General features: G+C 39.6%; 7 protein-coding genes and 2 pseudogenes across 10 annotated transcripts in view; 6 read left to right on the top strand and 3 right to left on the bottom strand.

Annotated features, from left to right (window-relative positions):
* The window catches only part of LOC145494576 (uncharacterized), a 4,604-nt gene extending 2,465 nt beyond the window's left edge, over positions 1-2,139 (top strand). The window contains exons 3-4 of one of the 2 annotated variants that reach the window (XM_081474075.1): positions 1,346-1,627; positions 2,009-2,139. In XM_081474075.1, the coding sequence (XP_081330201.1) occupies positions 1,346-1,627; positions 2,009-2,065 (339 nt within the window). In that variant the 3' untranslated portion in view covers positions 2,066-2,139. Of the gene's footprint in view, positions 1-379; positions 1,628-2,008 lie in introns of those variants that run through there. The other variant, XM_081474074.1, reaches the window with a different exon arrangement.
* A 1,841-nt stretch (positions 2,140-3,980) lies between these two features.
* On the top strand, positions 3,981-8,693 carry LOC145494579 (uncharacterized; annotated as a pseudogene). The gene is made up of 4 exons (XR_014050270.1): positions 3,981-4,332; positions 5,320-5,382; positions 6,402-6,707; positions 7,347-8,693. The product of XR_014050270.1 is annotated as an uncharacterized LOC145494579 (transcript).
* A 3,811-nt stretch (positions 8,694-12,504) lies between these two features.
* On the bottom strand, positions 12,505-19,015 carry LOC145494568 (uncharacterized). Of its 2 annotated transcripts, XM_081474067.1 has the most exons (4): positions 18,708-19,015; positions 16,600-16,662; positions 15,900-16,178; positions 12,505-15,053 (listed from the first exon to the last, which is right to left on the bottom strand). In XM_081474067.1, exons 1-4 carry the CDS (start codon positions 18,855-18,857, stop codon positions 14,781-14,783), a joined length of 765 nt encoding a protein of 254 aa, XP_081330193.1. In that variant the 5' UTR covers positions 18,858-19,015; the 3' UTR covers positions 12,505-14,780. The 2 variants fall into 2 exon arrangements, with proteins under 2 accessions (XP_081330193.1, XP_081330192.1); XM_081474066.1 differs by lacking the exons at positions 16,600-16,662; positions 18,708-19,015 and having other exon boundaries at positions 15,900-16,536.
* A 186-nt stretch (positions 19,016-19,201) lies between these two features.
* LOC145494572 (uncharacterized) lies at positions 19,202-28,432 on the top strand. Its single transcript, XM_081474071.1, has 4 exons — positions 19,202-19,428; positions 23,092-23,154; positions 23,815-24,120; positions 25,149-28,432. Exons 1-4 carry the CDS (start codon positions 19,279-19,281, stop codon positions 25,260-25,262), a joined length of 633 nt encoding a protein of 210 aa, XP_081330197.1. The 5' UTR covers positions 19,202-19,278; the 3' UTR covers positions 25,263-28,432.
* A 6,134-nt stretch (positions 28,433-34,566) lies between these two features.
* On the top strand, positions 34,567-41,138 carry LOC145495061 (uncharacterized). The gene is made up of 4 exons (XM_081474637.1): positions 34,567-34,842; positions 36,338-36,400; positions 39,408-39,713; positions 40,833-41,138. The coding sequence occupies exons 1-4, from the start codon at positions 34,693-34,695 to the stop codon at positions 40,944-40,946; spliced, it is 633 nt and encodes a 210-aa protein (XP_081330763.1). The 5' UTR covers positions 34,567-34,692; the 3' UTR covers positions 40,947-41,138.
* Positions 41,139-42,757: 1,619 nt separating this feature from the next.
* Positions 42,758-43,634, top strand: LOC145494304 (BTB and MATH domain-containing protein 38-like). The gene has a single exon (XM_081473746.1). The coding sequence runs from the start codon at positions 42,984-42,986 to the stop codon at positions 43,632-43,634; it is 651 nt and encodes a 216-aa protein (XP_081329872.1). The 5' UTR covers positions 42,758-42,983.
* A 433-nt stretch (positions 43,635-44,067) lies between these two features.
* On the bottom strand, positions 44,068-54,705 carry LOC145495090 (translation initiation factor eIF2B subunit delta-like). Its single transcript, XM_081474660.1, has 14 exons — positions 54,584-54,705; positions 54,381-54,439; positions 53,721-53,987; positions 53,348-53,417; positions 52,076-52,164; positions 50,456-50,547; positions 49,371-49,494; positions 48,762-48,838; positions 48,047-48,149; positions 47,611-47,741; positions 47,158-47,249; positions 46,350-46,435; positions 45,255-45,435; positions 44,068-44,533 (listed from the first exon to the last, which is right to left on the bottom strand). Exons 1-14 carry the CDS (start codon positions 54,606-54,608, stop codon positions 44,328-44,330), a joined length of 1,602 nt encoding a protein of 533 aa, XP_081330786.1. The 5' UTR covers positions 54,609-54,705; the 3' UTR covers positions 44,068-44,327.
* A 2,017-nt stretch (positions 54,706-56,722) lies between these two features.
* LOC145495047 (proton-coupled folate transporter-like) lies at positions 56,723-61,543 on the top strand. Its single transcript, XM_081474624.1, has 5 exons — positions 56,723-57,986; positions 59,152-59,235; positions 59,773-59,932; positions 61,105-61,154; positions 61,269-61,543. Exons 1-5 carry the CDS (start codon positions 56,879-56,881, stop codon positions 61,355-61,357), a joined length of 1,491 nt encoding a protein of 496 aa, XP_081330750.1. The 5' UTR covers positions 56,723-56,878; the 3' UTR covers positions 61,358-61,543.
* Positions 61,544-62,168: 625 nt separating this feature from the next.
* LOC145495076 (retinol dehydrogenase 8-like) lies at positions 62,169-66,713 on the bottom strand (annotated as a pseudogene).
* Positions 66,714-70,302: the final 3,589 nt, after the last annotated feature.

Here is a 70,302-nt window from a genome sequence, read left to right as displayed (position 1 = left end):
GACGTTTTTGACCATTTGACGAAGATTTCCGACGAATTTTCCAAAAATTGTCTCAAGGACACACGAACGTTTCCGGAAAATTTCCGAAAATTTCCGAAGGTTATCGAAGATTGCCAAAGATTGCTGAAGACTTTCGATCATTCAGCAACAAATTTAAGTACAGTTTAAGGGTCAAACATGATATCAGTGAAGTAATCGATATCTTCACTAGTGAGGATACGGAAAATACGCCACCCGAGTCCCGAATGTGGTTTCGTATGAATTTTACAAGTGGTAAAACACTCGTGTCTATATAATAAAGGTGCTCTTTAAAATTAACATCGATGTAAATTAAGATGCATTAAACTTACCCGGTTGTTTTTAAATCTTGTGAATAAAGTGTATCGTTAATTTCCTATAATAAGGCAGTTCCAAAACTGATGACTGTAGTCAAAGCTATGTCAGCTTTATTCTGAGTGAACAAAGACATCGGCTAAGTTGCAGCAGTAGCTGAGGAAGCAGCAGTGGCAGTGCATTTAACATCGCAGAGGTAATGGTGGTGGCGGTAGGTAATGGTGGTGGCGGTAGGTAATGGTGGTGGCGGTAGGTAATGGTGGTGGCTGTAGTGGCAGTGTCAGTGGCAGTGGCAGTGACAGTGGCAGTTGCGGTGTTGGTCACAGTGGCAGTGGCAGTGGCAGTGGCACTGTTAGTGGTAGAGGCAGCGATAGTAGTAGTGATAGTGGCAGTGGCAATGGCAATGGAAGTGGAAGTGAAATTGAAATTGAACGTGGTAGTGGTAGTGGTGGTGGTAGTGGTGGTGGTAGTGGTGGTGGTAGTGGTGGTGGTAGTGGTGGTGGCAGTGGTGGCAGTGGTGGTGGCAGTGGTGGTGGCAGTGGTGGTGGCAGTGGTGGTGGCAGTGGTGGTGGCAGTGGTGGTGGTAGTGGTGGTGGTAGTGGTGGTGGTAGTGGTGGTGGTAGTGGTGGTGGTGGTGGTGGTGGTGGTGGTGGTAGTGGTGGTGGTGGTGGTAGTGGTAGTGGTGGTGGTAGTGGTAGTGGTAGTGGTGGTGGTAGTGGTAGTTGTAGTGGTAGTGGTAGTGGTAGTGGTAGTAGTAGTGATAGTGGCAGTGACAGTGGCAGTGGAAGTTAAAGTGGAATTGGTATTGGCGGTGGCGGTGGCGGTGGCGGTGGCAGTAGTAGCGGTGTTGTTTGTTCGATCACTCAGTCAGCATTGAAATGTCATGAAGTTAACAGAAACAACCATCGCTATTTGACTGTCGGTGATGGTGGCAAAAAAGCAACTTACATGCAGTAGTTACGACAAAACTTTTAGCACTCTAAAACCACCCTCTCTTTCGTATTGGTTATAGATAATGGCTTTGAGGTCTGTCAGCATGGCGTGTGCCGTAGTATCAGTAATAACAGTCTGCATCTATTCTTCTGCTGTGACCAGTCTCGTGAGGAGCAAATACATGAGTAGTACTGCAAAACTGACCAAAATCAAGTACACAGAACGAGAGAAGACTATGTTAGGCATATCGTCCTTGGTTCTTATATTTTCCATCTTTGAGATTATCCTGGCTTTTGCAAGCGCTTTGATTGGTGATGCACATGCAGCAGGCAAAGGCTACCAGCCCTTGAGAGAAATTCAGGTATTTCAAGCTATAACTTAGTTACTGCAAGATATGACAAAACATGTGGGAAGCGCGGTGGCCTCATGGTTAATGCGCTAGTAATGAGCGTTTTAGGCCCCGAAGCAGGTCCCGAGTCCCGGTCCCGAGTCAGGTCGCGAGTCCCCGGTCAGGTCCCGAGTCCCGGCCGGACAATATTTATACAATGTACAGCTAGCTTCAGTCATAACTTACAACTGTTATCAATGTAGGCATGTGCAAATAGACCGAATAAATAAATAAATAAATTAAATAAATAAATAATTCGAGAAAGGACAATTATATTCCAACATTTCATTCTCGCAAAGAGCTGAATAAATATGTTGTTCCTTACATAAACTAACACTGCTACTTTAATTTTAGGTATGGCAAAGGAATCACCAAACAGAAGCTGGACAAATCTCACTGCAAACAGCCTAAGTAATTAGCAGCTTAGCCGATGCTAGATATTCTGGGATGTAGTTAATAATAACAATAATAACAATAATACTAATAACAATATTTTTTGGATAATAATAATAATTATTTTATTAAGCTCATTAAAATTCTTCACTAAAACTTTACAAGATAAATGTTTCCAGCACAACTGAATATTTACAATTAACAATTCTAATAAAGTCGTTCGGAAAGGAAGCAGAATGCAATTTACAGAAATGAATAAAATTGAGAAGAGCTGAAAATTGGAATGACTTGTATTTAAACAAGTCATTCCAATTCTTAGCTCTTCTCAATTTTAGAAAATGTCACAAAAATGTAGCAAAAGTATTTGCGGTTTGTGTCATCGATAGTACGTGAGAAGTAATCAAAAAACAAAAGAAAATTACTCTCAAACTTTACAATACACATTCTACTACTACTAATACTACTACTTCTACTTACTGCTGCTGCGGCTGCTGCTACTACTACTACTACTACTACTACTCCTAATAATAATAATAGCAGTAATAATAAAAGCACGAACACAATAATAGCAGTAATAATAATAACAGTAGAGCTAATAGTAAAAATAATAGTTAATAGTATAATAATACACATGAAAAAATTACTCGATTCTGATTGGCTAAGAGCAGTGCAGTTCAAGTGTAACACCAGTGCAAAAAGTGTAACATCAGTGCAAAAAGTGTAACACCAGTGCAAATTACACATCAAAATTCTGGATTATGATTGACTGAAAGATAATAGGAATTTTTCTAAGAATATGATAGCAGGTAAAATGATGGCGAAAATTTTGTGTTGAAACTTTGAAAAAAGTTTTCTCAAATAAGAAAAAATGGCTCCAAGAAAGATCTTCCGGCACTTCCTCCGCGCGAATTTTTTCATGTTTATATTATTAATACGTAATCATACGGTTTTTCTCGTTCAATTTGGAGTTAATTTGCACTTGTGAGTTTTTCAAAAAGCTGAAATTACACTCGCCGAAGCGGCTCGTGCAATTTCAGCTTTTTGAAAAATTAATTCCAAATTGAACTCGAAACCGTATGATTACCTATACAAATGGTATTTTAATCATAATATAGTTTAGCAATAATATATGCTTGATGATAAGTTAGTTTTATCATGAGCTCGAATAACTCTTGAAACAGTTTCTAGATCAGTTACAACAATAAAATTATGTACTAAATATCACGAGATGTTTTGCACTTATTTACAGAATTCAAAAATGAGAAAAATGAGCTTTATAGTCCTAACAGTTATTGTTTTGACTTCCAGAAACGTTTACGAAACTTCTTCTCTATTTCCCCATATTAGCTTCTACAGCTTTTTCGACAAAGGTTGTCCCACAAAAACGCATAAACGTTAATGCGACCATGTCGATTGGTATGTATGTAATAGTAACTGGACCAAGTGGAATACAATTCAGGGAGTAATCGCACGTTCTCATAATTTCATTTTGAAATTACGAGCACGATAACTCCCTAACTTGACACGAAATCCAATTACTACTTAATCGTATCTATAACAAATTTCGGAATTAGAAATGTCTTTTGAGAACTTAAAACTCAGACCGGAAAGGCGTCCAATACTCGGCTCAATTGCCCTTCATATCCCCTTCCCTGAAACAGCCTATAGAAACGCCTCTCCCCTCCACACCTTCTTGGAGTATCGAGCATGCACAATTCAACAAATTGACGTCAGCTTTTTATGCGTCTGTCCTCTTAGTGATGATAAATTGCGTCATAACATTGTCAAAGTAGCTGTGGGACAACGAGGCATAATGACGCAAACATTGTCAATAGCTTTTTTCGCTTGTTGATTGTCTACTTAAAAAAGTCCATAAAATCCCATTGATTAAAAAGTTGACAGTTTGACAGCTGACAGCTGAACCTCAAGCTTGCATAAACTAAATTTTTATCCCTCTGTACTCTTAGTGATGATAAAAATGAGCCAATCAGCGCGCGAGAAATTAGACAGTTATTGTAAAGCGTGCTACAGCTGTCGCGCGAAAGGAGTTCCGCATTAATTGAGGATTCGATCTGCATTAATTTAAAGATACAGTTCTATAGCTATATTTCATTTACGTCGCCAAACTTTTTAAAATGGGGTATAACGCACGAGTGTTGAAATTCATCTCGATCGCTCAGATTATCATGAGCGCCATCTTTTTGGAGTTCGGCATGATGGATAGGTATGAAGCCCGCTTAATATACACCAGCTACTTGTTTACGCCATGTTGGATAGCTGCTCTCGTAAGTACACTAAGATGTAAGCTGTGGGCTCCTCCAGCTTGTTCCAAATTGTCCAAGCTTAAAGGAGACTAAGTTAGAACGATAAGGTGTCGTTTAGTTTTAAAACAATTCTTTTTGTATACATTGGATCTGGCATAACTTCATGACAGGGATATTGTTTAGGTTACTCTAAATGTTTACATTCTGAGCAGTCCACGTTTAATAAAAACGATGCATCAGCGATCTATCCTTCCGCAGTATTTGTTTTGAATCTTAGTTTGAGTTAAAAGAGAAGACAGCCATTTCCCAAATCCTTTGTTTTCGACGGAAACTCGTCAACTTTTCTCCGTGAAGCAATGTGAGCACACAGGCTAAAGAGAAGAAAGATGGCAAGGAAAGCTGAACTATATTTTCATTCCACCTTACAGCTCGTTTAATTAAATGTTCTCGCTTGAAGCAAGACCTCTGAGCTAAAGTCTAAAATTATTCATGTCTACAAGCCTTGCGATATGGATTAATGTCGATGGCAAAATGCATATCCTAACGTTGAACTGGCTGCAGCCTGACAGCGGTGTCACGGGACACCTGCTTTCTGCAGAAAAAAAGTGAGCCTTGCTCGAGGCTTACATAAACGTTGAATGTACCTTAAAAACGTTGATTTAAGACTCGCCGCGTTCCATGCTTTTGTTGTGCGAAATTTTATCTGCTCAAGTAGGCTTTGTTTCAGTTATTGAAAGGCAAAAATTTAAGAAATGTTTCAAACCCTTTAGTTTTAATTCTACAATCTAACTAGTTCTCAGCGCGTTCCGGAGTTTCTCTGCCCGCGGTCACGATAACCCGGCGGCGATGTATGATGGAAAAGGTCAGCAATTAGGAACGATTGAATGGGTTATTTACCAGCTTAGGGTCAGTTCATATAGTGAAAAACTATATATGACCTAGCTAGGACTTGAAACAAGTATTCTATTTTCAGCATTTCGATATTAATTTCTATTTTTTGTGTGCAAGGTGTGACTAGCTGGTATCTTAGGAGTGATTCTGGTCACCACATCAAGTCCCTCCTCAACACTGGTAAGGCAGAAATGTAACGTTCTGGTAAAGGCAGTCATTGGTTCCTTGGCTCCTGTTTTGTTCTTGTTGTTGTTGTTCCTTTTCCAGTTTTCGGGGAGTGTAGCATTTTTATTTCTTTAAATGCTTATTGTATAATGTAACTAAGTAACTTGAAAACAGAAACCAAACAGAAACAGGGACATGTGCCGCGCGATACGGTTCATATTTTGTGGCCCTTTACAATAAAAAAAGCGAGTTTTGTATACAGTGTTCAACACCGTTATATATTGCAGGACCTATACAGTGAAACCTGTATTAAGCGGACCCCATATTAAGAGCACACCCTCTATTAAGTGGACACCAGCTCGGGTCCCTACATTTTCTTCCCACATTTATTGTAAAATAAACCTGTATTCAGCGGACATCTCTGTTAAGCGGACGCAGACACCAATATTAAGCCATTTTGCTGCACATAACCTGCAATAATCGGACACTTCAGGGGCTTTTTACTTCTAAAAGCTCAGCTCAGACTCCTTTAACATTGCTTATGCAGCGATGTTGTTTTAAGCTAAGTAGATTATTCCAGATTAATGCATTGACTGTCTGGACATTGTGCTATGAACAGTTTCTGATCTTGCACTGTGTTACACTGTGTTACCAAAGGGACAATAATTAACCATTATTGCTGAACGTGTTTAGAGCGGACACCCTGTATTAATATAAGCGGACACTAGTGAGGGTCCCAAAGGTGTCCGATTAATACACGTTTCACTTTATATCAAATCCCACCAGCAACCACCCACCCCATATAAAATGAACGGTCCTTATGTTGATCGTGTGAGAGTAAACAAAGTAGAAAAAATACAGCAAGACCAAACAAAACGAATTCTTTCGTCATTGCCCATTGCAGTGAAGTAAGTTACATTCATTTAATTCAAAAAAAAAAAAACACATTGAAAACTTGATCCTTTGTCTCTCATATTTTCGATTATTGTCTTGTAGTTTCACTCTGAAGTCGCTTTCTTTTCTATTACTTTCAGATAAACGCCTCGAGCTCTGTGAGCATGACGTGCGCCTTGGTATCAGGAGTAACATTGTATCACTATCAGTTCAGTTTGTGGGATGTACAGTTTGAGAATCTTTACCATTCGGAGATTGTGGATTGAGACCGACCTCACCTTGTCCCTAAGGACGCACCTCTTAAATTGACCGACTAAGAAAATACTGCGGTAGCAATAAGCTCCTTGGTTGTGATATTTTCCACCATTGAGATTGTCCTGGCCGTTTGTGGTGCCTGGAGCAGTGATCCACCCTACCAATCTCCACAGCACAATCAAGTCAGTCAGGTATGTGTAGTGATACCAATAACAAGGGTCCAAAAGGGGTAAACCGTTAACCGTGAAACGGGCGAAACATTCAACCGTTAGGCTTAAAACAAGGAGAGGGGCATTGAGCGAGTATTAAAGTATCTCGCTCTTGACACAGTTTATTATAGGTTAACAGTGCTCACTCTGCTGTGGGTAATGTCTGCATACGCCCCAAGCAGCCTATCAGCAGCATTGGAACTTATCCCAGTTTCTGTAACATGAAGCGATCGACTAGGAGTATTTCTAATCCCCCCTGGATGGGATGCTAGTCCTTCGCAGGGTTACCCTCAGCGTTAATTTCAGTTCTCCGGTACCCGTTTATACACGTGGGTGGAGAGAGGCACTATGAGAGTCAAGTGTCTTGCCCCAAGAACACAACACAATGTCCCTGGCCAGGGCTCGAACCCGGACCGCTTGATACGAAGACGAGCGCACCAACCATGAAGTCACCTTGCCTCCTGTAGGCTTGCAGTTAATTTAGATCCCTACTGCTCTTGTCTTCTACCTGTTATATTTCACGGCCGTACTTTTCCCTCGGATAAATGCTCACAGTGATTTGCATGCATGACTCGATACCAAGCTGTCAAAACGCTGTTTTTGTGTTTCTTTAATTTTCAGGCGGGCAATGTACCAAGTCAGTTTGCAGCAGGACAAACGTCACTGCAACCGAACAATAGAGCAGCTCAGCCGATGGTCGCTATTCCAGTATCCAGCTGCAATGCCCTTCGGTAGCTTTCTTCTTGCTTCTTCTCAGTAACTGTAAACAGCACCTTTATAATATTTATATTTAATCTTCTAAGCAATATTAATGTTACAGGTCGTGAAAACCCTCTCTAGCTCTCAAAGCATTATTAATTCATGAAGTTTAAACAAAGAGATTCATGATGGTGACGGTGTTTGGATATCTGATCTTAATTAGCATAGATTTTGACGATTTTAGTTCTCCAATTTCTTTTCTATTTTAGTTTCGATTGAGAAGATGTATCAAGTACTCAAGACAGTGTTTGACCACATTTTCAAATAGCTCGAAGTTCGTCAAAAATACGCGTTTGATATATTACGTTTCGCGTTTGATATGTTACTTTCAACTCTCTCTCCTCTTCCCTCCTCGTGGTCACTTATTGCTAACTAGCTTGAGGCCGGTTTTGAAAAAACAATATTGGTGGAGTTCATTTTTGCAAGTTCATGGGCTGAGTCGCACGCGAGATCCATGAAAAAAAAAACAAAAACAAAAACAAAAAACAAAATCAATGTTCCTGAATACGTTTCGAACAACCTGGTCCAGACGTCTAAATTTTTGGTAGCGGAGCTCCGGCGGCCCGAAGGGGCGCTAAGCGGAGCCCCATACTCATGTAGGAAAGAAAAGGAAACCCATGAGTTGATTTTCTCATGGTTATCATAGCTAGCGATATTGCTCGTGGGCGCGTACACACGACGGCGACGACGACGACGACGACGACGACGGAGTCGCGCAACATGGCGGCCATACTCTAAATAATAGGTTGACAGACATGCAGCCTTGGTTTACCGTGTACTTCTTTGATACTGGACATCCATGTTATGATCAATTGACACCTGTCAAAACAAGGTATCCGGTGACCATTATCACGTGACCATATCGCGGGTTTAAGTTTACAGCTCATCGTGGTCACGTGTTTTTATGAAGTTGACCGCTGACCAAGTGTTGGTTTTTGATTGGATCGCGGGCTCATCTCAGTTTAACTTGTTGAAAACAGGGCAGGATATTTCGGAAGCTGGTTAACGCTAACCCAGGATTAAAAATTAACCGAATTATAACTTTTTCTTCTATACATATGTTTTTTCCTGCTTTGTTTTGTGTACATAGTGATTATTAGAACTCAAAACAGAAGGCCAAACAATATACAGAAAACCTCAACGCAAAGCTACAAAACTCAGATCAAAATTGTACCTTTTCCCTTGTTAGCTTAATTTGGCTGTGAACAACCCGGCCCAGGAGCTACGCTTTTAGGCTGGCCTAAATCTATATATTAGTTTTCGCTTTGAACTTTAGTCGAATAGCCCTGAATGAAAAAGTACGGACAGCCCCAAAATGTTAATTAAATAATAATAATAATAATAATAATAATAATAATAATAATATTTAGTGAGGGAATCTAACTCGCCAAAGGCGGGTTTCAGTGGAGCCCTCCTAAATAAAAATCAACTAAAAATGACATAAATAAGAGTTACCTAATAAATTACTACAAGCTAAAATAAATAAGAGTAAAAAGAGTTCGTATTAGTTAAAAAGTTAAAATTCTAAAGATTAAAATTAGCTAAAATCATTCAAAGAAGTTTTCAGTTTTGCTTTAAAAATAGATAAAACACGTGTGTCTTTTAATTCACGCGGGAGGCTGTTCCAGTCCTTCGCTGCTTGATAAATGAACATTTGCTTACCCCAGTTAGTGCGAGGGAGGGGCAAACGAAGATCGTCCAATTGTCTCGTATTGTGCGAGTGAACAGCTTGATTTCTAATGAAACTGAAGTCAAAATCTGTTGACCCAATTAAGCACTTATGAATTGCGGTGCAACGATGAAAAAATCGCCTTAACGCAAGTGGCTTGAAATCAAGGCTTTTCAAGGCTTGAGTTGACGAGCTTCGGATTGGAAGGCCCAACAGTACTTTAGCAGCATTATTTTGAAGTACCTGCAGTTCTGACATTATGGTGAGATTGTTCTTGTCCCCCCAAACGAGGTCTCCATAATCAAAGAGTGGTAGGATTAAGATGTTGTATAGGGTGACCCTGGCTTGAAATGGCAGTAGATTTCTAACTCTCCTGATTAGGCCTATCCTTTGATTAATCTTCTTACAAACAGATTCGATGTGATCTGCCCAGGACATAGACTGATGAAGTGTTACGTCCAAATACTGGAATGATTCTGTTCTATCGATTATAGTACCCTTTACTTGAATAGATATTTCCTGGATACGTTTTAGTTTGTGTGGACTCCCAAAGATGACAAAGTTGCATTTTGATAAATTAAGAGTCAGGAGATTTCTGGAGAACCATTCTGACACTGTCTCTAAGTCAACATTGAGGTGACGTTGAAGATCAGTAAGATCTTTAGATTAGTAGTAAAGTACAGTATCATCAGCATAAAGAACGATATCATTTGCTAAAGGACAGTTCGGAAGATCATTCACGTAAATCAAAAAAAGTAGTGGACCCAGAATACTGCCTTGGGGTACCCCAACGGGCATTCTAGCAGCTAAGGAGTGAGCATCTCCAACTACTGTAATTTGCGACCTTTTCGTGAGATAGGATCTAAACCATTGGACAGTAGAGTCGGTAAGGCCAATGTTTATTAGCTTCTGCAGTAGTAGATGATGGTCTACCGTGTCGAAGGCCTTTGATAGGTCCAGAAATACAGCACCTGTAAACCTACCAGTGTCCATATTCTGGAGAATATTATCTGTGAAGTGAGCCAAGGCTGTTCCAGTTGATAACTTCGGTCTGAACCCAAACTGTTTGGACGTAATGATCTTATTTTTTGTGAGATAAGCGTATAGTTGGATGTGTACAGCTTTTTCAAGTATTTTGCTCACCGTCGGCAGGACTGTTATGGGCCTATAATTGTTTGCATCGCAGCGATCACCTTTCTTGAACAACGCTGACACTTTTCCAAATTTCCCAAGAGAAGGAAAGGTGCGAGATTCAAGAGATTGATTAAACAATCTAGTAAGGCTGCCACTAACTACTGAGGCTGAATCTTTCAAAAGGCGCGCGCTGACGTTGTCGAGTCCGATTGCTTTATTAGTTTTCAGCTGTTTAAGTTGACGGAGAACAAAGTCTTCTGCAATTGGCTCAAGAACAAATTTCTGAAGTGAATGGAAGTTTTCCGGAGACTTTGAGAAAAACAAAGAGCTGTAAGACTTGAGTTTAAATTAATTGATCCCAGAATTTTCTTAACATTTAGGCTAATCTCGGTCTCAACGTTCGTATAAAAAATGAGTGCGTTGGTTTATATAATGTTTATTTCATTTACCAATGCAACAGAAATCAGATTTTATTAGCTTGTCTGCCATTTCTGTAAACAAAATAAATCTCGCCAGTTATACGCAAAAGTATCGAGCATATTGTTGGAACTATATATTCAAACGATTTGTCGACACAAAAGTGCTTTTTCTTCCTTGCTGTTGCCTTTTATTTATTGCTTCTGTGGTGACCGGAGTGTTTGCATTGTGGTATAAAGAATTCGTATATAATTGATAAACATCCTTGGATGGACGAAAGACAAACCTCGGGGCACTTGAGCCAAGTGGCCCATCAGGTCGGCGCGTATACCAGTTCTGTAGCATGAAGAGACCAGGAGTATTTCTATTCCCCCTGGATGGGATGCTAGTCCATCGCAGGGTTACCCCCCCCCCCCCCCCCAGCATTTAATTCGTCAGTACCCAATTAAACACCTGGGTGGAGAGAGGTCTAGTGAGAGTTAAGTGTCTTTCCAAAGAATAACAAAACGATGCCCAAACTAACCGATTTCTCATGTAGCTATTATTATTTGCTCTGTTTAAACTCGCTCTCTCGTAAAACTTGTCCGCTTTACCTTATTTGTTTTGTCTTATCGCACTGTAATTGTAATTTGGAATGCTCGTTTGTACACTTATTATGTTTATTATTTTTATTATTTTCTCCGCTACTTTCTGGTCCCTCACCTGTACAGAAAGTTATCTAATTTTGTAAATATGGGGGCCAAGTTGGTTAATATAACTAGAAAAGCGAATGGTTTACTTGACACCCATACTCTAACTATAATATTTATAAACCGAAAAGATATACTGTAAACATAAAAAGCTGTAATCTTATCTGTGAGGAAATAAAGTACGTTTTGATATGTTACATTAAGAACTCCAAAAATAATAATTATTAGTCAGTTTAGTTAGACAGACTTAGATATTATACTTTTAAATTACGCTGAAAAAATTTTTACCGGGTATAAATGAAGCCTCTAACTCAACTCAACTCAGTTTCATCACCCGGGCCAGAGCTCGAACCCAGACTTCTCTTGATCCGGAGTGCAGCGCGTACTAGCCATAGCTAACCATGAGGCCACTTCAACTGGTATGCATTACGACACTACAGTCATATATAGTCTACAGTCCAGATTGACTGATATCATTCAATGCTCGCGATTTACTATATACTGATACGCGAAAGGCCAGATCTGAAAGTGGCAAGGAAAATGGGGTGTTTCAATCAGGATTTACAGGGCCTAGTAGGAAACCCCCTCTGAAAACTCCAGGACTACCCCTCTCCCCCTCTCCCTCCGTCATCTATCTTCCGGATTCGTATCACAAAACGGGTCAGTAACCTGACAACGGTTTCATTTCTTTTCCGACTTAAAAAAGTACCCTTTAATGTTCCTTTCTATGAGTGCACGAAAACATCCAACTTCTACATTAGGAAAGAAGAGAAGATACAATAATTGTCAAAATGTATTTACTTCATGTTAGTTGATTAAAAAATTACCTGTCATGAACTGTCTTATTTTCGTCAAATGTAATTGTTCTATTAACTAGTGTAAGTCAAGGACAACATTTTAACCGCAAGCAAACACGAGAAATTGACTACTTCGTGCGGCCACTTCTGTTTTTCCACCCGGATTTTTCCCGCGTCATATGCGACGGACTAAGCGAGTCTAAACCGTGTGCAAAAAGTGAATTCTCGTCGGTGTTCTGCGAAATACTCCTGGCCAGCCGCGTTAGCCTACTCTCCAGGCGTAAACGGCGAAGGAGTAAGGAGGAAGGGGGCGGGGGGGGGAAGGGGGGATGTAAAACGCGATCAAGGAAGAATGGGAACGCCTTCCATAAAACCTGGGCTTTCAAATAACGCCAGCCAATTTCCATGCAATCCGATTGCATCAACTGTCAATTACTTTCAATCCGTACGTTCACCAATTAGAAAATAGCGCGCGCTCACACCTGGGATTGATTTCTCTCAAAAGATTTGGCTGGCGTGAATGCCACCTGTTCAATGATATAGACACGGGAGAGAGTTGTTTGGGTAGAGCAGTAATCTTACAATCAGGAAAACACTTCGCGTCACTCTCAATCAACAGACTAAGCGAAAGTAGAAGGTTTTTTTCCCACCGATAAAAAGAAATAATAATAAAAAAACCTTTCAAGCAGCACTGCCAAATAAGCACTTTTTTAATTCAAATTACCGAGTGTACTCGAAACTGGCGTGCTTTTGTTCTCTGGAGATGATATGCACACTGACTGATCAATAGGTATTGAGTTATATACGGATGAGCCACACATAAAAAGCAATTCACAATGCACTAATGATTATTACGGTTTATTAAATGATTGTCACGGTTTATTAAATTCTTAGAAATCTTCAGTAATGACAATAATCGAAGCACGCCAAACCACAAAATCGGCGTCACAGAGGTTGGGCGACGCACACGCGGGCCTCGCTTCAAATTGGAAGACAAAAGCATGAAAAGTAAGATACAACGGGACCTTTCGACTTTACAGCGGCCATCTTGAATTTGAAACATGCAGTCATGTGATGTGAGGACTAGAGTTGAATTACGAATACTGGGACGTCCTTTGAATAGGCCATTCCCAGTTTCCTTGTGCCTCTGTTTCAAAACCAAGCTAAGTGCGAAACCATTCTTACTGGAAACGACTTTGATTCAGAATGAAAATGAACCTGTACTTTCGCACTTAGACTCGTTTTGACACAGAGGCAAAAGACAACTCGGAAATGGCCTATTCAGGTATTCTCGGGACATCCGATCATGCCTCGAAAATAATACCGTTCTCTAAGGGTTCCGAGTAGTTTCCGAACATTCTCGACTCCAGACCTCGCACTAGATGAACGCGTATTAAAATTCAAAATGGCTAGCATACAACTTGCAAGATTATCTTTCATTCGCATTTAATGTCAGGACCATTTGTGGCGACGCGTCGACTTTGCCGGGCTCACCCTTCTCCCCGACCCCCTCTACTTACCCGACGTCTCCACAGGACTACAAAGTAATTGTGACTGCTTCACCAACTTGGCGACGACCAAGGAAAACAAATTATTCACTCGGGTTGTGATACCATCGCCGAATGTTATATAAGCACCACTCAATGTAAAAATCCTGAATATCATACTCATCACAAGTTTCATTACTAAAGCGTAAGTAATGTAGATGTAAAGTGAGCAGGCGAACAGTACGAGCAGGGAAAGGCTATCTCTGTCAATCCCAGTGGACCTACGACTGAGGACGGGTGTCTGGAAAACCCGAATAGCGAATAGCAAATAGTCGCGAATAGCGAACAGTGAATAGTCCCGAATAGTGCGAATAGTCTCGAATCGTGCGAATAGTGGCGAACAGTCGCTAAAAGTGGCGAATAGTGACGAATAGTCGTCAATAGTCACCGCTTTAGCTCTAATATCCAGCGTTAAATAATTATCCAAATAAGCAACAGAATTTCAGTGAATTTATTACCTTTTCTTCTCCAGACTCAGGCTAGAAGACTGTTCATGGCTGACATTAAGAAAACAGAAAACACAAGGATAACCTAATAAAGACGTATTTACGCTTTTGCAGCGGTTAAAACAGAAAAAATTACGTTTAGAAACACCTTTTTGTCCTTATAAGCGTCTGTGCTTTTTAGCGGGAAAATCCCATCCAAAGTTGCTACGAGGTTGACTGCGAGATACTGGGTACCCTATTTGCTACTATTTGCCACTATTTGCCACTATTTGCCACTATTCGCCACAATTAGCCACTATTCGAGACTATTCGCCACTATTCGAGACTGTTCACCATTATTCGCACTATTCGCACTATTCGCGATCGCTATTCGCTATTCGCTATTCGGGACTATTCGCTGTTCGCTATTCGCGACTATTCGCTATTCGGGTTTTCTAGACACCCGACTGGGGACATGAAAGCCTAATCTAACTATACTGAATACGGTTAAATATGGACAACCATCGAACACAAATTGCACTTTCTCAAAAATTAAACATTTATCCCTTCTTGGAGACCAAGAAGGAAAAACAAGAATGATAATTACTGATTGGTCTTTTATTGGTTAGACACTGGAACAGCGACCATCGGCTCAGCTGAAACCATCTGGTGACCTGCAACCATCGGTTGCCCTTCAACCATCTGCTGACGTGCAAGGACCGGCTGACCTGCAATAAGCGGCTGACATGCAACCATCGGCTGAGCTGCAACCATCTGCTGACCAGCAAACACCGCCTGACCTGCAACCATCGGCTGGGCTGCAAAATAGGTCGGTTGTAGTGGTTGCAGTTGGATTTGTCCGGTTTCTAATCGGTGAAATGCGTACACTGCCTGTAAACATGAAATAAAAATGATGTTTTGACAGCTTGACATTAAGTCGCGCATGTGACCCTATTAATCGTAGCAACCTCAAGCCCGGATTCGAGTTTGAGGTACAAGTCAACTTCAAATCACGTTCGATGCAGCTTCAAGTTTCTTCTTTCAAATGATGTGATTTCGTTTCATTTCTCGCACACTACGAAACTAACAAGCGAATCATGTATTTACAGTTCATTACTTTAATTTAAAACAATAAAATGAAAGAAAGCGGCATAACTGTTGTGTTTTATTTGTTTGGAATTAAACTGAGAGGACAAGAAAATTCACAAGGCCAAATAGCTTTCAATTATTCTAAGCAACGCAGCTTTGGGAGGCTAGGCAGCATGGGTTTAGCGCAGGACTTGAATCCGGAGGTCGCGGGTTCAAGCCACGCTCTGATCACTAAGCTGGAGTTGTTTCTCGGGAGACCCTAGTTCAACTCCTCGGTCATGCTTGCAAATAGCCAACTGGTCTGCTTCCCGCTAGTTGGGAATTTTAGGCGTATTATGTTTATTTGAAAATTTTATTTTTTCAATTAAGTAGCATGCCTGAGAACTAGCTAGGTATTGTCCATGATGAACAACATTTGAACATTTTCTTTGAAAAATAAAATAAAACAAACAGGACAAAAGAAACATTGAACACGTAGGAAATCAATAATTCCAGGAGCACTTTTCAGAAATATAAGCACTATGGCACTACAATATCCAAACAGCCGCCATCTTTGATCCGCCATCTTCGATTTCTTGAATTCTAGAAAAACTTCAGAATGTAATTGAATTAAAAGTAGTCTTTCGTTCCATCGGTAACTATGCGTACCTGATTATCTTGAGGAGGCTCATAGCCTATGTCACCGCAGCTCTTGGCGCTTGCAAAGGCGAGGATCATCTCAATAATAGAAAATAGAATAGCTAAGGAGGATATGGCCAACATAGTATTTTCCTGAGCGGTGAACTTGAATTCTGTGTCCTTTTCTACAATGTAAAAAGGGTAACCCGCCTTCTGACTTAACAATAGGCCAATGCCCCATTGATAGTGGTACATTGTTGCTGCTGACATCGCAGCACAAGCCACGCTGACTGACTTGAGGGCATAGATCTGAAATAGAGCAAGAAAGAAGAGAAGCGAGTCAGAGTGAATGCGTACATGGCCGTGCCGTGTCGTACCGTGCCGTGCTGTGCAATGCGTTGCAATGCAGTGCTGTGCCGTGCTGTGCCGTGCTGTGCCGTGCTGTGCCGTGCTGTGCCGTGCTGTGCCGTGCTGTGCCGGTGCAGTGCAGTGCAATGCAGTGCGGTGCCGTTCCGGTGACGGCGCCATGTGTTGCCAGATGTGCGCTCTGATGTTGTGCTCCTGAGGGGAGGAGCCCCCAGGGTTGTGCTGATCTAGAGCTCGCTTCGACAAACATTAATCATGGGTTCCTAGTTTTTGGTTTATGCCTTTGCACATGGGAGATAAAGGACCATTGCTATAGTCTTATGGAAAAACCTTCATCAGTGAATGCTGTATACAACTGTCTTACCAAATTCGGGGGGCGTCTTGACATGCCGGACAAAACCAGGCCTACGATGCCAACTGGTAACACCTTGGTTGAAAGAAAAGAGAACTATCAGACACTATCAGGATGATTTTCAAAGAAAACACTCAACTAAAAACTGATGCAGGTGCACAAGATGTTTGCACTTCGCAAGACAGTCTGAATATGAATTGTCGTAACACGTTAATGTTTGATGATCCGTGCGGCTTGGGTGCAAGCGGGGTTCATGTCTTTATTTATTTATTTATTTATTTATTTATTTTCGTTATCTTAAGTGCTTATTTGAGTTTAAGTTGAAGGGAAGAGTCGGCAGGAGAAAGGCTGTGGGGAATCTGTTTCTCACACAACCACTGCATTTAGCCGGAGATAAAATGTTACACCTTATGCCAGCATTCTTTTGAGCATAATAGTGCAGCAAACGAATCAAGCATCCTGCCAGAATAATAGCAACAAAAACTGGCTGACAGTTGAGGGACTTTGGGCGGGTTAAGAGGAATCTGGACACTAGTCCCTCGACTGTACACTACACAAAGCACATGCCCAAAGGTTTTGCTATAAATTGAACACTCTTCGGCTGCATCAGAGCGAGTGTTTTTTGTTTTTGTTTTTTCTTTTTCTTTTTCGTTACGCCAATACTCATTTTACAATAACCAAGCTAGGGCAATGGAGGATAACATTGAGGCGTCGCTAAGGCTTCAACATAACAAGCGTTAAGGGTATATATTAGGCTTTTCATGTAAACATAATGGAGCATAATAATGAGATTTTTTTTTGACCATAAAAAAGAGCTTCTTTCTCTCTGAACCACTAGAGTCTGTCACAAAGGTCGAATTGGTGATTGACCTGAGATTGATATCAGTAAATATATGTTTAAACTGTTATTCGTATGGTTAAACCTCCCAACATAGACAAAATTAATTCTAAATCTTTTGAAATCTTGCAACAAAAATAACTTAGCATTTTACCGTTTAACACTGTTTTCTGTCACGTTTTATTGTTCACCGCTACCAATATAAACACAATTGTTAGTGAAATCATTATTTTATTTAACTAAAATAGGATTATCGCATTAAAAAGTGTGGCAATACTGAATAAAGAGGTCACTCATATTGGCAAAGTCGTGTTATGTCTGTTCAGCCCAGAATCCCTGTCAACCCTTTCTCCACCATTGTATAATTACAAGCCGCATCCCAGGCAAATGCAAATCAGTATTAGGCGACAATGATATTACACGAATTTCAGCGGGGTACGATCACTGTGGTGTCAACAGTTATAAAGAATTCTGACATTTTTCACAGTAAATGTGGTTCCGAACCTCTCGCAAGTCGACTGTCAAAAGATAAAATTTAAGCTTGTGGCTATCGAACTACCAGACGAGTGCAGGCACGCAAACAGATCGACGAAGACTGAAAAACAGCTATGCTTCTGAGCGAGGGTCCGCATTGGAGAGCTAGAATCTCACTTAATAGGAAAATTTCTCAACTGCAGACCTCGTTCTTAGGCACCTCGGTTAAAAAGGCCTTATTTCTATGCTCACAGCTACAATTTTGAGCAATTAATTCTCAGTCATTAGCTAAGCACTCACTCACTTGAGGAAATTTTCTCCCCTAGCAAACTGTTTTTGACAGTTATTCACTTCAGACTCCCTGTAAAACTAAATTCAAGCTATGCATGAAGAAAATAAATAAACTGATTGACTGAAGACGGTGAATATTACAGAATGAGTGAGCAGCTGGTGGTAGAAGTCAATTCTGAAAATGGTTCATGCTCTTCCTCATAGCGTGAAAGTTCATAGTGATTCCAGAATGATTAAAGTCTAAACGTCAAACAAACAAACAAGGAAACAAACAACCCGAATCTGAAAACCTGAAAACTGTTGTTCCACGCGAAGAAGGCCAATTCGAGTCGCTGATACATGGAACTTCTTCAAGCGAACTATAATATAGCTAAGAAAATGAACTGTTCTCACCGATCGGAAGCTAGCTGCATGAAACGGCTGTAATTCGCAGGGTTTTAGTAGCTACGAGCAATCTAGCGCGTTGGATTAAACGAGGGAGGCAAAGTATGGAATCGTACGACCAAAGTCTACTTACAATGGCAGCCGTCCAACATGGCGACATCAGAAAGCTGGTATACAAGTATCGTACTTGAAATCGATCTACTAAACCAAGGATCAAGAAGATGGCGGTCATTACAAGCTGAACTATGGAAAGGACTTTCAAATCCCGACTGTTGTACGCCATTTTACGTCAAGTTGTTCAAAGTTGTAAGAATTGTTGCAATCAAACCTGGTGTGCGGAAGTTCTAACAAATAATTTTTCGCATGCGTGACTTACAATAACTGATAAAGGTATATGAAAACAGGCAATTAATTCGTGACACGTTTTTTTCTTCTTTTCATTTACTGTAGAATTTCAACGTTTTCGTCGACTGATAGCAAAGTTATCAGTAAAGTATATGGTATTTTGTACGTCGCAGAACGAATGAGAGTACATCGGAAAAGGAACGTTAACTGAGGTTTTGGCGACTGCGGAAATTTCATATGCAAATTTGTAAATATGCAAATACTAATCAGACACGCCGCTTGTATGGGCCTTCTGCGGTCTAAGCTAAATTTCAAAATTCAGCTCTATATTTCTTTCAATCACTTCGCCGAACTGTAAAATGGGGCATGACAGACGATTCTTGAAAGTCATTTCGATTGTTCAGGTTGTGATGGGCGCCATTTTTTTGGCGCTTGGCATTGTGGATAGGTATGAAGTCCGCTTTATATACACCAGTTACTTGTTTGCGCCATGTTGGATAGCTGCTCTTGTAAGTACTTCGGGCTCTTGTCATTCAGAACTCGGATGCTTATAGTTAAATTTCGATTAGTTTTAGTAGAATCCTTCCTGTAACAGTGGCAGGTTATCACTGCGTGTTTATATTCTAACATGTACTATTCCAAGCAGTCCACGTTCAACAGCGATCGATGGAAAGAGTGATCCATCACGCACTATGTATTATTTATCTTTGCGTTAGCCAGAGGGGAAGATAGCTATTTCTGGCCCTTGATTCTTGTACGCTGTTAACACGGAAATTAAACCCGACATATTTTTCGCTTGTGTGCACGCAGACTAGAGAGAAGAACGAGGAAAAGAAAAGCTAAATATTTTCATTAAAAATTACACCTCGTGTTCTCGCTTGAAAGATCAGTCTGAATGTGTCTAGGATTACTTGTGTAAACAAACCTTTCATGCAACGTGGATTTATGTCGATGAGGAAATGCAGATCACGTCGCATAACGCTTGACTGAGGCGTAACAACAGCAACAGGGAGCTTAAGGACGTTCGCGCGAAAATTTTCTACTCGATAGATTTTTTTAAACCTCTACTGCGGACAGATAATGATATGCTTGTTTCAGAAATTAAATAAAAATTGGGGGTCACTGACTTCGTTTCAGAGATCAAGCGTGCGGAAAACTAGTCTGATTTTGATAAATTGGTGCGCGTAACTCAGCATGGTCTCCAGGGTTTTTAGGTTGAAATATCAAAGATAAGTCAACAGAGGCAAACTATCCTAACAATATTTTGCATAAGTGGATCTGTGGGGTTAATAATTCCAAATACTGCCATCATTTTCAGAAACCTTAACCCATCAAGAGGCTTTTGAAACTGACTCACATGTAAAGCTAAACGAAGAGGCCAAATGAACGGAATTCGATGGTACGTTTTGCAAAAAATTCAAACTTCTACACTATAGATTTTCTTCATATTTTCCCCAAAACGTAGAAAATCGTTAGAGAGAATGGCTCATCAAAAGAAAAATAGGGGTCACCGAACGTCCAAGATCGTTAAATCCACACAAAGTTGTAGCAGTGGCGATTTGTCTTATTATTGTTCACTTTACTACTTAGCGCGCGCGCTCGATGCATGACGCAATCTCGTTCCCAGAGTCTTCGTTCCCCTTGACCAGCGGTCGGAAAACAAGAGCTCTGGGAGCAACCATTTCAGGCATGCACCATGGATGCAGACTGCGCAGTGAAACCGGACGGGCAAAAATCACCAGAATTCGGTTATTTCAAAATGGTTGTTCCCAAAGCTATAGTTTTCTGACCGCTGGTCAAGGGGAACGAAGACTCTGGAAACGAGATTGTGCATGACGTGGCGTGTGAATTTCGTGCGCAGTAAGGATGCGCAGAAAAAATTAGCGCGAACGTTCATAAACAATGACGACGGCGACTACAAGAACTACGGCTGGAGAAAAATGGATTTATATTTTACCTTTGAAATTCTCAATTGTCTAGAACTAATCACTAGGATTAGTTAGGTCTAAAACCCCACTCAAACTAAAGATGTAACACCAGCGATCAATTCAAGAAGAAAATACGAAAAATTAGCTGTCGTGGCTAATGTTCTTCAAAATACGCAGAACTTAGTCATTTCACGATGTTCTTTTGCAGAGGACGGTTGCGAAATGTACCGTGAAGATTTACAACGCACGTGCACAGCTGTTGTACTGCTCATTTAACCTTTTGTTTGGTGGTTTTCTCGTTGCCGTTGCCGTCGTGGTTTTCTTAAGTAAATCTCACTCGAGCCTTACATAAATAAAATTTGTCTGAATATCGATTCACGATTCTTGAACCTTTTCAACTCTGCTTACGTTTACTGTAGAGTATACTGACACTAATGTAGGTTGACGATTGAAACTCAATAATGGTAGCGAACCGAGGCAAAATAACAAAGCTGATGTACCGAGGTTCGACTTGGTCCGGAATAGCATGCAAAATTAAACCTGTCTCAAAGAAAACTGGCGCCCAGCACTCAGGGAGACCGATAAACAAGCATTCCCAAAATTCCAAGCGTAGTCAATCGATAAAAACCGATATTGGAAATTCAATCGATATCAATCGCTGATTGCTATCGATTGATATCGGCAATCGATGTCAATCGATAGCTCACAGAAAAATTTCTTTATCGCCTGCTATGGATTGGCAAAAATCGATAACAATCGTTAATTCCTGTCTTCAGGAATATGTTATCGATTTTTAAAAAATCGACAATAACCACCCGGACTATTCAAAGATGGCTTTGTTATTATAATACCTGGAACAACACGAGACGTTCATCTTCAGCATGCCGCTAGATTATATTTTCCTTTTGGCCTACTCGGAGATCTATTCTTACGTTGGTTTCCTATATTAAACGCAAATGATTGAAATCAATAGAACACTGACTCTGTTGTTTATTTTGCTTCATCTTAATGCCGACGCTATCATGAGACTGGAGGGTTTTACCCTTCTACTCTGGGCTGAGCTTCTTCCGGTGTCGTTAACTAGCAAAGAGAGATGTCAAGCCCAAAACATTCCGTTCTTGTTATTTTGTCAATGATTGTAAAAGATATGCAGGCTATGATAATTGGCTCATTAAAACCATTTTTTACGATAACTGCAGAAATTCTCGCGCGGTCATTGGCTAATTTTCATTGTCAATAAGCGGACAGACACATGATTTTATAATTTATGCGATGTGTTAACGAGCTAGAGCGGACAATTTGACAATTTGCAATAGTAAAAAACAAATTGACATCCGTTTTTCAAGTGTCTGTCCTGTTATTGATCATGAATTTCGTCATAACATTCGTCATAACACAGCTATTTTGACAATGTTGTGACGAAATTCATGATCAATAACAGGACAGACGCATGAAAAACTGACGTCAATTTGTTAAGTAGAGAAATTTTGTCCAATATTTTATTAGTGAAACTTGTAACAGCAATCGATAATAATCGATTCCAATCGATGAATCAATCGTTGTCGATTACCATCGGCAATCAACAACTCACAACTTTTTTTTTGTTCATCGATTTTCATCGATGGCTATCGCCAGTCGAATCAATCTTCGATTGATATCGATTGTTGTTATATGGCTCTGTCTCACAAGGACTGCGAACCACCAAATTCACGAATTTGATTGACTGAAATCGACATTGAAAGCCGTCTTGATTTTCCCATATACACCGACATCTAGACCGGTAATGTTTTGCAGTGAAAAAGTTACAAACTAAAATGCAAAATCATTGACTATTTCCATCCAACAATATTTATTTATGAAAGTGCCAAAAAGCCTGCTGAGAAGGAAAAGAAATTGGTAGAATTAAATTTAGCTCATCGCCGTTCGCAAGCAAAATGTCAGTTAGCACAAACCTGTTACGTTAAACGCCGAATTAAATTGTTCTTGTTTGCCGTATAATATACATCTTATAAACTGAGCTTAGTCGGTCTGTATGGGAAAATCTTGACCTCGGTCGTATGTACAGACCTCACTGCGTTCGGTCTGTACTCACGACCTCGGTAAAGATTCTCCCATACAGACCTCCTGCTTGGTTAATAAGAGCTAATTATCGATAAAAATCGATTATCAGTTTATCGATTGACGACGCCTGGCAATTTTTTTTTCTATTTTATTTTTACGATTTCCATTTTTTTTTTCTCCAAGGTGTTACCAGCTGGCGTCATGGGAGTTATTTTGGTCAACAAATCAAGTCCCTCCTCGACTTTGGTAAGGCAGAAATGGAAAATTCCAATTTACCCTCATACATAAAGCGGGACAAATATTTTATTCACTTAAATATCTCGAAATATCGCTCTTTTCTCGTGATACAAAAACGACACGTTTTTCTGGCAACAATTAATTATATTTTGATAAAATAAGAGCAGAGCTGGAACGCCAAGCGGAGCACCATAACTATAGGAACAGAACCACATGCATGCATAGACAATTCTTTTTTCATGGTTAACATGACTAGTGGCGTGGATCGCTGATGCCTGCGCCCTACGATAAATAGGACGACGTCGCGCCACATGGCGGCCATACTCCAGCCACTAGAAGGTGGACCGAGGCATGCTGCCTCGATATCGGATAATTTTGATATTGAACATCCATGTTATGGTCAATTGACACCTGTCAAAACAAAGCATCCGCTGACCAGTGCCACATGAACATATCGCGGGCTCGGATTTAGAGCTATTCAAGGTCACATATTTTTTTTTTGAAGTTCACCGCTGCGCAAGTACTGGTTTTCGATTGTATCGGAGGCTCAAGCTACGTTAACTTATTGTAGTCAGGAGCTCCGCTTTTAGGTTGAGCTAAATCTATATATTATTGTTTCCTTGTACGTGGGGTTTACTCTGAAGCCGCTTCTATTTTGATTCATTTCAGATTAACGCCGTGAGCTCTGTGAGCATGACGAGCGCCATAGTATCAGGCATAACAGTGTATGAATATAAATGGGCTGTGGGCAGAGTACTGGTCGCTAACCTGGTTGCTACGATTACGACGGAATGGGACGACGTTCACTTTGCCGACAAGGACGCAGCTCTTAAACTCACCGACCAAGAAATTACTGCGGTAGCAATAAGCTCCTTGATTGCGATATTTTCCACCATTGAGGTTGCCCTCGCCCTTTGTGCTGCTTGGATCAGTGATTCTCTCTACCAGCCTCCCCAAGAGAATCAAATCAGTCAGGTATGTGAAGTACTTTATCTTTTGGAGACAAGAAATAACTTTCATATCATGGCATAAAAACTTCAGCCAGTCAGGATACAAGAAAAGCGTTGCATACTCGATGGTATCACACTTAACTTTTCGATCACGCGTTGCGCATGTGTCGCATTGACTGTGTGTGCCACTGTATTCTCTATCAATTAGTAATAGCTAGTAATTGGACCGAGTGAAGTACAATTTAGGGAGTAATCGCGCGAGTAATTTCAAAATTGGACGAGTGCAATTAACATAGGCAATACAATTGCAAAAATTACAAAAATTAAAATGTAACGACTTACAAAAAGAAATTACTAACTGAAAAGAACCAGTACACAAAATCTACGAATTACGGTCGTTATGAACACTCACAAGACTCAAACAAAACAGAAGTGCTCTAAAGAGTAATAAGGACCCAAATCTTCCTTTTGTCTATCCCAAACTTAGTGCAATTACTTATCCCGGTCCAGTAACTTATTAATAGTATTTATAACAAATTTCGAAATTAAAAAGGTCTTTGGGGAACTCGTTTGAGCGAAAAAGTCAGTAGCGCTTCCCATAAATTTTAATAAACGGTCCGCAATGCGTACTTCTGGCTTATGGCCAGCGCAGTGCTATTTCATGACTGGGTTGATATATTCTAGTCTTACGAGTAGGCAACTACTAAAAAGATAAAAGTGGGGAACATTTAGAAGGAAGCCATTAAGTGCACGTAATGGACGTGAGTGTCACGTGGGTATCCAATTACGGGTATCCAATGACAAAAATTTGCAAGTGGATCTATGTAATTGGACATCCAAGTGATCGTGCGCCGATTACGTGACAAATAGGCGCGCGGAGAACCAATCGCGACCAAGAATTTTGTTATAGAAAAGATTAGTCAATTAATTAATCAATCAATCAATTATTCAAGTCGTTCGCCAGTTATATTTCACGGCCTCTTTACCCAATTCAAATGCTAACCGTGATATAAAGCTGTCGAAACATAATTTTCCTTTTAACTTAACTTTCAGGCAAGAAATGTGAATAACCAGTTTGGGGCCGGACAAATCCCAGTGCACCCACCCTATACAGCAGTTCAGCCTATGGTTGCTGTTCCAGTACCCAGTTACAATGCCCTTAAGTAGTCAGTTTTCTTCTCGCTTTTACTCAGTTATTCTTTTAAATGAATCTCCCAACATATTTAAAATTAATATTGAACTCATCCAAATCTTTTGAAATTTTGCAACAAATATAACTTAGCATTTTGGCCTTTAGCACTGTTTCTGTAACGTTTCATTGTTCATCGCTACCAAAATAAACATAATTGTTAGTAAAATTATCGCAATAAAAAATGTGGCAATAATCAATAAAGAAGTCATTCACCAATGAATGTCAAAGTCGTGACATGTCTGTTCAGCCCAAAAAAATCCCTGTCAACTCTCTCTACACCATTGTACAAGCTGCATCCAAGGCAATGCAGATCAATATTAGGCGATATCGATATTCCGCGAACTTCAGCAGGGTGCGATCACTCTGATGTCAACAGTTTTAAAGAATTCTGTCATTTCTCACATTAAATGTGGTTTCGAACCTCGCAAGGTCGACTGTCAAAAGATAAAATTTAAGCCTATCGAACTACCAGACGAGTGCTTTCACTAAAACAGAACGACGAAGATTGAGAAGAAGCTATGCCTCTGAGCGAGGCTCTGGATTGGAGTGCTAGAATCTCACTTATTAGTAAAATTTCTCAGTGGCACACCGCGTTCTCAAAAACGCCTCATTTCTATGCTCACAGTTACAATTTTAAGCAATTAATTCTCAACGATTGGCTAAGCACTAACCCACTCGAGGAAATATTCTCCCCTAGCTAGTGAAGGCAAACCGTTATTGACAGTTATTCATTTCAGACTCCCTGTAAAACTAAATTCGAGTTATGCATGAAGAAAATAAATAAACTGATTGACTAAAGACATTGAATATTACAGAATGAATGAACAGCTGGTGGTAGAAGTCAATTTTGAAAATGGTTCATGCGCTTTCTCGTAGCGTGAAAGTTCAGAGTGATTCCAGAATGATTCAAGTCTAAACGTCAAACAAACAAACAAACCCTCAAAACTGTTGTTCCACAGAAGGCCAATTCGAGTCGCTGATACATGGAACTTCTTCAAGCCAACTATATAGCTAAGAAAATGAATTGTTCTCACCGATCGGAAGTTACCTGCATAAAAACGGCTGTAATTCGCAGGGTTTTAGTAGCTACGAGCAATCTAGAGCGTTGGATTAAACGAGGGAGGCAAAGTATGGAATCGCACGACCAAAGTCTACTTACATTGGCAGCCGTTTCAACCAGGCAACATCAGAAAGCTGGTACACAAGTATCGTACTTGAAATCGATCTACTAAACCAAGGATCAAGAAGATGGCGGTCATTACGAGCTGAACGATGGAAACGACTTTCAAATCCCGACTGCTGCACGTGCGCCATTTTACGTCAAGTTGTTCAAAGTTGTAAGAATTATTGCAATCAAAGCTGGTGTGCGGAAGTTCTAACAAATAATTTTCTGCATGCGTGACTTACAATAACTGATAAAGGTACATGAAAATAGGTTCGTGACAGGTTTTTTCTTCTTTTCATTTAATGAAGAATTTTGACGTTTTCGTCGACTGATAGCAAAGTTATCAATAAAGTAAATGGTATTTTGTACGTCGCAGAACGAATGAGAGTATATCGGAAAAGGAACGTTAACTGAGGTTTTGGCGACTGCGGAAATTTCATATGCAAATTTGTAAATATGCAAATACTACTCAGACACGCCGCTTGTATGGGCCTTCTGTGGTCTACGCTGAATTTCAAAATTCAACTCTATATTTCTTTCAGTCACTTCGCCGAACTGTAAAATGGGGCATGACAGACGATTCTTGAAAGTCATTTCGATCGTTCAGGTTGTGATGGGCGCCATTTTTTTGGCGCTTGGCATTGTGGATAGGTATGAAGTCCGCTTCATATACACCAGCTTCTTGTTTGCGCCTTGTTGGATAGCTGCTCTTGTAAGTACTTTGGGCTCTTGTCCCTCATTGAGAAGTTGTCTTAATGTCATTTTAAAACAGACTAAGCTAGGACGCTTACAGTTAAGTCTCGATTAGTTTTAGTAGAATCCTTCCTGTAACAGTGGCAGGTTATCACTGCGTGTTTATATTCTAACATGTACTATTCCAAGCAGTCCACGTTCAACAGCGATCGATGGAAAGAGTGATCCATCACGCACTATGTATTATTTATCTTTGTGTTAGCCAGAGGAGAAGATAGCTATTTCTGACCCTTGTTTTTTTGTACGGTGTTAACACGGTAATTAAACCCGACATGTTTTTCGCTTGTGTGCAAGCAGACTAGAGAGAAGAAAGAGGAAAAGAAAAGCTACGTATTTTCATTACAAATTGCACCTCGTGTTCTCGCTTGAAAGATCAGTCTGAATGTGTCTAGTATTACTTGTGTAGATAAACCTTTCATGCAACGTGGATTTATGTCGACGAGGAAACGCAGAGTACGTCGCATAGCGCTTGACTGAGGCGTAACAGCAGCAACCGGGAGCTCTTAAACAATGACGACGGCGACTACAAGAACGACGGCTGCAGAAAAATGTATTTATATTTTACCTTTGAAATTCTCAATTGTCTAGAACCATTCATTAGGATTAGTGAATGTAACGCCAGCGATCAATTCAAGAAGAAAATACGAAAAATTAGCCGTCGTGGCTCGTATTCTTCAAAATAAGGGGTATCGAATGGTCTTTGCGAGCATTTGCGAGCATGCGAGCAGTGCGTTTATTTTTGCGAGCACGAGCAGTGATCAAATATGTCTTGGGAGCAGCGAGCACTTTAGAAAATACAGATGGCGACAGGCGAGCACTTCGTAAATTTTCTAGGTGGAATTTAAATATCTCTTTTATTAGAAAGAAACGTTTTGCGCCAATTAATCTGGCTGACATCGTTCAACCAATCCCAGCGGCTTACAGCGAATTATAGTAATTATGCCTTGTTGGATGTCAAATTACGTCAGTTAGCTTCGCGTCTGAGCTTCAGTGCGGTACACTAGGTGGACGCTCAAGGAGATCCAAAGCTTTCTACTCCGACATTGTGAACACATCACGGGAAGAAGCTTAAAGTTACCAGACTTTCAAGTGTTTTGACATGGAAGGTTTTTTTTGGTTATATTAATATTCTTAGGAAATGTGAACAACGCGGCATTTAGTCTAACAAGCATTTCGAGCTTAGGTTTTGATGATCGGCAAACCGATTGACTGAAAGAAGAATCAACGCAACGGAAGAACTGTGATATATGCTGCTAGGCCGTTTACGATTTTACATTTTATATATATTTGATATCGTTTAAGCTTTTTAAATATTACTAAGCTCATAGATTTCATTTACTTATCAGTTTATTTATTTATTTTATACATTATTTCTTAAATGGTAAATAATTTTAACTTAAGCTAAGGTATATTTTATTGTGTAAATAGTGTCCGCAATTAGTTTTTGTTTTTTGTTTTTTGTTTTTTTTTTCTTTTAAGCTAAATACTATTGACACTTAAATAAAGTCATTCATTCATTCATTCATTCATTCATTCAAGTTTTATTCGGAGGCTTCTAGGATCTAACCAATTGAAGTCAAACAGCTCTGACAAGCTCTGAAGGTCGAATAGTAATAGTAATACTCTACATGTCTTCACGTCTCTAGATTACTTTTTACCTTTGCGGGTGCCTTTCGCGAAGACTTGTTACGTGCGTCAGTTTCAATAAAACGTCAGCAAAACGAGGAAGCATGTTTTCAGAAACATTCGAGGCGCGTAAATGTTTCCCCAATGTTTCTCAGGTTTGCCATACGGGAATTTTAACGAGAATCCGAGCATGCGAGCAGTGACAAAAATTTTGCGAGCCCGAGCAAGCGAGCACTCGTCTAATTTTTGCGAGCAATTCGAGCAATGGCCAAATTTTGCGAGCACTTTTAAATTGAATGGTAGCATTCGATACCCTTAAAATACGCGCAGAACTTAGTCATTTCACATTTTGCAGGGGACGGTTACGAAGTGTACAAAGATTTACAACGTACGTGCACAGCTGTTGTTCTGCTCATTAAACCTTTTGTTTGGTGGCTTTCTCGTTGCCGTTGCCGTCGTGGTTTGCTTAAGTAAATCTCACTCGAGCCTTAAGGCTACCGCACACTAGCCGATTTTCTGTCGTAGAACTGCAGATTTTTTGTCGGGGTCAAATCAGGTTGAAATTTGTCGGGCCATCAGCTTGCCGCACACTCGCCGATTTTTTGTCGTGACTAACCGCGTTGAGGCTTGGGGCCGAGTCATCTAAAGTCAAGATGCCGCGTATTCCACTGACGTGACTTTCATGACATTTCCTAACTGGTCGAGGCGCTCGCGAGCCCCGACAAATTGTCTTGGTCCACCGCACACTGGCCGACAAGGCCCGACAAGACGTTTTGAGATCTAGCACTGTCAGATATCGCTTGACAAGGCCCGATCTTGTCGCAGACTTGTCTGAATTCACCGCACACTAGCCGACCAGTGAAGATATTTTGTCGGCCGACAAAAAATCGGCTAGTGTGCGGCGGCCTTAACAGAAATAAACTTTGTCTAAACCTCAAGAAAATCGATTCGCGATTCTTGAACCTTTTCAACTTTGCTTACCTTAACTGTAGTGTATACTGACACTATAATGTAGGTTGACGATTGAAGCTCAATAATGGTAGCGAACCGAGGCAATATAACAAAGCTGCAGTACCGAGGTTCGACTTTGCCCGGAATAGCATGCAAAATTAAACCTGCCTCAAAGAAATCTGGCGCCCAGCGCTCAGGGAGACCGATAAACAATCACTCCCAAAATTCCAGGCGTAATCAATCGATAAAAATCGATATTGGAAATTCAATCGACATCAATCGAAATCAATCGCTGATTGCTATCGATTGACATCGGCAATCGATATCAATCGATAATTCCTGTCTTCAGCAATATCGATTTTCATCGATTTTAAAAAACTCGACAATAAGCACCCGGACTATTCAAAGATGGCTTTGTTATTATAATACCTGGAACAACACGAGAAGTTCATCTTCAGCATGCCGCTAGATTATATTTTCCGTTTGGCCTACTCCGAGATCTATTCTTACGTTGGTTTCCTGTTAAACACAAAGGATTGAAATCAATAGAACACTGAATCTGTTGTTTATTTTGCTTCATCTCAATGCCGACGCTATCATGAGACTGGAGGGTTTTACGCTGCTACTCTGGGCTGAGCTTCTTCCGGTGTCGTAAACGATCAAAGAGAGATGTAAAGCCCGAAATATTCCGTTCTTGTTATTTTGTCAATGATTGTAAAAGATATGCAGGATGTGATAAATTGGTTCATTAGAACCATTTTTTTACGATAACTGCAGAAACTCTCGCGCGCTCATTGACTAATTTTCATTGTCAATAAGCAGACGGACACATGATTTTCTAATTTATGCGATGCGTCAACGAGCGAGAGCGGACAATTTGACAATTTGTTATCGTAAAAAACAGATTCACATCAGTTTTTCAAGCATCTGTCCTGTTATTGTCAATGAATTTGGTCATAGCATTGTCAAAATAGTCTGCGGATCCACTTGGCTATCGCCTCGTGGATCCACAGCTACTTTGACAAAAATTTGAAATTCATGATCAATAACAGGAAAGACCTATAAAAAACTGACGTCATGATCAATTTGTAAATAGACAAATTCTGTCAAACATTTTATCAGTGTAGCTTGTCAAGGACAAAAATAATTTCCGACAGCATCGATAATAATCGATTCCAATCGATGAATCAATCGTTGTCGATTACTATCGGCGATCGATTACTCACAACTTTTTTTCTTCATCGATTTTCATCAATTGCTATCGCCAATCGATGTCAATCTTCGATTGATATCGATTGTTATTATATGGCTGTCTCACAAGGACTGGGAACTACCAAATTCACGAATTTGATTGGCTGAAATCAATATTGAAAGCGGTCTAGATTTTCCCATCAAGACCGGCATCTAGACCGGTAATGTTTTGCAATGAAAAAGTTACAAAGTAAAATGCAAAATCATTGAATATTTTCATCCAACAATATTTACTTATGGAAGTGCCAAAGAGCCCGATGAGAACAAAAAAAATTCTGGCAGAGTTAAATTCAGCTTATTGCCGTTCGCAAGCAAACTGTCAGTTAGTACAAACCTGCTACGTTAAACGAATTAAATTGTTCTTGTTTGTTATATAATAAACATCTGATTAAAGTACACCTAACACCAATTTCTTTTTTTTTTCGCTAAAATAATAAAGCTTATTTTGTGGAGTAATCTGTCGCAAAAATTCTTCGATTTAGTTAGATCTTTGATTTTCTAAGGCTCGTCAAAGTACGTCAAAACGCCGCCATTTTGGTTCACGACCGAGTTTAACGGGGCATAGGTCGAGGGCCGGATGTGACGTCAAATCCAGAACACGGTGATTCTGTAAATTCGCATATTTACTTGTTTCTGTGGGGAAAGGCTGGGAAAGTAGTTGGAAAAATGCTAGCCAGGTGCGTTGTAGTGGGATGTAGCAATACAGCAAACGTACAGGAGGTACTGCGCTTCATGCCATACCGTTTTATGGAGAGATGATCGTCCTGAAGAGAAGAAACGTACAAAGCGATGGTTCGATTTCGTGAAAGCGAAACGTGTAAAGTGAGAGGCGTCTGAGTTTGGTGATCTGTTCTAACCGTTTCAAACAAGATGATTTCGTTCGACGCCTGGATTTTCAGGGAGAGGAAGGGATTTTGCTGATTCCACGACTTAAGTGAGACGAATTTGGAAAAACCGCTTTTCCATCGATTCATGCAGCCGTCAGTCAGCACAGCCGATAGATACAGAAGAATGGTGAGATATTTTTTTCTGAGCAAATGTTCCCTGCTTTGGCATGTTAGTTTCCTTCCTTGTTCAATTCTTTGAAAAATAAATCTGTAAGGGTATTTTCAGCGAGAAAGTCATGCGAACAAGCACACTAGTTTGGAAGACCCACCGTTCAACAAATGCGGCCATGGAGACATTCAAGAAAGGAATGGCTTAGAATTAGTTTATATGTTCAGAACCCTTTTTACATGTGGGTATTATCAATATACAGAGAACATACTTCGACCAGGACCAGAACAATTTCAAGCTGTCTGTGTATGTGTCTGTTTCTGCATGAGGCTTGTAGACTTGAATTGTATTTATAGGAAGTTTTAATTATTGATACCATGGTAACACATGCTTATGAGATTTGCATCTCTGCTGACCAAATGCTCTTGCAAATGAGGACATTGTTCCAGAAACATTGCTGAAGACACAACTATTTCCCTTTTTGCCCAGCACGGGAAACATTGTTGCGACACAAAAAATGTTTCTGATAAATATTATTTTTGACAGGGACATGGTTGTGTCCATAACAATGCATCTGCAAGTTGCTGCACTGTAGAAAAGCCATCATTGAACTGATGTTGTTGTTGTTCTTCTTCTTCTTCTTCTTTTTATTATTATTATTATTATTATTATTATTATTATTATTATTATTCTTACTATTACTATTATTACTATTACTATTATTACTATTACTATTATTACTATTACTATTATCATTATCATCATCATCATCATCATTATTTAGCTCATATTAGCTGAGCAGGAGGTGTGTATGGGAGAATCTTGACTGAGGATTGAACGCAGTGAGGTCTGTAAACACGACCGAGGTTAAGATTCTCCCATACAGACTGACTAAGCTTGGTTAATAAGATGTTTACTATAATTTGCAAACAAGAACAATTTAATTCTTTTAATGTAACTGGTTTGTACTAACTGACATTTTGCTTTGCTCTTTTTTCTCATCGGGCTTTTTGGCACTTCCATAAATAAGTATTGTAAGAAGAAAACAATGATTTTGCATTTTAGTTTACAACTTTTTCACTGCAAAGCATTACCAGTCTAGATTCCGGTCTAGATGGGAAGATCTAGTCTGCTTTCAATATCAGTTTCAGCCAATCAGATTTGTGAATTTGGTAGTTTCCAGTCCTTGTGAGACAGAGCCATATTATTATTAGCTTGTCACTGTTTGCCAGGAAATAGATTATAGAATACAGAATCAAAGATAAATAAATAAATATATAAACAACATAATTTTATTGTTGTCCAGGTTGATTGCGACATGTAAATGGTCAGTGAAGGGACACAGACATTAAACTTTCCACTTGACAATACAAGAAAGAAAGGCATCTGCTTCCAGTTTGTAACACAGGATTATAACAATTCACATTTCTAAGCACAAGCGAAGAAAAAGGGGTCCTTTTGATGTTTCATGGGCCTTTTCTTATTGGTGTGTTGTGCGAGTAAAACAAACTGTCTATGTCAATGAATCAATAGTTCCCTACGCCTGGCTAGTGAAGGCAAAATGTTACTGCCAGTTATTCATTTCAGACTCCCTGTAAAACTACATTTAAGCTAACCATGATCTGTTTTCACAGATCGGAAGCTAGCTGCATGAAGCGGCTGTAATTCGCAGGGTTTTATAATGGCTACGTGCAGTCTAGAGCGTTGGATTAAACGAGGGAGACAAAGCATGGAATCGTACGATCAAAGTCTACTTACAATGGCAGCCGTCCAACATGGCGATAGCAGAAAGCTGGTATATAAGTATCGTACTTGAAATCGATCTACTAAACCAAGAACCAAGAAGATGGCGGTCATTACGAGCTGAACGATGGAAACGACTTTCAAGTCCCATCTGTTGTACACCATTTTACGTCAGGCTCTTTCGAAGTTGTAAGAATTATTTCAATCAAACCTGGCAACGGTGTGCGGAAGTTGTAACAGATAATTTTTGGTACGCGTGACTTATGACAACTGATAAAGACATGTAAAGAGAAACCAGAACAGTTGATGACAGGTTACTTACATGGTAATCATGTTGCGTTTTTGGTAGTTACTATATCTTCTTTTCTTCTTTTTATTTCAAGTAGAATTTTGATGTTTTCGTCCACTAAATGGTATTCTGTAAATCGGACTGACGAATCAAACTGAGGTTTTGGCGACTCATATTAAACAGACGATATCATTTTCGTATGCGAGATTCTTCCGTTGTCACGTCACGTATCATTTGTTTATGTTTCCGGGGAGAGAGGTATTGTTGGAGTGTTCCGTAGGGGTGTGCCACAAGGCTTTCTAAATCCTGATTTAAACACCTCGAAATCGCGAATCGTATCGACGGCGTATTGCATATGATCAGTTTGTCGGTGTTTTCGTACGTTCTCAGGGTGAATGCATGCGCAGACCAGAAGGCAACCCAAATCCAATGTACAGGAAGATGTATGACTCATTTTAGAACAAAGCTGCTCCAGAGCTTTACATACCCTACCCCTACCCCCCCCCCCCCCGGAACAGCTTAATCAGGCAAACACGCAATATTGAGTAGACCCGTGTTATAGGGTTCGATCTGAATTCACTTAAAAATACAGTTCTGTGGCTATATTTCTTCCACCTCGCCGAGCTTTAAAATGGAGCATAACAAGCAATTGTTGAGAGTCATCTCGATCGTTCAGATTATCATGAGCACCATCTTTTTTGTACTTGGCATGGCGGATAGGTATTACGTCCCCTTCATATACACCAGCTACTTGTTTGCGCCATGTTGGATAGCTGCTCTCGTAAGTACACTAAGATGTGAAGTTCGGGCTCTTGTCCCTCGTTCAGCGTTGTCTTAATGTTATCTTAAAAGAGACTGTGTTAGGACGCTTATAATTAGGTCTCGATTAACGTTAGTAGAATTCTTCCTGTAAACTGGATTTGGCATTCCTCATAACGAACAAACGGTTACAGTTCATCTCTGCGTGTTTATAATTCTAAGCAGTCCACGTTTAACAGCGATGGAAGGAGTGATCCATCACGCACAATTTATTGTCTATCTTTGTGCTAGAGGAGAAGGTAGCTATTTCTACTTCCCTGAGTTTTTGTACGCAGTTAACACGGAAATTAAACCCGACATCTTTTTCGCTTGAAGCAACGTGAGCACGCAGGCCATAGAGAAGAAAGAGGAAAAGAAATGCTAAATATATTCATCACAAATTGCGAATAGTTTATTAAATTAAATGTTCTCGCTTGAAACATAGCAAGTTGAGATTAGTCAGAACGTGTCTACAGTAGAATTACTTGTGTAAACAAACCTTGCCTTCACTATGGATAACTGCCGACGAGGAAATGAAATGTATATCACGTCGTAGTAACGCTTGACTGTGGCCTAATAGCAACATTGGGGAGCTCAAGCAATGACGACGGCGACGCCAAGGCCTAGGACGACGGCTGGAGAAACAAATTTATCTCTTACCTTTGAAATTCGCAATAATCTAGAACTATTCAGTTAGGACCAGTTTGCCGAGCATTCTAAAACCCTACTCAAACTAAAGATGTAACGCCAGCGATCAGTTCCAGAAGTAAATACGAAAAATTAGTCATCGTGGATCACGTTCTTCAAAATGCATAGAACTTAGCATTTCACGTTGTTGTTGTGCAGAAGACGGCTATGAAATCTACAAAAATTTATAACGCTCGTGCACAGCCATCGTTCTGCTCATTAAACGTTATGTTTGGTGGCTTCCTGGTTGCCGTTGTGCTTTGGTTAATCTCCCTTTTAGGGGAAACTGGGTTTGGGCATAAAAAAATTAATCTCACCCAAGCCTTACATTAATAAACGTTGTCTGACCGTTAAGAACATCGATTCTCGACTCGTTTCGTGCTTAAATTCTCGTGCATGTCGAGCAGGCTTGGTACACGCGCAGACCGAAGACTTCGGAGACCGATAAACGACCCTCAAAGTAGACAAAAAACATTCGGCTTACAATAATCAGTACACTTTTCAACTTTGCGTACGTTAACTGTAGTGTGTACTAACGCTATACTGTAGGGTGACGATTGAAACTCAATAATGATAACGAACCACGGCAAAATAACAAAACTGCGGTACCGAGGTTCGACCTTGTACGGAATAGTAAGCAAAATTAAACCTGTGCCTCAAAGAAAAGTGGCGCCCAGCGCGTGGGGAGACCGTTAAGCAAGCACTAACTCATTTAGACAATTATTATTTTATATTCTACTTTTACCACTTCGATTTTTGTTTTGTTTTGTTTTGTTTTGTTTTGGTCCAAGGTGTTACCAGCTGGTTTGATGGGATCGATTTTGGTCAACAAGGCAAGTCCCTCCTCGACTTTGGTAAGGTAGAAATTGAACATCCTGATTCACTCGCATACATAAAACGGTACAAATGTTTTATCTACTTTAATATCTCGAAATATCGCTCTTTTCTCGAGATACAAAAACAACCAGTTTTTCTGGCAACTTATTTACTGTATTCTGGCACTCGGCCAAAACATGCAAAATAAACCTAATGGTTCATTATGTGCTCTGTCTGTTGCGTAGTGAAGCTGAAATGATTATTTTGTGTAAAATAATAGCGGAGCTTGGCCGCTAAGCGGAGCCCCATAACTATAGGAACAGAACCACGCGCATGCATAGAACAAGAAAACCATACAACTCTTTTTTATGGTCAACATGGCTAGCGGTATGGATCACGGTTGCTTGAGACCTTCGACGAACACGACGTCATGCAATATAGCGGCCATACTCCAGCTAATATGGAGTTTAAGAAACCACGACGAAAAAAATGAATTTATATTTTACCCACGAATCTCGCGATACTCGAAAGACATTACTTTGTTTATCACTGTCAAAACTATCGCAAAACTAAATCCGGAACAGAGCAATAAATTTGAAATAAAAATTTAAAAAAAATTAACCGTCGTGGTTCATGTTCTCCAGACAGCGCAAAATTTAGTCATTTCACCTTGCTGTTTTGCAGAGGACGGCAAAGAAATGTACCGAGAATTATAACGCACGTGCACAGCCATTCTACTGCTCATTAATTCTTTTGTTCAGCGACGTTGCCGTTGCCGTTGCCGTCGTGGTATTCTTAAATTCCCATTAGCAGGTCGACCTAGGCATGCAGCTTTCATATTGGATAAATTTGATATTGAGCATCCATGCTATGGTCAATTAACACCTGTCAAAACAAGGTATCCGCTGACTAGTATCACGTGACCATATCGCGGGCTCAGGTTTAGGCCTAATGAAGGTTACTTATTTTTTTAAATTGACCGCTGATCAGGTACTGGTTTTCAATGAGATTGCAGGCTTAAGCCAGGTTAATTTATCTTAATTAGGAGCTCCGCTTTTAGGCTTGGATAAATCTATATATTATAGCTGAAAGGAAACCAAAATCGAAGTTGATCGTATGAAAGTAAACGAAGTAATAATAATAATAAAGTACAAAATGAAGAATATGGCCAAGCAAAAACGAATGAATACCCTTGTCATCATCGCTTATTGCAATATTGCATTGATATGGGGCAGCGGAAAGAAGTAGGTTTTCCAAAACTAAAAAGAAAAAACACTCAGAAAACCTCAGGGAAAGGTGGTCTTCTAACTTCAAAAAGGTATTTTCTGAAAAAAAAAAAAAAAAAAAAACTTTATAGGACAGTTTTAGTACCAGGTTAAAGGACTTTGAGCTTTTCCAGGTCACATGCCACAATAGTACAATAAGTGTTAAAAAGTGGTGTTCATTATGAATACGATAACATATTAATGAACGGTTCGAGAAGCATGGAATTAAGTTCATCCTGACCATAAGCAAGTTGTCCAGGGGACAAATCTCAGAAAAGTGTTTTGAAGGGCTTTTTAAAAAGGTTTACTAATATTGACTACAAAAAGTTTACTAATATTGACTAATGTTAACTATCTTAACTGAATAACAGGGAAAGCATTTCATAAATTGCGGATTTTAGAAATTTACGACCTAGGTAATCGTGTCCTACACCAATTTGGAAAATTTGACAACATTCAGTTGAAATTCAATGGAGATATCGTGTTTGAAATATTGGTGATCCGTCCATTTGGTCGTTTTAAGAAATAATTAAGTAATGGTAACGGAACTTCGTGTCGTCCAATTCGGTCTGTTATCATACTCGTGATAAACAAATCGATTTTGTTTTCAATCGTATGATTACAGACCGAATTGGACGACACGAAGTCCAATTACCAATTAATCATAAAAATTACAACTTCCGAGAAAAGAAGAATAGCCAAGTTATGAAAGAAAGGGAAAATTTGCATTAAAAGGCTGACAAAGGAGGCATAAACTGCTCAAGGTTGTGATTGGTTGATTTAAACTACAACTTTGAATGTGATTGGCTTATTGAACTGTCCGATAAAAACTGCCAATAAGAACTTGGCAAGTGAATTAGTAGGAAATCAGGGTTTTTTAAACCAGTCACAAGAAAGCCCCAATTAGCCCAGCGAACAAGAGGGGAGCAGACGCAGGGGGTAGGGCTTATGTCGAAAGGTTTTACTTAAATTTTCCATTGAATACCGGAATACGCCGCACCTGTCATAGAAAATTTAACTAAGAATAAAAGGCGTATAAGGTGGTACAGGAATCAATGTTCAGGACCATGATGCAAAATTCTTATAAGTACACATCTCTTAAGCTTTCCTGTAAAGTATAATTAAAATGTATTGAATTGAATCCATTTTGGGAAGTAATTAAGTAATGGACGTACCTATGGACGTCCCTATGGACTGTAAACAGCCGTTCCTATAGGAGTTGCCATGTTAAAATATGGCTACCAGCGCGCAGATTCGTTAATTTCAACGTAAATCAAGGAGTAATTCGAGGAAAATCGTCTCAAAATACGTTTTGCAAATGGTTAGGGATGTTGAATCTTCATGTTTCGAGAAAACGTTTTTAGGAAAAAAATTGTATGTGGATGTAAAAGACCACCTTAATCAAAACCATTTTCTTCCAGATTTTAATGCCGAGCACCATAACTATAGGAACAACACCAATGCGTACAACCTACGACGATGACCTAAAAAGATCGACCGAGTCATGCAGCTAACCTTCGTTATGGTTTGCTGATCACTCGCCGCATGCCAAAACACGGTATCCGCTGACCTGTATCCCTTGACCGTATCGCGGACTCAAGTTAAGCGCTCATAAAGGTCACGTGTTTTTTTAAGTTGATCGCTGCCAAGGTATCACCGGCTCAAGCCAAGATAAGTTATCTCAATCAGGAGCTCCGCTTTTGGGCTTGGCTAAATCTATATATTATGGCCTTGTTCGTGGGGTTTACTCTGAAGTCGCCTTGATTTTAATTCTTTTCAGATTAACGCCGTGAGCTCCGTGAGCATGACAAGCGTCATAGTATCAGGCATAACAGCGTATCGATATAAATGGGCTGTGGGCAGTGTACTGGTCGCTAACCTATACTCTGCAAGTACGTATCTGGAAGTCACTAACTTTGCCAGCAAGGACGTGGCTCTTAAACTCACCGACCAGGAAAAGACTGTGGTAGCAATAAGCTCCTTGGTTGCGATATTTTCCACCATTGAGGTTGCCCTCGCCATTTGTGCTGCTTGGATCAGTGATTCTCTCTACCAGCCCCCCACCCAAGAGAATCAAGTCAGTCAGGTATGTGATGTATCTCATTGACTGTGTTGGCCACTGTATTCTCTATCAGTTAGTAATAGTAATTGGACCGAGTGGAGTACAGTTCGGGAAGTAATCGCCCGAGTAATTTCAAAATCGGACTAGCTTGAAGCGCGAGGCCGATTTGAAATTACGAGCACGATTTCTCTCTGAATTGTAGTCCACTCGGTCCAGTTACTAATTAATCATATTTATAAAAATTTGGAAATTAAAAAAAAAGTCTTTGGGAAACTTCTTTTGAGCGAAAAAGTCAGTAGTGCCTCCCATACATTTTACTAATTGTAGGAAATATTAAGAAGGAAGCCACTAAAGCGCACGTAATCGACGTGAGTCACGTGGGTATCAAATTACAGGTATCCGCCGTAATTGGACACCAACGTGAACGCACGCCGATTACGTGACAAATAGGCGCGCGGAGAACCAGTTAGGATCGATAATTTTGTTTTAGGTACGATTAATAATGGTAATAGACTGAGTGGAGTCCAATTCAGTCTGTAATCAGACGAGTGATTAACAAAATCGGACGACCGCGAAGCTGGAGTGCGATTTGTTAATCACGAGTATGACTACAGACTGAATTGGACGACACGATGTCCCGTTACCAATTAATCATAGCCATTACAATTTTCCACAAAAGTAAAATTTTCCTTTGAAAATGAGCTTTTAATAGTGATTGTTATAGCGGAGCCTTATCCTCCACAATTTTACAAAGTCAGTCTCTTGAATTGGTTGCTATAGAGATTGTAATCAATGTTGTGATTGGTGGATTAAGTGGAGAGGTCCTAAATGATTGGCTGATGTAACAGTCCGATTACAGGTGTCCGATTATAGTCAACTGTCCAATTACACTGTCCGATTACAACTTTGCAGATTAATTAGAGCAAAATACAGCAGTTTATGCAACAATCACATCGGAGGAAATTGTAATCGTTATGATTAATCAATTAACCAATCAATCAATTAATCAATCAATCAATCAATCAATCAAATCGTTATATTTCACGGCCGTATTCTTTTTTTCAAATTCATATGTTAACCGTGATTTGCGTGGCTCAACATAAAGCTGTCGAAACATAACTTTTCTTTTTATTGAACTTTCAGGCAGAAAATGTGTATACCCAGTTTGAAGCCGGATATTTGCCATTGCAGCCGATCTATGCAGCAGCCCAGCCGGTGGTTGCTATTCCACCACGCAGCTACAATGCCCTTCAGTAAATGCCTTGCTTGCTTTTTCACAGTTATTATGGAAAGTAACTGTTGTCTTCTTAGTGAAGCCGTTAGTCATCGTAAAACTCAGAAATTAGTAAAAGTACCAACATGCTATACGCCACTCAGGATTTACGCCCTACACCCCACCATCCCTTCCCCCGCAATTGAAGCCCTACACCCCATCCGTCCCCCTTCGCCCGCTCAAAATGCAAAGAGACCTTCTATATTAAGCCTCTCAGAAAATAATCTGTTGTATTTGAACTTATATTTGGGAAGTGCCATTACAAAGAAACTTAACCAAAATCATTGTCAACGTCATTGTCTGGTAGATAGGTGTAAAAATCAGTGTAGCCTTGGCACGTAAGATTTTTACGCAGTTTAAGGTTTCTTACGAATTAACGACAGTACTCAACCAAGGCATAGGGTATAAACTACTGTTAGTATTAACTACGATATTTGCTCGGTATGTGCAAATATACTATGATATACAAATATACTATAATATACTATGATATTTGCATGGTATGTGCATATTCCATTGTCAATAAAGTTTGATATCGCTTGCTGTTCGATCAGTTTGGCATGTTCAGGAGGATTTCAAACTGACGCCCCAATATAATATTTTGCGATTTGCTGAAATGAGGAGCCCTCTGCTAAGATAAAGTTTCTCCAACATTCTGCAGTTATAAACCCGACTGATTTTCAAACGTAAATGTCCCTACTTTAATTAGCCACTCGGAATGTAGTCCCCCCCACACCCCCCGGGAATCTGAGATTATTCTCGGAATTTAACGGTAGGCTTGTTTATGTCATAGCAGTTGCATGTGGAAAATAGGAACAGATTTACAGGGAAAGCTCCTACCCCTCCCCCCACCCCTCCCCCCACCCCGGTCTCTCTTTCTCTCTCTTAGCATCACCTTTCCGCGAGGCGTAACAGAAATCCACGGGGCAACTATCAGTCAATAGTTCCTCGAAAGAAACACTCCGTTGTTTAAAGAGACAGTGAGTAGCGTAGCCCGCAATCAGAGAACGGCGTACGTGATAGAACGCTACTAGATTTATAGTAAAACTCGATAGAAACACGGAGAACAAGTTTTCTATTTCTTTAATAAAATGAGCATTCAATATTACGGTCGAGAACTTTTGTGGGGATCGAGGAAAGATTGACGAGGTACGCGGAAAGTAAATAAACCTAGTCAATCTCTTAAGAGCTGGCGATTGAGTAAAAGGAAACTTACTATAGTTAACGTTTCTACCAGGTTTGATTTTTATCGGCGTGCTATTGTGATGTGTCGCGAGACGTTATACAATTCATCGGGCCACCCTTTGACGTTAGCGAAAGAATAGGCCTACATTTTCAAATAAATTAGCGCTTCTTCGCTATCAGAACCTCGGGCAAGTTGTGCGGCTAGAAACGATGAATCGCTTGTCATTAACCCGAAACTGTTGCCTAAAAAATATTTAAATGGGATCAAACATCTGGGATGGTTTTCAAAATGAGGAAACTTCGCGGATGTTCAAGCGCGTTGAACTGAAAAGGAGTGGAACACATACTTCAAAAAAAGCTTGGTCGATTCAAATGGCTGGGACTTAAGGCATAACTATGCTTAAAGGACTATCTGGCTTAACCGAAAAAAACAAAAAGATCAGTAAATACGAACTTTAAAATACCCATTGGTGAGTGAACGTTGAAGACGCCAAAATTAATTATGCCCTTGTGCCGGTATACACAAAAACAGACGCACATGCACAATGGGTTATATGAATTCAAATCAATACTTCACAGACCGTTACATGTAGTAATGGTACTCGGCCAAGGCTGAATTCCAAAATAAAAGTTATTGCTTTATTACCGGGATAAAAGATATTGCGTTTATTTCATACAAAAGAAAGTTGCTCAAAATGCGAGCTACTGTTTCGCGAGCCAATGAAAACGCTAACATGTGAGCAAGTGAATACGGATGCAAATTAGATAACCGAACCAAAACATCAACAAAAGCCGGCTCGATCAAAACGTGGAAGCAACGCTCATTTTGGTTTTTAATGGAACAGGAAACAGTCATCGAAGGAGATCATTTGCTACGATTCACGGATCTACCCCGTGATGCGATGATAAAAGAAAACATTTTCCACGCAACTGATTTCTCCAAGCCATGGGCCTCAAACGATGTGATATTTGTAGTCGAGGAACAAAGGTTTTATGTTCATCAGTGGATCTTAACATGGTGGTCTCCGGTATTCGATAAAATGTTCTCGTCGAACTTCGCTGAAAAGACAAAAACAGAAATCCCTCTTCCAGGCAAGAAAAGCGTTGAGTTTCAAGAATTGATGTTGATGGTTTACTCTCTCGCTGAGAGACCAATGACAATCGAGAATTGTTTCCTCTTGTTGAAGCTTGCTGACGAATATCAAATGGAGTTTCTTCTTCAGAAGTGTGAGGACTTTCTGGTGGCTGCTTCTGATTCCATCTACGCTGGTCGTTTGAGCATCCACGAATTTTTCCCCGATTTTTCATCACAGCCATCCAAACCCGAGAAGGAACAAGTTTTAGCCTTGATAATAATTGCGCAGGAATATAAACTGGACAGGCTTCTATCGGATTGCTTACACGAGGCTCGTTATTTCAGCCTGACAGAACTCAAAAAGGAATATAAAGAGTTATGCGATCTGCTTGAGCCCGATGTAGTGCAATAAATCCTTTTAACTTCTTTTTATCATTAATGGAGGGCACGCTTGTCGTATACGTTCGGACTGTCGGTATCTGCAGTTGCAGCAATCTCGTATTTTCCAGACCGCTAATCAAGACGGACGCGGGCTTTGGGTACAAGATATTCTTTTTGAAGTGCGTATAATAATTTTTGATTAGCTGCAGAACGGAGTTTTTCGTAGTTCAAGATCACTCGACGGCTACTCTCTCGTTACATTTCTGTCATCTTGTTTCTAGTATGATACTCTTATGGGTAGGGCAGTTATTTCACGGTAAGTTTGATTTCACGGGATAACCGAACTATTATTTAAATAAACAAATGTGCCGTTTTTTAAATGTATTATTTAAGACGTTAATCTAATTTTGTTGTAAATCTATTACACGTGTGAAATTTACATTTTTAATGTAAGGTTGAAGATTACACCCAGCTAGCACCTCCGAATTCAGTGCTAAATCGAGCAAGTACGTCCCCAAGGGGAATTGCCCTAAGGAAAGACCCGAACAGTTTCCGACTTAAATAGATCAATGAGATAAAGGTACGACCTCTCTCCGACAGTTGCAACGTCAGCTCGCCGTCACGAAGATGTGTCGTGGTACTTAGCGATGTTTCTCTTGTAAATCGCGGGCTCAGTCGTGTTCAAACTTAGAGGGATACGTCATGTAAGAAGAATTGTTATATTCTACTGCTGCTCAGGATTCTGCACTCTTAGTACCACTGGCACAGATGTACAGGGAATCATTCCTACTTCAGTGATCACCATGGAGACAAAATGGGGTGGAGTGACGTCATACACGAGGTTTAGTAAGTGAAGGGAATTGACGTCACGCCAGTCAGACAGAACATCCGGGCTTTCTCTGCTCAGCGGTACTAAGTCATCTGGGTCGCCTGGAGAAAAGATCGTTAAGTCCCGGATTTTAAAATACATCTCTCCCCTTGATCGCGTCTAAGACTATGACGTCACGACAGCACTGGCTTGTCTATTGCCTGACGTGTATTTACGCGCCGGTGGAAAATTTGCGCGCTGCAAGAGGGAAAATTCCTTTCCCAGTAGAGAAACTAACAGACTGGGAATGAAGGAAATTTTAAAAAGTCTACGATAAGACATGGATGTGAATTAACAAGACAATAAGATTATCAGGAGAGCTCAGTCTTGGGACTCAATTTGCGGGTTAACTTCTGTTGAGCTTATACCAGAATTCAACAAGGTTTCTGATTAGATCAAGTGACCCATTCCATAGAAACTTCTGGATGAGATAATGATCCTTCGCAGGGTTACCTTCCAACATTTCTGGGCAAGTTGCTCCGACAATTCTCTGGGACCCATTTATAATCCTAAGTGGAGACTGGTCCCCCCTTGCCTAAGAACACAACACAATAGGGCTTGAACGAGAACCACTCGATACGCAGGCCAGCAGTACACTAACCGTTAATATCGGTGTATATGAAGGGGCATATCGCAGGGGCAAAATAATGAACTGTACCCAAAAAGTAGACAGAGATATGCTCCAGTGAAATGTCCCGTCGAATGTATCGACCTTTAGACCACCGCTTCTCCAAAAGTTTCGTTAAGGGGAAGCCTACTGTCGTAAATTTACTATTTTCTTACTCAGTTCGTTGGAAACAAAAGAGTCGGTCTGAACTCTGTCGCAGAACTTGTACGTCTCACAACAGACCAACACCGGAACGTTAGAGGCCTGGGCCATCATAGCCACCATGGACGAGCCAACACGTGACTTGACGTAACCATTGGCGAGCAGGGCGTGGGCACCAAGGAACACTTTTGATACCTAGAAAGGGACAGGTAAAGAAAAAATTAACATTGCATGTCATGCTAACATGCTCACATGACAATTTCCATCTCTATTATATGACTGAGAAAATTACTTCATTGTGATTGGCTGAGAGCAAGCCAACTTATCGTTAATTCTTAATTTGCACTGCAGTGTAAATAAACGCACGCGCGTTCGCAATTTTCTCAGTCATATAATAACTGAGTAATCGTATGAAAGCTCAAGCAATTAAGGATTTAAACGTCTTATACTACTCATGATATTTGAAAATTCTATCAAATTTTGAGAGAATTTTCAGATATCACGGGTAATGTAAGTCCTTAAATTGCACTCGCATTCATATGACTACCTATACATATGACCTTATTGCTCCAAAACATGAAAAGCAAAAAATACACTGAACACAAAACGTACAAAACAGACGAAATTATTGGCTATGTTATGGATCCTTTTAGTCGCGAAGGCAGCTAATTCGCAAAGAAATGTAAAGGAACTCTCTAGATGACGTTAAAAGATAATTTTAAAATCTTCCTTCGTCGTCAATTGCTTTCAAGACCCGCTTCATTTGCGATCTATCTGAGACAAATTGTTCATCTTGCTAGATAAAATAATACGACAACAAAGCGGATAGCTACTCAAAAATAAATTACAATGTTTAGAGAGGAAGGCACATCAGCCTTAGCTGGTTTTCATGCAGTTCCTCTGTCCTGGTCGAGTTGGAATTTGGAGATGTTGGTTTTTGTGGAGGGAAAAAATCCTAATTCCCCGTAGAAACCTTTGGGGAGCAAGGCGAGAACCAACCACAAACTTAACCCACATATGTGCACCGGGCCGGAATCGAACCCGGGCTACATTGGTGGGAAGTGAGCGCTCTCACAACTGCGCCATCCGTGCTTCCCAAATACACCAACCTCTTTGATGACGTAAGAAATAGCGCTGATCAACACGTATGAACATCTTATTCCGTGTTTCACCAATCTTCGTAGACACTCCCGACCTGTTGAAGACAAAGATTTTAAACTACTTAACAATTTGAGTATCAGAACAATATTTTAATTTCCTCTTACCGTACCCAAATTCACAATAGCCAATCAAAAGGAAGGTATCCTGTTGTGATATGTTGCGACATCAACTCACTGGCTTGGTATGGCTACACTATGAGTAGTCCCTCTTTCGCTTAGTGCCTTAGTCCGTCGAGCGTGACCGTTAATAAACCTCGAGGAAAAACTGGCCACGCGAAATCCTGGGGGCGTTAGAAGCGCCCACCAGGATTTCGCGGCGACAAACTAAGTGAACGAGGAACTATAGATCCGTAGTCTAGGTATGGCTGGATTTGTGGCCGAATTTGGGTGCGGTTAATACCTAATCATACCTTTTCAGTTTGTTACGCGCATATCAGACTAGTTTGGTCTCGCCATGAGTATTTTGGTTCGACCAGACTCGCCAAAATACGAACCATGGCTAGGCCAATCTCGCTTGATATACCGCCGAAGTGCACCGAAAAGGCGCGATTAGGTATAAATAAGGAAAGAGCCCACGAGTGTGAACGGATCATTTGGCGGGAAACGCCAAAGCTTGTCGTCATAGTTGCCATGAGACGAAAATGTCCGAAGCTTGTCCAAAGGCTCTCGGAGAACACTGAGAATCGCCGAAGATGCTTAAAATTAGCTTTTACTGGTTTATTAAGGCTATAATGCGACGAAGAAAAGCACAACTTACCTTCAAACTTTGGTCTGGAGTCAACAACGACCACTCTGAATTTCTTGCCGGCATTATGGGCATCTTTTAAAATTTTCAAAACTAACGAAGAGCTAGAGAGTAGAAAGGAAAAAGGAAAACGCAAAACTTGAGAATGAGCTACCTGACAAGCAAATTATTAAGAGAGAATTCGGGGAATTCCCCCCCCCCCCCCCCCTCCACACTCCTCCGTTTTTTTTTTTTTTTTCCCGAATTCTCTTCCTCCTCTTCCACCCCCTCTCCCTGCTACTCCACCAAACTGCCTCCAAACCGTGTTAACACAAATTTCTGTAAAGCTCCGTCAAAAGTATGTAACATTTGCAGTCCAATTTCAGTCCTTTGTTGAACGTCAAAGAGATGAGGACGTAAAGGAAAACATCCTGTTCTTCTGTGCTCCTATTTGAAGAATTTACAAGAACATTTTATTATACGCACCAAGCGTACGTGAGTATCACATCTCCATCGTTGATCTTCGTTCTTGCATAGGTCTCGGAGATGGCAACGCCGGCTAAAACAATTTTTTCCTGGATAAACTTGTCGATGCTCTGTATAAGATTCCTCTTAGCCTGAAAAGAATTAAAAAATCTATTGAGGAACTACATGTATACGTACATGGACATGTACACTGCGAGCAGTCTTCCCCTTGCTGTATAACGAGTTATATACCACCCCACCGGTAACCAATTCTAACACTCTTACACACCCGACCGCTTTGATCACAAGCAAATAGCGCTGCGCCTACTTAACATTTTCCTCCTGCTATTTGAGTTCAATTTGAAAACCCTGAACTGAACAAAGCTTGACATTTCCTCTCCCCAACACTTAATAAACCCCGCAAGCTTACGTGTAACTGCTACAAACATAAACTAACCTGATCTTCAGCCATGTCAGGTGGTGTATGAGTAATCTGCAGCTTCAGATATTTGATGGCATTGCCCATGCTAACAGACAGAGGCCGACATTGAGTCAAAAAACTGAAAACAAAAATAAAAACAAAACAAAACAAAACAGATTTAAAGAAAATGTGAGAAACACATTTACTTATCTACTCGGCAAAAGATGTCCCCACTTCTCTCAGTTTTGTCATTGAGTGAATAGTCACAGGCGAATTGTGGAGTCAAGCCTTACAGACGTAAGCATAATTCAGAAGTTCAAAAAAAAAAATGCTTCATTTTGCTGGAATTAGTGTCGTCAATTTGTGGAAATGTATCATCCTGTGACGTAAAAAGTACTTCCCCGCTAGGATGCATAACTCTTTTAAACATTCATATACTACCATTATTTCTGTATCACTTAAATCTGTAAAGGTTTTCACATAACTAGTTATAATTCAGTGAATTCAGTGTAGAAAAGTTCAATGTAGAAAAATTGTGTCCTTAAAATTGAACACATAAAGGTCTGCATAATGTAACAACCTGCAAAAAACATCCATAACATTTGACCTGCCTGTTCCACAAGATCTTTTGACATTTTTTAACTTGTATTTAAAAATAGCAAGGTGTGAGTTCCAAGTTCATTTAGTCAAAGAACATTTGAATGAAAAAAGAGAGAAGTTATGTGCTGCACAACTGTATTTGCATCCTTACCTAATATTTGGTTTAATCTTTGCATCAAGGTCTCTGCAAAGCTCCTTCTGTGGTGGTGTGACATAATCTGCAATCAACTGTACAGAACAAGATAACTTTGAAATCATTGTTTTAGTAACACCCCATTACCCTATGTTCAGCCCCTTGTTCAAATACCTTTTATTGGTTATTCTAACTTCTACCTGTTTACTATACATTTTGTTTACAGTGGATTATAAGAATTTAGTGTTACGTATGTCAATGGCACAAAATGAAAGTGACTGTAAAGCAGTCAGGGGGAGGTGTGTTGGCCTCAATTGGTTAGTGCACTGGACTCTGGCTCGAGCAGTCTAGGTTTGAGCCCTAGCCGGGGACACTGTGTTGTGTTCTTGGGCAAGACTCTTTACTCTCACAATACATGTACCTATCTTCACCCAGGTGTATAAAAAGGTACCAACAAATGTAATGCTGGGGGTAACCCTGCAATGGATTAGCATCCCATCCAGGGGGGAGTAGAATTACACATGGACACTCCTTGCTACAGAGAGCAGGATAAGCCTGATGGGCCACGTGGCTCATATACAGACTTAACCTTAACCTTATGTACAGTAATCATGGCAACCTCCTTACCTTTTTGAAAGCTAGCAGCAAAGCAACACACCGTGCATTTGACCCACAAATGATCCCTTTAGCATACTGCACACCAAGTTTGATTACTGCTGGATGAATGTTGCTGTTCCCTGCACTTCCCAAACTTTGTGGACAAACGTAATTCAACATGTAAGCGATGAAAACCGCAATATTATTATATTCTACCTACAATTCAGTATTTACATAAACGTATTCTGAACATGACATCAGAACTAATGATATCCATCGGATGCAGAGCAGTATAACAAACAGATTTTTATCAATATAGCTGGCTTTTCCACTGTATCTGTAATTTATAATTTAAACATACTTAAGCAAATCTCTGGAAAGGTTCAGAGATTTACGAATGCAAGTTAACCCTTTAAGCAATAGAGCACTTTTACCATGTTCACTTAGCCTCATCTTAACACCAGGAGGGTTGGGAGAATTCAAGACAGTTATGCCAACCAAGACATACATGTAGTCGGGGGTTTGCATAACTTTCACGAATTCTCCCAGCCCCCCGAAGTGTTTAGATGAAGCTATGTAAACATGGAAAAAGTGCTCTAAATATTGCTTTTAATAATAATTCTCAAAAATACGTGCAACGTCACAACCGTGTTTACATACTCTTATCTGAACACACCTATTGGCCAATGAGAGTGTGCATAGTAGCTCAGTTAATTACTTTATAATATCGCATGCAAGCTTTTTACTCATTGTTTGAACCATATATGTATAACAACTGCATATTTATAAAATAAGATAAAAGGTACAAGCTGAATTTAAGAACAGTGTACAGTAAATAGCTGCAGATCTATGCAGTTAGATTTATTTAAATTAAATATTGTATAGTCCTGAAGGAAATACCGTGTCTAAATAAAGATTTTACCTTTACCTTTACCTTTAATTCTTACAAATAATGACTGATCATTTTTCCATAAATTTAAAAGAAAGATGGCACGAAAATCAGAAAGGTAGGTTGAGATACTGATAAATAATGAATTTCAATGTTCAAATTCCAACTAAGCACCAACTATTTGCATGATATCATACACATACTAACAATATTGCATGTCTTGTACCTTATTTCTTGTGTTAAGGACAAGTCCTTTTCATATTGATGAAGATGAGAAAATAAACCAACTTTCTTCTGAGGGGTTGTCCGTTGAGGGACCTAGAGAAAATTATTGATCAAAATGTCAGCAAAAAATAACTGCCTCAATATAATAAAATCAATCATAAAAATTACAATTTCCTCAACTGTGATTGGTTTAAAAAACTCCTATTTTCCACTAATTCACTTGCTAAGTTGTTATCGGACAGTTGGTTATTGGACAGTTTCTTACTGGACAGTTTGTTATTGGACAGTTTGTTATTGGACAGTTCAATAAGCCAATCACATTCATAGTTGTAGTTTAAATCAACCAATCACATTCAAAGTTGTAGTTACGTGCATGCGCGCACGCTTGCTTTTGTTTTTTTGGCGCCTAATTGCCAGTAGGGGGCGCGGTGGCCATAGAATGTTTACATCTCCTTTGTAGGTATTTTAATGCAAATTTCCCTTTCTTTCATAACTTGGCTATTCTTCTTTTCTTGGAAATTGTAATTTTTACGTTTACATGTAATTGGTAATAAGACTTTGCATTGTCCAATTTGGTCTGTAATCATACTCGTGATAAACAAATCGGACTTCCGCTACATGGTCGTCCGATTTTGTTATCACTCTTATGATAACAGACCAAATTGGACTCCACTCAGTCTTACAGTATTACCATTACAAACTACGTGTAAAACAAAGGTTTACTCTTACAATAACACAGCACTGAATCCCATTGCATGATGTACATACATGTACACTTACAAACATTGCTAGAATGTGACTACTGACAGTAAATTTCATAAGCCAAGATTACTTTTCCCAGTTCAGGATCACTGCTCAGAATATTAATGATGTGGTCAAACTGATCAATACGTTAGCTAGAAAAGTGAGAAAATTAATTTTGTGACAGTTAAAGTACTCGGTACATTTCACCCAAGGTTGAACAATGAATTAATTATTATCTATTGCAAATTTGATTATGTTTCTCTTTCAGCAGACATCATGTCTCAAATGAAGAGCTGAAAATTCAAAACAAAACTCCAACAACTTTTTATTGGTACACTGTAGTTAAACTGGGTACACTAACCACATGTAGTACCCATTCCAACCACTAGTAGCCACTCTGAACTCCCAAAAATTGTGACACACTAACAGAAGTGAAAGGAAAAGACTGCTAAATCCAAGAGGTGTTATTATCTCAACTTCTCAAACTCATTAATAATTCATCAAGTTTAATCAAAGAAATCATGACCATGACAGTGTTTGGATATCTGATCTTAATTACCATAGATTTTAATCATTTTATTTCTCTGTTTTCTCCTTAGTTTTAGTTTCAATTGAAAAGATATATCAAGCACTCCAGGCAGTGTTTGACCACATTTCCAAACACCTGGAAGTTCGTAAAAAAAATTTCCGCTGTGCATCATGTTTTCAACTCCCTTCTCAGTGTTTACAAATGTGATCAAACATGGCCTTCTGTGTCTGATGTATTACTTCACAGTATTTCAACAGAAATAAAGTTCCAATGAGGTACATGTATACATAAAATTTACTATTGTAGAAAGTCCACTCAAAAATATCATTGATCTGTTCATATTCACACCTGCTGTCTTGCTAATTTCTTGGCAACCTTCTTTTGAACTTTCTCGTCATCAGCTTGGAGATCATGAGCCACCTGAACACGGTGAGTACCTACCAGAAAAATAATAAAGATATTTTATGAGGGAGCCCACATCACATAATATGGTTTTCAGAGGGCCCCTACATACCTGAAAAGCTCAAAGTTTAAAGTCTCAAAGCATTTCAGCTTTTCTATCTCTAGAAAAAGATTGAAAAAGTTATGTATTCAAGGCCAACAAAAACCTCAACACCAAATACTGTAATCATAACAGTTGAAATCAATGTTGGTACCGGCAGGTATATTTTGCAGGGCACAGGTTGCAGATTGCAGGTTGAAATTTAATTATAACTTGAAAACTGCTGGCACTTAAAAGAAACGTACAGCTGGTAGACTTACCGTGACTGTTACATGACCCTGCTTACAATCGCTCAGAAAGGCGGCTTCCACCTAAGTGCCAAACCGGCCGAAGCAATGGGAGGAGAGTATATTCCTATGATTCCGTCGGTTAAAATCTTATGTTACTTCATTTCTTTATTTGTTTGCTTCATTTGTGATGGCAATCTTCCGTTGTTGAGGGAAGATCCGAGCCAAATCTGGAATCGATGGAAACATCTGTCGAGCGGCCATCCAGATGGTTTTCAAGAGATTTCACTGGTCTCAGCGTGTCGATCGATAAGTACTTATCGCGACACTTACCGTGGATCGATCATGTCTTCACTATGTGAAAGAGGCGAATTAATTTATGTAAGAACCCCTGACGACTATGTAGGTTATTAATTATTTTTAGTGCCAGTGGTTTTCCAGTTATAATTAAATTTCAACCTGCACCCTGCACCCTGCAAAATATACCTGCCGTGTTGGTACATGTTTCTAGCAGTAAAATCTGTCTTAAGACCAGTTTGATTTGGTCCCATGTTCATTGCGATCATACAGTAGAATGTAATTCCCTTTCAAAAGGAAGTACATGTACATGTAAAACTCACACTTGTTTAAAAGCCAAAAAAGCAAAAATACATACCCATCGTATAGAGATCTGTATTTGGAGTTCTATCACAAGAACTCTGCACGTAAAGCAGCGGTGGATCTAGGGGAGTGTGCAGGGAGTGTGCCCCCCCCCCCCCCGAGATATTCACCATTCCTTAGTGGTGCACCCCCTCCTAACAAAAATCCTGGATCCACCCCTGTAGAGATGCCTTAATTCTTAACTATTTGGTATATCTTTGCCAAACTTGTGAAATGTAACAGGTATAGTACCTTCCGTACTGGTTTTGTGCTTGATTCCTGCATCAGCCTGCTTTTGGGCTTTCGCTGCCCGTTGTGCTTCCTGATTGGGTTAAATTAGAAAATTAATTACAGGATGTTGATGTTTAGAGAGGTATGTGACATATGCAATTTATACAGCAATGCAATTTATACATTTGAATACGCAGGTACGGAAAATATCCCTACCCACACCAAGGATGGTCATTGGAAATTCTGAGGGGGTGGGGGATCTCATTAGCCAAATTTTAAAGGGAAAGTATGAGACTACATGTAACCTTGAAATTCCAGGGGAGAGGGGGTACAAACCAAATAACCATCCACACAATTTAATCATGAAAATTTCAAAATATATTAATATGTTCACCTGTATGGCTCTCCTTTCAGCTTTTAGCTCTGCTTTGGTCTTCTGTGGCTGATCACTGCTGTCACCCCCTGCACCAGATGGTTTCTCATCCTTGCTTGGCACTTGTTTATCACCCTTACTTCCACTGGGCTGCAAGCCAGCTTTCTGTTGTTGTGGCACTTGTTCTTGCTGTTTTTGTTTGTGTTTGTCTTGTTTTTTGCCGCTTTTCTGTTGTTTGCCTCCTTTACCCTGCTGTTGCCCTTTTGTGCCTTTTGGTTGGCCTTGAGCCTGAATTTACAATTCACAAATTCAAATTGTATTTATTGGGATATTTCTTGGAAGGCTTGCAAACTTGATTCCAGTTTCAGATTTGAAGAGCAAAGCAATTTTTTACAGAGTTTTTGGGGGGTTAAGACATTTCTAATTATTCTATTTGTGGGTTTGGACATTTCAAATACATGTAAGCTTATATTTCTTTTGAGGCTGTACGAAGGAAAAAGGATCATTTTCAACTGTATTCAGGACAATTTGGGCGCATGAAATTTAAAGGATGGATTTGAAACAACAACAATAATGCGGTTCTATAGAGAATTTATAGATTTATACTAATTCACCAGTCACGTTTTTAATTTTAAAAAAAAAAAAAAAACATCAATTTGAATAGTTATTTTCCAGTCTCACTTTCTTTCCTCCTTCAGCGGCACTTGGCGGTCCGACTGGTTGGTTTTCTCCCTTCTTATCTGGATAAACAGGAAAGGAAAACAACGTAACATAACATTCGAACTACGAAAACAACATAGAAAAACATTAATGCTCTGCAATGCTGATGCGTTTGTTTCAGAAAGACCGCACAGGAAGTAGTTTTCTCCCGGGGAGTTTTCTACCTTGTGAATCGCCAGCGTCCGCCATCTTGGACAAATGTAACCGCTGGTCGTCTAGTTCTCGCAGGCTCTGTTATTTGGAGCTGACGCAAGAAGAAGATTCGTAACCAAGCTCCCTCCAACGCTAGTTTTGTTTGTTCTTGTTTGTTTGTTACTTGCTTGCTTGCTTGTTTATCGGCATTCTGGGTCGCAAAGCAATTAGTCAATCAGAGTGCTTTATTGCCGGTCCAATATTTTCAAGCAGCGGGTAAAATTTTTCCACAGCTCTTTTTTGACTATGATATGCTAATAAGATAGAGCTGGGTTTTCGATCGTCAGTGATATTAACAAAAACTCAAATCAATAAAGACACAAAAAAGCGGCTAAATGACTGGGCGTGTATTAGCGGCCTTAAAATTCGCGCTTCTGCCGCCTCTAATAGCTTGAGCGCGCAGCCTCTTGAGCTTGAGATTCTTGTTTGATGCGTAACGTTAAAAAACGAAATGCAATTTGCGCAATATGTCTGCGTTTTCTTTCGTTTTTCTCTTAGCACTGGTACCAGTAGAAATGTTGTCGAAACCAACACAAGTGAAGGCGTTCAATTGGTTGAAAGTTCCAACAAACAAAGAGCAATCAATGCCAGCTTGTAAATAATTCTATACAAATTTTTCAAAACATCCTCGAAATGGCGACCTTTTATCGTCCGCAAAGAATGGTTGTAAACTGGGTTGTAAGTATCTTGAGCTCCAATTGAAATAGCCGAAAAGGTTAGTCGGGTAGATTTATCTCTTTTTTTACTTACTGACCAGGAGATATGTGTGATATCTTTCGTGAATCAGGTCAAAACATGGTGGGAGGTTAATTGACGATAAATAGGATAAAAAAATATCCTTGAAGTGAAAGTAAATTCTCTCACATCCCGAGTCGACAATTCTGAATTTGGAGGTGTAAGTTATAACATAACCTGCTTGTGTTTTCTCTGGAAAACATATTAGATTATTTCGGCGCGGAGCTTAGTAACTAACGCAGGATATATCTTTCCAGTGTGTCAGAAGCTAAACAAAGGAAACAATTAACTTGTCTCTCTAGGCTCTAATTTTTCTTCCAAGTCGTTAACAATGCTCTTCAGCTCTGGTCTCAGTCATGTTAACGTAAAATGATGAAACGCTCTGTCAGGATATGCCCGAAGAAATGATAAAAATTTAAAGCTTTGGAGCTGAATACTGCCGGACTGACAAAAGCTGTTGTAAACATTGACATACATACTCTTGCTAGCCTCGTCTTTCCAGTCCGTACTAATATTAGTAACGGACTCAGTGTTTTTTTTTTTTTTTTTTTCGCTTGGGCCATAAATCGAAGGGAAAAAGCGAAGATCCGTTATCTGGCTAGATATTTTGTGGATCCCTGTTGTGTGTCTGGCAGGTTCAGAAAACCGTCTCCATTCACGCGGAACGGCTTCAAAATGGGTGGAGCACGTAGGAGGCAAAAAGAGAATTCGAAGTGGTCGTTAAGTCGTTAACGCGTTTTAATATACATTTTTTTTTTTTTTAAGTAAATGAAACTTTAAACTTTTCACTTGCCACGAACACCTGGTGATAAATCACGAAACATTTTGGCAACAAGAACAGCTTTAAACTTTAGCGGGTCCCACGGTATAATAGGGCCCGCTAAATTGTCCAATCACAGCGCGCGTGGCAACTAGGAGATATAATAAATTGAATTCCAAACTTAGATCAAGGAACTGTAAATCGAAAGACCAGAAAACACGCCAAAAGTCTTAAAGAGTCTCTTCGTTCGGCCAGGAGGGCTTAAATCCCTCTCTTTTTGTTTTTGTTTTGTATTGTTTTTGTTTTTGTTTTTTTCATGCAACGAGATTTGCATCGGGCTGATGGATTACAGTATCTTACTGAATCAGATTAATTATGTGCCGTAAGTCTTATTCACGACTGAAATTATCCATTCTTATCAGAACAAAGCTAGTTTCCAAGGCAATCGTGGTCCCAGGAAATCACGTGAATTGACTCTAGAACTAGGTTTTCAACGAACAGTCGCCATCTTGCATTTTACAGCATATATAGAAGAGACTGAGGAAGAATAAGACTAAAAGTTATTTTTTATTTACTTATTATTATTATTATCATTATCATTATCATTATCATTATCATTATCATTAACATTATCATTATCATTATCATTATTATTATTATTTTCATTTTAAATGTAACTGTTAGCTAATTCATGGTGTTTTTCTTGATGTAGACTTAAGCCACCTGTTTAAGCCACCTGCCAGGTTATACACTTTTGCAGGTTCAAGGAAAAATGAGACAGGAATCAAGCTCTCTTGAGGAAGACCAAGCAGAATGCTGCTTGAACAAAATCACTGTCGAGCCTGTGATATTTTGCTACGCGTTTGGTATCATTCTTCACGTCCCAGTTATACAGCAATACATCCATAGGAGAATAGCTGAGGAGAAAGGCATTATTTACAACACAACGGCAAGTTTAAGTAACTGCGATTCCATTCCAATATCTAGAAACGCAGAAACACTAAAACTGCAAAAGGAGGTGCAGTCAGAAGCATCATTTATGCAACTCGGCATAGTCTTCTCCGCCAGCGCGCCGTCACTCCTGGTCGCGTTGTTTTTGGGGGCCTGGTCCGACCGAGCGGGACGGCGAAGGGTCATGGGTTTGCCCATATTTGGCAGTGCTTTAGAGTCAGCGATAATACTTTGGGTTATATATTTCAACCTTCCAATTCAGACGTTACTATTAGCTGGATTTATCAATGGTGTTTGTGGGTTCTTTCCTACAATGGTGTTGTCTGTGTTCTCGTACATGGCGGACATTACAGAGGAATCACAGCGCGCTTTTCGCCTGGGAATCTTGGAAGCGACGGCTTTTATTAGCGGCATGCTAAGTCACTTGAGTAGCGGTTGGTTGATAAACAAGACTGGGTACAAAGCACCGTATATGATGATACTTTCACTTCACACTTTTGCTTTGTTTTACGTAGTTCTAAAACTCCCGGAATCAAGAGCAAAACATTTAATGGAAAATTCCAACGTGAAAGTCTTTAGCCTACAGCACATCCGGGTTGTCATTTACATCTTCACGAACCCTCGGTCTGGTGAGCGATGGCGCATGTGCATACTGATGCTAACCTCTGGTCTCATGATCGTGTCTTCAATCGGCTTTGGAAGCGTCATTGTACTTTATGCAATAGACCAGCCGTTGTGCTGTAACTCTATTCTAATTGGCTATTACCTAGCAACAAGCTTTTTGGTTCAAGCTGTTGGAGCCGTTTTAGGACTGAAATTTCTGAGGATGGTTTTATCAGAGCACGCTCTCATGCAAGTGGGAATGATATCTGTGACTTGCTCGCTTGTTATGATGGCCTTCGTCGGAAGCAAAACATCATTTTTTGTTGGTAAGTAAGTGAGTGAACACTTTATTTACCGATTGTAGCACCTACGGTGTACAACACTAATAAACTTGTGGCTCTCAATCTAAAATACCATTTACTGAAACATAGCTATAACATCAAAATGAAAAGACACGTGATAAAACTATGAAATATTATATTAAACCTATATACTACGAATTAAAATAGAATTGGTAAATGTAATCAACAGTCAAGTCTTGTATGGAGCCATCTCTGATCTCAAATTTCTTGAATACGACATTGAGAGGACGCTATTTTTTAAGATATTATTGCCTTTAGGTAGCTTTGTTTAGCAACTATTTTAAATTAAATTTATAGGTAGTTTAATTCTGAAAATTAATTTACTCGATAATAACAATACATTTTCAGGTACCTTTTTATGTAGTATGTTCCCCAGTGAAACAAGCGAGTGAAACAAGAGCCGAAAAAATGGACGCTCTCGCAGGCTAACCGGCCGCCGATCAGCCATGTATCAAATCGTTTTCAAAAAAGTTGACTGAGTGCCTTTGATTACTAGTTTGATTTCACATCTCTTCTTAGTGTTTGGAAATGTGAAGAAACAGTTTCTCCCGTGTTTGATTTTTTACCCCCCAAAAAATCCCTGATCATGTTCTCTGATATGTAATTCGGAGGCCTGGGGGTAAGTATTGTTATAACGCAACCTCCACCTCCACTAGGTGGGCGGGACAAGGTGTATGTCATTTCCTTGGTAATGATCTATATAGGGTAACTATGTTTGGAGTTCGGGGACAAGCAAATTCATTGTTAGAATAACTGTCCAATTCGTGAAAATGACTTATTTTTTCTTCTGACCGGTCCGGTTGAAAAGTCGATCCACTCTTACCCAGAAATGAAGGACAATTTACAGGAAACTGTACTTTGTTGTCTTCTAATGTTCTTGTGAAGTTTGACATGAGTCAAAGTCAATTAAAATTGAAGGGCTAGTATCTAAACAGAAGACCACTTTGAAAACCTAGATGAGCGTGTCAACATACACGCTCATCCTCCATTGGATAAATCGTGTTTTGAACAACTCGGCCCTCGCCCTCTCGTAACTTGATAGTTATCTTGATTCTCTTCTTCGATCTCCTTGGTGATGTATTGAGTTTTTAAGGAGAAATCCTAACTCGATCATTTGTTGTGCCATTAGTTCCCTTTGTAGCTTGTCTTGGTGGCATCCCAACGCCGATCATCAGAGCCATGATGTCCAAGATGGTGGATCCGGACGAACAGGGTAAACAAACCAGTTTTTCAAGTGTTGGTATTGCCCCTTCTGTGCATAGTTGGTCCTAGAGGTTGATAATGACTTCTGGTGGTTTTAGAGGAGCTACGTCACGGTTTGCACATCATGGAAAGTTTAGCCTAAACTTTTCAAGTTCGTCGTTTGTAATCCGTATTAATCTTCTCCATCCTTAACCATTTTTGTCTCTTCATGGTTTATTATTATCTCTTTATTGTTTCGCTATCTTGGTAAACTACTCTTTTTTGAGTTTCTTTTGATTTAAAGATAAATTTGTACCTGGGGAAAAATAGCTCAAAATACCATGACTGAGCTCCTTTAAATAACTGAGTTAAATCAAATTAAAATAAAGCAAAATTCTATCTCAATTTTGTCGACTTTGCCACTGTCGTGGTATCGATTAGAAGTGTTCAAAGAAATCAAATTCAATTAAAAGAATTCTGCCAACATTTGCAACGAGGAAGATCCGAAGACGCCGTACCTCTTCTTTAAAACAGTTCTGTGAACAATACTACATTTTTTCCTTTACAGGCGCACTATTTGCCGCCGTTGCAACATTGGAGACGATTTGTACGTTATTTGGAGCCGCCATATTTAACTCAATTTATCCACTGTTTCTCCGTGTTGGTCTGAACGGGTTTTGTTTTCTAGTCATGGCGCTTCTGATGATAGCTGCTCTCATATTGACTGAGTAAGTACGGTTCTCAATATCTTGACTTCCACTGCTTTCGTTCCTAACCCTTTAGTCCTCATAAAACAAAGGCTCAAAGCGTTGCCTTAATTTCCCCGCGAATTGAAAGCTTGAAAAAACCAAACTAGGGTTACACGAGCTTAATCATGAGTCCATTTCTTCTGGCTGAAATGATTATTTAAAAGACTAAGACCCTTTTCACACAATTCCGGCGAAATTTCAAAGTCTAGCTTTATTTCTACGCTTAGACCTTCTGTCCACACTAACCCGTCACGAAAACAGAGCTTTTCAGAAACGCTCTTCAAAGCAGAGGCGCAAAGCGTTTTGAAATTTCTCCGGCGCGGTCGGAAAACATTGATGCTTTTTCAAAGTGTAAACGCCTCGAATTTCTCCAACGTAGTGAGGACGGGCCCCATAAAATATAAGGTTTCTATTATACAGCTTGGATACTGCGTAAGTGTTTGATTGGTGATGTTTTATCATACAAGGCAAGTTTTATAGTGCTGTGAGCCGTGTATACATCTGTCTTAAGTCCCTGGGGGGGAGGGGGGGGAGCGGTACTCCCAGAAAAAATGGGTGGGGGTGTGCCGCCCGCTTCCCAAAACCCTTACCCTATTTATGACCAAAATCTGCGATATTCCCTACCCTATTTATGATCTGACCAAAAATTCGAAACCCTATTTATGACCTGACCCTTAAATCAAAACCCTGTTTCAGACCTGCGTTATAATTAGTTGCTTAGTTCAGACCAATGTTGTTAAATTACCGTAAACAGAATTTGTGAAGGGTTTTTGTTGATTTTCTTTTCGATAATGATGAAAAAGTGGCTTCTTCTTAAAAACATGCCCATATCAGGGCTAGAGTGCAAAAACCATACCCTACTTTAAGACCAAAATGGCCAAAATCGGCTAAAATCGATACCCCCTTTTATGACCAAAATGGCTGAAAAACCATACCCTTTGGGGTCGCACATACCTATATAGCCCATATAAGGGATCCCCCCCCCCCCCCCCCAGGCTTAAGTCACTCTTATTATTTCAGAACCATACAGCTCCTATTTTACATATTTCTAAAAGCTATACACTGTGAACACCCCGGGGGGCCCATTCCTGAATTTTCCTGCTTGTTTCAACATCCGATCCTGTTATATTTGATTCTCAATTATCTTACAGGGTTCTGAAGCGCAGAGATCGCAAGATGATAATTCTTCAAGAGGAGAAAGGTAGTTTGGAAACACATCACAAATTAAAGAGAGCATGTTGTTAAATGTAAACATAATTAACCTTGACCAGTGAAGAATGATTATGTTGTTTTTTTTGTGTGTGTGTATCAACAGACTCACAAGACAAACAAGGCCAAGGGGCGACTCATGAAAGAGAGGACAAAGATTGCACATTAAACGGCGAAAAAGTGACCCAGGACTAATATATTAATAAACTGATTAATGCCAATGAGATTTTTTTTCCATCATTTTCTCTACTTTGGTTGAAGAGGACATTTTCATATTCTATAACATAAAAAGTTAGAATAATTTTCTGACCTTACCTATGTCAGAGATCAACATAACTGAACAATTCCCCAATATTTGGGATGCAGAATGTTAGCGCTTTTTTTTTTGAAACGCGTCAGTTTAACCAAAAATGCATAAGACCATTTATCGGCCCAAATTTTGCTCGTTAGAGAATTAGATAAGTCAATTGGACAGAATTATGGAGAAAAAAAGAAAGAATTGTGTTTTTCTTTAATAACCAACAAAGACTTATTTTATGAAAGAAGAAAGTACTTATAAATGCCCTTTTGTAAAACCCTGGTACAAAAGAAACGTTCTTATTTAATCCGGGATATATAACGAAACGCTTAATTTGCAAAGCGTGCAGGCACGTGCTACTGTTAGTAATAAACAAGGATTAAAGAAACTCTGCCACATGCTGCTTGAGAACTTCAGTGGTGAAAATCTCAGCTAACTGAACAAATTTACAACCGCTACTCTTAGGCAACTTTTTTTTTTAGGAATTTCACGCGCAGCTGTTCCCTTGTCAGTCTCTCCCACCCACCCCCCTTCCCCAACCCCCCACCCCTGCTAACCCTATCTATTCCATCACTTCAAAATCACGAGCCTATCACGTGCCATGGCATTGTTCCGGTGTCCATAAGCACGTGATCACGCGATCACGTGATTGCTATAGGCGTTGTTTCTTTTTAACCTTGACTATATACGCTGCTGTTTGGTTCTAAATCGTAATCATCATACCAAACGAAAGAATATATATGAAATCAGGAGCCATGCTGATGAAATATATATGTGGTTTATTGAATCGAATCGATAATCAAATCCAGTGATCCGCGATTTCGCTGTTGCATGACATATGGCCCTCAATTTAGCAGGCTTGACCCAAAAGTTGGTTCCTTTTAAAATTACATCCACCGTCAATTTGTTCAGTGACTGTAGAGTTTCATTAAATTGTCAGCAAAAACAACTAAGAGTCGCCATCTGGAGTCCAATGTCAGACTTCATTAATTACTTAAAATTACTACGCAATTTTCATTTTTTGTCACCCCTCTAGATTAAGCACCAGCAATCTCCATGTTGTGACCTTCACATTTCCAGTAATCCCATGAACGGAAATCTTTGATCCTTAAAAGAACCGTTTTTCCAACACTTCTACAAGTTTGTCGCCTGTCAGGTCGGAAAATTTAGAATTCGCCTTCTCAAGCCCGTAGTGCTTGTTCGTCAGGTTTCTGATGTGAAGAAGGTAGAATTTCTTTAATCGTGTCCGTGATCTCTTCAGGTTTCTGTCCCACGTTGGCGGTCAATTCCGTCATCCGGGCAGTTACAGACTGCATGAGCTGGACAGACGTCTGGTCAGCGGTTGACAGGTCTACTTTGCTTACCATGCCCTTCAAGTTACTGATGAAGGACGTGACAAACGGACCCGGCTCGACCAACGAGATCCTGTAAAACAAAAGCACGCAAAGAATCTTAGGTCCATATCAAATAATGTTAATTGCATGAAGCTGTTTAAATGAAAACAACTGAGCAATACTTTAATGCGATCCTGCTCATTATGCTCTGCAAGGCGGTTCTAACTTTTAAATCTGTGGATGAAACCCTAGTGTGTGACCATTCAAATGAAAGCTATTGGGCAGTACTTTCATGTGGTACTGTCTATTATGCTGTGCAAGGTAGTTCTAGCTTTTCAGTGTGTGGGTGAAACTCTGGTTTGTGACCATTTAAGTAAAACCCATTGAGCAGTATTTTCATGAGGTGCTGTAGGTTTTAACTTTCCTCGATCCAAGTTTGTGGATGAAAATGATGCGTGACCACTTTGATGTGGTAGTGTTTGTTTTTCAACACTTCGTAAAATGAAATTTGGTATCAGTTCAGTCGATTATATTCCACTCAAGGGTTAGAACGGTTAATAAAATGTGTTTGCTAGTCTTTGAAAATATTTCAAATAGAAAAATCTCATAAACTGTTAACTCTAAAGGAAGACATCGAACGTTTTTTTAAAACACCCTCGTCGATATTTTTTTTCCTTTAGACACTTTTAAATTTTTTTTAAGTGGTTAATTTACAGTTGAGCCTCAGCTATAGAACACACCTTTCTAGGCAGCAAGACTTAGCTCTTGACTTAACACTGTTTTAACCAAAAGCGAACATCAGGAACAAAACTCGCTTACTTGATATTAAACTATTTCAACACAGGCGCCAGAGATTCTGTTAAACCTCCCATGGCAAACTTTGTCGCAGTGTACATGTCATTGAACGGTCCTCCCGTTATTCCGAAGATACTGCTCACGTTTACTATGTAACCGTCCTCCCTTGCTTTCATGCCAGGGAGCACGGCCTGGGTCAGACGCGCAGCTCCAAAGAAGTTGATGTTAAACATTTCATTGATGTGTTCCATGTTCATACATTCCAAGACCGCAACGCCACCAATACCAGCGTTGTTTCCCGGAGGCCAAGAAAAATGTTAGCTTCCCTAAATGATTTACTTGTATCCCCACCCTCCATTCCCTGAGCCTGCAAGGGTTTATACCCTCCCCTAAGGGAACTCATATAAAAGGACGGGGGTGTTTGTCGGAAATTTAAAAAAAAAAAACAAACAAGCAAAATTGTTTAATTTTAAAAATTTGGATTTTTTTTGTAGCTTTTCATTGAGGTTTTTCTTTCACTCTAACATTTATCTTTCACTTTAAGCCTTGACCAGAATCAAACCTTATAACGAGACATTCGCAGTGAGACCCACAAGAGAGATTTTTCAAAAAATCATGTAACTTTTAATCCTGGTTTAGTCCTAATCGGCTTAGGAAAACAGCAAGGCCAGGGAATAATACCCCTAGAAAACAAATCACACCTCAGTGAGAGCACAGACAAAATTTGACAGACGTACGTATACAAATGTTGGAAAGCAGTCGCCTTAAGCTTAAATCCGAATTCTTCATTGTAAACATGGAAATAACTCACTTATAATTGCACTTTGTAATTAACAGGAGTAGATTGTTTTCACATGACTACCCGGCAGCCATATCGGTTTTCCAAAACAATGAAACGGCGGCCACGTTGGTGTACCAAACCAGTCCAGTGGGAGTTGAACTCTTTTCTTATGTAAACACTTTCTTTTGTTCTAATAAAATTGCATGGCTGCTGGCCACGCGAGCGTATGCGTACTATTAGCACATGCGAAAACAGCTGTAAGTGTGATAAGCCGCGTATTTGTCAAAGGTCAATTTGGGGTTGTGTCCTGGTGCAACCATTGTACTCCTTTCTTTACGAATCTTTGTTAAGCTGTTGAACATTGTTGGTTCTTTTGTATCGATTCTTGTGAACCGGTACACGAGGACAGAGCCCAATTTTGCGCATATTAGTTACCACTTAGTCATAAATTAAACTGCTCGTTGGAAGAAATTTAAAAAAAAATGCTTGTAGAAATCTATAGACGATTGCCAAAAGGGTTCTGAAACTTAGGGCCGGGACTGGTTATGAAACCTGGCAAACATCAGAGAAGAAAACAAAGATGCCAAGAATTATGTCGGAAGGTCCACTCGCGTGCACAATCTTTTGTTTTGCGCTCATACACTATGCATGAATTACGTATCCAACACGTTTCTGTTGGTTAGTTCCTCGGCACAAGGTAAACAACTACGTATGTTTTGTACACGGTCAAGGCCGAAAAAGTGAACAAAAACATACAACAAAGAACTTTGTCGGGTTTCATAACCATTCCCCTCCATTAGCTATTATCTGGCTGGACAAATATTTTTCAGAATAAGACGAATTGGAAGAAAAATTTTGAATTACACAATTTTTCTCCTTCGGTCAAAATTATACTGACGACATTTAAGTTTGTGGATGAAATTTTAAGTGTGTTTGCCCGTTCAAATGATAGTTGTTGAGCAGTTCTTTCATGAGGTGCTGTTTATTAGCTTTTATTATGCAGTACATCTTATTTTAAAGTCCGTCGGGTGAAACCCTAGTGTGTGACCATTCAAATGAAAGCTATCGAGCAATACTTTCATGTGGTACTGTTTATTATGTTGTACAAGGTGGTTCTAACTTTTAAGTCTGTGGATGAAACCCTAGTGTGTGACCATTCAAATGAAAGCTATTGAGCAGTACTTTCATGTGGTACTGTTTGTTATGTTGTACAAGGTGGTTCTAACTTTTAAGTCTGTGGATGAAACCCTAGTGTGTGACCATTCAAATGAAAGCTATCGAGCAGTACTTTAATGTTGTACTGTTTATTCTGCATTTAACAATGTGGCTCTTACTTTTAAGTCTTAAGGCCTGTCCAAACGGGAAATGTTTGGCGACCAAACATCATCAAACCTTGTTTGGTGACCAAACATGCTGATGTTGAAGTGAGTGGCCAAACGGTTAAAACAAGTTTGATCAAACACAGATCAAACTATGGATACAAGCCGCTGAGCAAGCATGGTACGCATGCGTGCGCCAAACATGTTTGGTACGGCTGTCCAAACGAACAAAACATCGCCCATCAAACACTAGAACAAAAGAAATGTTTTAAGTTGTTTGATCGAATGTTTGATTGCGTTCAAATTTTATCAAACACGACCAAACACAATCAAACACGATCAAACAGCACCAAACAAGGTGGCCAAACGGTAAAATGTTTGGTCACCAAACAATGTTTGATGGTGTTTGGACGCCAAACATTTCCCGTTAGGACAGGCCTTTAGGATGAAATCCTAGTGTGAGACCATTCAAATCGGTAAGCTATTGAGCACTAGTTTCATGCGATACCGTTTATTTTGCTGTACAAGGTGGTTAGGAATTTAAAGTCAATGGATAAAACCCTAGTGTGTGACTATTCAAATGAAAGTTATTGAGCAGTGCTTTCATTTGGTACTGTCGATTATACACTTAAATTTGTTATTTTTAGATCGAAATTAGCAAGAGTTTGAAGCGAGCTACTTACTAAGAACATCAATCTTTCCTTCTTTCGCAATCAGTTCTTGAGCGACACTTGATACTGACTCATCCGAGCTCACATCCATCTGTTTAACGAGTAATGTCTCGCCGAGGAGATCCTCCCTTTCGTTTTCCAGGATTGCCTTTTTTTCTCCAGATTTCTCATCGTGGCGAATACCTTAAAACGTCTCTCGGGATCTGTGGCTAAAAGCAGAGCGAAAGGCCTATACCAGAAGAACTTCCCGAGATGAGGACAATTCTTCCTGACGCCATTGTCACGACCCGTTTTTGTACGAATCGATTATTCACCAGCTGCGTTATAACAATAAGGGCTTATTAACTGACTGGCAGAGCATGACTGGAAAATAAGTCCATTGTTATCATGGTAGCCCTAATTTAAGCGACCATGTTCACCTCGAAGATAAGATAAATATCGAGAAAAGTTCCGCAGCATTTGCTGTTGCTGTTGTTGATTATGGTTTGTTTTAAAACTTGTTCCCTAAATAATTTTACGGCTTTCACAGAAAAATACTGTACCACAAAATAAACGAATCGAATGGTTTTCTTCTACGACATGCTAATAGGATAATGACGAGATGGATTTATTTGTGCGACTTATTCAAATGAAACCTGGAACGTGTACATAAAAATCAGTTTAAATGCGTTTCTCAGAGTGATTTCCGACAATAAGAATGGCATATATATCTAAAATTAAAGAATAAAACTTCCATACCTCAAAAATTAAACTGACATACCTTTTGTTATTCGTACCTTATTTTGCTCAGTTTTGGCGATTGTCAAAAAGAAATTGGTCAAATTGAAGCCACGGGAAAACCTCACAAAATTTACACAGGCAAAATTAAATACCATGGTAAGTTAATATGATCAACAACAACATGTTCAGTTGGTGTATCGACATAAAAAATAAATTATTTTCTGGTAAGGTTCTTAGGAACATTGCGGAGTCTAAGACAATTAACATGCACGAATCTTAAAGGAGCTCAGTCACCGCACTTTGAGTTATTAGTTTGGCCACGTAGAAAATAACCTTTAAATTGAAGGAAACCTGAAAATAGTAGTTAACTAAGATAGAAAAAACACCAGAGATCCAATAATAAACCATAAAGGAACAAGGATGGTTAAGGATGGAGAAGATTAACACAGATTACAATTGACGAACTTGAAAAAGTAAGGCTTAATTAACTTTTCAAGGTGCAGAAACTGTGACGTAGCTCCCTTAATTTGTTCCAGTTTGTTTAGAAAGGTTAAGTTCAGACCTTTTTTTTTTACAAAGTAAAATGATGTTGACAAAGCTTTTGCGAAATTTAATGCTTTTTTTCTCATTTTCCCGTATCAAAATCGCAAAAATAGGGTCTCGCGAAATACTGTCTCGCAAAATGGCGAAATGAAGAACGGGCGAAATTAAGTACGAATAAGATAATTACCTGTACGCTGAAATGAAAAAGGTCACCTAAATACAACCCTCATTAAGAACGCAGTTTTTCTTTCTGTGGTAATCCTTTTACACTTAGAGTCTTAATAAAACAGAACGATACTGGAAAAGCTTTATGGGAGAGGATTAAGCCCGATCAGAGCTTTTCCGCCTACAGTGTCGTCGATAGTCGAGGAGACGATGAAAGCTCGTGTCTGCGACTTTGTGTCATCGTTTGTAGCGAATTCAAGCAGTTTGGCAGATTTAGAATTATGCATTGGTTTCGTACTTCAGCCTTGTAAAATTTCTTTCATCGATTCACAGCTTACGTACTACCTGTTAGAAGCCTTACGCCCCGTCCAAAATGTGCCACCAGAGAAATTTGAAAACGGAGGTTTCACTCTGAAAACGTATCAAATGTTTTCCTTCCACACTACGTCGGAGGAATTTGAAAACGCAACAGTCACCGGTCATTTTATATTTGTGTTTGAGGAAACCTCGGTCAAGGACACCACATGCATGATTATCGTGAATCTATCGTTTCCGAAAAGCTCTGTTTTCAAAATGTTTTCCGTCCACACGAAAATAAAAAAGCAAGCGTTTTCAATGTCCCCTGGTTTGACGAGCGTTTTCGAAAAGCTCCGTTTTCGTAACGGATTAGTGTGGACGGTAGGCCTAAACGTGGAAATAAAGCTGCGTTTTCAAATTTCCCCGGCGTAGTGTGGACTCTGTCTAATTATCTTTTCGTGTAATTTCAGCTGAACGAACCTACGGGACATGTGGCATATGGCACGAGAATGATACGAGAAACTGAAACGGAGGAACCATTAAAGATCAGTTCCTTTATTCGTGTATACTTAAGGTTTTGGGCACATCGTTAAATATTGTTGTTGTTTTTTTTAATTTACCAAGATACATCTCTTTTTTCCCTTTATTTTTAATTAGAGACTGTTATAATAGCTGTATAGGCAAATTTAAAAACCTTTCTTGTGGCTGCTAATCAATCAGCAAAGATCGTCAATTTATTTAACAACCTGTTTTTTCGCGCTTTCCGTTTTGCAGTAAACGATGAATACCTCGCCAACCCTGCCTTTGTTTGAAATTTAGCTGATGAGGAAGTTTAGAATCCAAAGATTAGAATTATTTAAATACTCTTTTTCTTTGGCCATCGTGGCTTAATAAGTTTGTGTGTTATTTCTTAGAATTATTTACTTTCTTTTTATTCAGTAAAAACCTTCTTTTGAAGAAATGACTCAACAAAGAAACCAAATGAAGACGGATATTTTATTGTAAGATAGCGTAACAAGGTGTTAATAAAAAAGATATTTAAGTCAGAAACGCCCTTATACATCTGAATTATAGTCTTGTTTTTCACGTCTGAGAAGCTCCAGTTTCTATATGGTAAGTTATTCCAACGTGAGTAATCTATAGAATGTAGAAATAAGATTATATGTGTATCTAAATGTTATGGTTGACTTCTGTGCAGTTATAAAATAACAAACATTGTTTTTAAAATGTTAAATTAACGCATTTTTGGTGATATATTCATAACCTTAAATCAAAATAGTATTAAATTATCTATTTTGGTGCCAACACAAAATTGCCATGAGACGGTATCTCCCTTTCTTCCTTTAAAATGTTCTAATTTTTTTTTAGATATCATATATTGGTAAAATATAATTTGAATGCGTTTCGGAGTGATGTACCACAATGCCACTTCATTTAATTTAAAAAGTGTGTGCATCAGGAACATTTTGTGTTTCTTGGCCATGTGTATGTCCAACCCCGATTGCGAATTGGTTTGGCAAGTGGTAACAAAACAATTTTTTCCTCATCGATGTTATGAGGTCCTTTTTAAATCATCAAATTGGTACTGGATAGTTGTACTCAAAAAGGGACTCTAGAATCAAGGAGAATTAAATTGATCCATGTGTGTAAGTGTTTTAACACTTAAAAAACGTCCACAAATATACTTTTTTCACGTCGAAAATATCGCTCTATGCTAGGCTTCTAGCCAATTAACGACATGGGCACCATTAAGGAAGTCAAGATCACAATGAAGACTTGCCAGCACGGAAATGGCTTACAATATTTTAATCCATTTATGAACAATTATCTGCAAAACAATGGGATTAAACTGGCGTAGAGATCTCCAGGTTTTAAAAGACTAGCAATCCCGGACAAAAGTAGTTGGGGCACTTAAGCTGGATGACATATCCCCCATCCGCCCTAAATAATCTTGGAAAATGTCGCGATTGTTTTGCACTTAACAGGGTAAAACATACCTGCTTATTAACCTTGTAAGTAATAGGGAAGGAGACAATTTGTTTGGTGTCCCAACATTTTCATCTGGGAAATGGGATCGAGGATTGTAAACTTGCATTTAATACCGTGCTTTTTGCTGCTCTTTTACACCTAGCCAGTAGAGTTTATAAAATTTTATTGTCCATTAGTAATCCAGACTTTTACTTCCAGTACATAACTTATTTGTGGTGTCCCCTCACA

This window comes from Orbicella franksi, chromosome 8 (assembly GCF_964199315.1).
Source record: "Orbicella franksi chromosome 8, jaOrbFran1.1, whole genome shotgun sequence".
NCBI lineage: Eukaryota > Metazoa > Cnidaria > Anthozoa > Scleractinia > Merulinidae > Orbicella > Orbicella franksi.
This window is presented reverse-complemented; position numbering and strand designations above follow the sequence as displayed.

Bases quoted from the DNA above. Each gene is read 5' to 3' on its own strand.
- LOC145494568 (XM_081474066.1), bottom strand. From the start codon at position 16,397: ATGGCGCCGTCACCGGAACGGCACCGCACTGCATTGCACTGCACTGCA. The intron at 15,054-15,899 runs GTACGCATAGTT...TCATGTTTACAG, and splicing joins AGCCTCCTCAAGATAATCAG to GCAGTGTACGCATTTCACCG.
- LOC145494572 (XM_081474071.1), top strand. From the start codon at position 19,279: ATGGGGCATGACAGACGATTCTTGAAAGTCATTTCGATTGTTCAGGTT. The intron at 23,155-23,814 runs GTAAGGCAGAAA...GATTCATTTCAG, and splicing joins CAAGTCCCTCCTCGACTTTG to ATTAACGCCGTGAGCTCTGT. The intron at 24,121-25,148 runs GTATGTGAAGTA...CTTAACTTTCAG, and splicing joins AAGAGAATCAAATCAGTCAG to GCAAGAAATGTGAATAACCA.
- LOC145495061 (XM_081474637.1), top strand. From the start codon at position 34,693: ATGGAGCATAACAAGCAATTGTTGAGAGTCATCTCGATCGTTCAGATT. The intron at 34,843-36,337 runs GTAAGTACACTA...TTTTGGTCCAAG, and splicing joins CATGTTGGATAGCTGCTCTC to GTGTTACCAGCTGGTTTGAT. The intron at 39,714-40,832 runs GTATGTGATGTA...TTGAACTTTCAG, and splicing joins AAGAGAATCAAGTCAGTCAG to GCAGAAAATGTGTATACCCA.
- LOC145494304 (XM_081473746.1), top strand. From the start codon at position 42,984: ATGGAACAGGAAACAGTCATCGAAGGAGATCATTTGCTACGATTCACG.
- LOC145495090 (XM_081474660.1), bottom strand. From the start codon at position 54,608: ATGGCGGACGCTGGCGATTCACAAG. The intron at 54,440-54,583 runs GTAGAAAACTCC...CTGTTTATCCAG, and splicing joins GGACGCTGGCGATTCACAAG to ATAAGAAGGGAGAAAACCAA. The intron at 46,436-47,157 runs GTAAGTTGTGCT...TGTCTTCAACAG, and splicing joins CTCCAGACCAAAGTTTGAAG to GTCGGGAGTGTCTACGAAGA.
- LOC145495047 (XM_081474624.1), top strand. From the start codon at position 56,879: ATGAGACAGGAATCAAGCTCTCTTGAGGAAGACCAAGCAGAATGCTGC. The intron at 57,987-59,151 runs GTAAGTAAGTGA...TTGTGCCATTAG, and splicing joins CAAAACATCATTTTTTGTTG to TTCCCTTTGTAGCTTGTCTT. The intron at 59,236-59,772 runs GTAAACAAACCA...TTTCCTTTACAG, and splicing joins GGTGGATCCGGACGAACAGG to GCGCACTATTTGCCGCCGTT.